Consider the following 72,089-nt stretch of genomic DNA (forward strand, 5'->3'; position numbering starts at 1 on the left):
TGCCGCCCTTGGCTTGTCGCAACCACTTGAACTATCCTGACCATAATGTTTGCCTCTGGATCTTCTTTGCAGGGGACCCCGGCTCAGATCTATACATCAACTTATTTAGTCCTCACAGGAACTCTACTAGGTAGATATTGTTCTTCCCTATTTCAAAGATGATGAGACTGAGACACAGGGGCTTCACTGACTTATCCAAGGTTGCAGTTACTTTGTGCCAGCACTGGATTTCAGTACACCTTACCTGTAGTCCCGATGCTCTTAACCATTGCTCTCAGCTGCCTTCCAGTATAAAGCCTCTTGGAGCTGAGATGTGGAGCAACTCTAGGCTTGCTCACTAGCTAAGTGACTTGTTCCTGCGCAACTTCTTTCCATCATAGGATTCAAATTTGAACTTCAGCAAAATGATCATTTGTTATATGTCGTGGACCTTGGGAGGACCTTTGAAACTGAATTCCCAGGGATTGTTGTGAGTATGGAATGCTTCACATACATTTTTCTGAAAATTTGGCACATACGTGCAACCCATATGCTAATCATATTTTCTGGTCTAAGCCTGATATATGTGGCACCTCAGTTCTTCCATGCTGGATGACAAGTGACCCCGGAAATCTGAAACACACGGTTAAAACACATAAACATGATACATTTAAAGCTAGTGGACATGGGGGAAAGATTGGGAATGAAATTTTTTATATAGAACTTTCTGTTAGGATAACATTATCCTCCCTTCCACATTTGACTGTCAACTCCCAGGAAAACTGGACTTAACTGCTTTGATTCACTCTCATGATAAGGTGACTGAGTAAGGCTGACTTTATGAGTCCTGTCCTTGAATGCTGATGGAGAATGCTGTAATAAGAGAGTTAGAAGGCCACCACCAGGCAGCTCAGTGATAAAGAATCTGCCTGCCAATGCAGGAGACACAGGAGACGTGGGTTTGACCCCTGTGTTGGGAAGATACCCCGGAGGAGGTCATGGCAACCCACTCCAGTATTCTTCCTGGGAAAATCCCATGGACAGAGGAGCCTGGTGGGCTATAGTTCATGGAGTTGCAAAGAGTCAGGCATGACTTAGGGACTGAGCATACACATATGCACTCTAAAAGAGGTCACTGGAAAAGAATCAGAGACAGCATGAATAATGCTTTAAACATCAGAAGCCTGTCTGTAGAACAGACAGAGAACATTGAACATCATATCTCTTGGGGTTTGGTGCAGATGTTTTGAGGTAAATATAGTTTGCATTGTTGCTATCCCTGTCAAAAATTAATCTCTTTGAGACAAATCTCTGAAACCCTGTCCTGTGATTAAATGAAGAGACTCTGGAGAAGCTTCAAATGTTACTGAGTGAGATGCAGCAGACTGTAATTAGGGCTTGTCAGAGCTGTGTCACGACCCTGAATGACCACTTCCTGGTGTCAAAGTTCAAAATGACTGTCTTGTTCCAGAACCACGTATCTTAAACAAAAGGGAGTGACATTAAAGTGGAACCCAGCTAGAGATTTTCTTGACTCCATAGCTCGGTCCTCACCAGCCACTGAGGAGGGCAGGAAGTCTCTGATGTGTGTCTGGAGTTTGCTGGGTATGAGAGGAGTGTTAGCCATTGGGTCTCCAAGCACAACATTACGTGGACATGTATGTCAGTCACTGGCCACCTAGGAACAGGTGTGGGCTTTGTAAAGCTAGCGGCTCTCCTTAACATCCAGATTCCTCCCAGGCTCTGTGGGCTTGCCAGAGCTATTATTTGTCATTTGTTCAGTGTTCATCTTTTTGAGGTAATATGGCAATGCATAAGACCACAGATGTGCCCTTCCCCAAATCCTTTCCTATTTAGACTCAGTTTTTGTCCGATGAAGAGAAATTTACCATAAAACACAGTGTCTTCTGGGTATGACTGGCCGAGCCAAATAGGATGGGGATATCACCTGACTTTTAAAGAAGCTTCAATTCTGAAAGGCTAGTTTGCAAGCCTCACACATTTTGTCACTGACACCAAGCTGGGAAAGAAGCTAAAATATTTTGATCACTGGGTATGGGCCTTTGTGGCAGATGGTCTCTTCAGCAGTATTCCATTTCAGGGGTCAGTGGGGGAGAGAGGAAGATATCCAAATAGAATATATAAAGTCAAGGAGATGCAAACTTGGCCTCATTTTACAAGGTTTTGTGCCAAAATTTGGAACACCCGCGTGTCTCCAGTCCGGCAGGTAGAGGTTCCCTGTCTGAGCAATGTGACAAGGATGACAGTTCATTTAAACAGTCTGCTGGGAGGATTTGCTGGGGTGGGAACCCAGGGGCCAGGGAGCTTGGACAGGATGGGAAAATGTGTATGCCTGCACCATGGGGCAGGTAGGGGAGGGGTGCTTGCATTTCTGCTTGCACAAACCATTGGTAGGAAGAAGGTTGTCAGAGGCATGTGTTTAAGTAAAAAGCTTTGAGAAATGCAGCGGAGAAAAGAGCTGAATCATCTTAGGCGACTTTGCACAGGACTGAAACCCCCAGCACAACTCCTCGTCCCAGGACCTGGGTGCTGCCGGCTGAGCGCAGGCTGGCAGGGGTCCAGAGACTGAGTTTGCCCAGCAGATTTGACCCCACCCCTACTCTCACCAAATAACCATTATGATAATGCAAATGCACTCAGAAAAAAGCATAGGACATTACAAGCTACCAAGCAGAACCTGGGCTCTTAGAGGTCAACAGGACTCTGCCAATTCCAGCTCACTAAGTTTTCTGTCTTGATATTATTTATTTGTTTGCCTGTAAACTGAAGCTTTTGTGTGAAAACTCTTAGGCAGAGCAAGAAAATCATTTGGGGGAGAGGGGAGACCATTTTCTCCAAAGGCCCAGTGGGTACAGAATTGACAGACGGAAGACCAGAGAATGATATCAGTGTGCATTATAATTACCATTGCCCACTGAGCCCCGGGTTGAAGATATCTTTCCTGGTCGGCTTTAGTCCTTGGTGGATTTGTGCCTGGACTAACTTTTGTTGTCTCAGAGAGCAGAGGCCATTTTGAGGACCCTCACAAGGGCGGCTGGTGAGCCATCACACGCTGGTGCCTACCTGATGGCCCCTGAGGCAGTGGTGAGCTCCGGGGATCATATTACTGATCAGTAGCTGTGCTTTCCGAGAAGGCAATGGCACCCCACTCCAGTACTCTTGCCAGGAAAATCCCATGGACGGAGGAGCCTGGTAGGCTGCAGTCCATGGGGTCGGGAAGAGTCGGATACGACTGAGCGACTTCACTTTCACTTTTCACTTTCATGCATTGGAGAAGGAAATGGCATCTCACTCCAGTGTTCTTGCCTGGAGAATCCCAGGGACGGGGGAGCCTGGTGGGCTGCTGTCTATGGGGTCCCACAGAATTAGACACGACTAAAGTGACTTAGCGACAGCAGCAGCAGCTGTGCTTTAAGACTTGTTCCACTCTTAGGGGAAGAGAGGAGAGGAAGTTGGCCCACAGGGAGCACACTGCTTATAACTTACATAAATCGTATGATTTGATTCTTTTTCTCTTGCCATAAAAAAAGACCAACTGAAGCTTCAAGGTAATTACTCAGAACTATCAGTTTAAGACAGGGGACCCCAACCTGCAGAATCTAATGCCTGGTTATCTGAGGTGTAGCTGATGTAATAAGAATAGAAACACAGTGCACAGTAACTGTAATGGGCTTGAATCATCCTCAAACTACCCTCTCCCATCCATGGAAAAAATGGTCTTCCACGAAATGGAAGAGTTGGGGGTCATTTGTTTAGGACACCTGGTCTAGCAGAGACCTTACCTTCCCTTAACTAGCCATAAGAAGTGGGAGCAAGAGGAGTCAGAGGATGAGTTTTCTTTCTTTGACGTACTCATAGAAATACATGATAACATACAAAGTGCTTCCCGCTCACGTTTAGATTTTATCTTGGCAATAACAAGCACGGGTGCCTCTAGTCTACAGATACGGAAAATGAGTTTAAAAAGGTCAAGTGATTCGCACAAAGCAAGACAACTCATTAACAGAGAGCTGGGACAAAAAGGCACAAACTTGGGATTTCTGACACAAAGCCTGGTACTCCTATTCCTTTTACATAACTGCCTCACTTTTGGAGAGCGAGAGCTAAGTGAGTGCATCACTGTGAAACCTGTAGATCTTTGGGGAACTTTTAAAATGGAAATAGCCTAGTATAAAATGAGGCTAATTTTCCCTCTTTGCAGGAGAGATTAGCTCTGGAAAAGCTGTAGCAGCAGCCAGGATGAGTCTGATGAGTCTGATCAGAACAGGAAACATCCTTTCGGCTCCCGCATCTCCCCCACCCTCCGCTTCTCCCCACCATCCCCCACCCCACCTTCTGGAGTAGAGAGATGACTGGATTTTTTTGTTGTTGTTGCAATTTTTGCATATCTCTGGCACGTGTTGCTAATCAACTTTCAATCCTTACTATGGTTGTACAGTTTAGGTCCTGGGCAGGAGGTAAGACTGGAACTTTGAGTTTCTCTGTGCTTCCTGAAACTTCCAACAGCAGCTGCTAGAAAACTGAAAAGGGGAGTGTAAGATGTTCGTTTCTCTCCTATTTTTACTCTCAACTTTTTATATAACTTCAGACACACAGAAAAGTTACCCACATGATATATAGAACTCTAATATACAGTTCACCCAATTACTAACATTTTATTTTCCTTCTCTTTCTTTTTTTCTATGCATGTACAGATATATCTATATCTATTAATATATCTATCTATTTCAATGCATAATTTTTCTGAATTTCATCAGAGCTGCTGATACAGTACCTTTTATCTCTAAATGCTTCACTGTGTGCTTCCTAAAACTCAGGACATTCTCTTACATAACCAAAATGTAAATAGTAAGCTTAGGTAACAAGGTCACAATAATGCTACCTATAGATCTTCTTGATTGCCGGGAGAAATATCAATAACCTCAGACATGCAGAAGACACCACCCTTATGGCAGAAAGTGAAGAGGAACTCAAAAGCCTCTTGAGGAAAGTGAAAGAGGAGAGTGAAAAAGTGGGCTTAAAGCTCAACATTCAGAAAACTAAGATCATGGCATCTGGTCCCATCACTTCATGGGAAATAGATAGGGAAACAGTGGGAACAGTGTCAGACTTTATTTTTCTGGGCTCCAAAATCACTGCAGATGGTAATGGCAGCCATGAAATTAAAAGACGCTTACTCCTTGGAAGGACAGTTATGACCAACCTAGATAGCATATTGAAAAGCAGAGATATTACTTTGCCAACAAGGGTCCATCTAGTCAAGGCTATGGTTTTTCCAGTAGTCATGAATGGATGTGAGAGTTGGACTGTGAAGAAAGCTGAGCGTCGAAGAATTGATGCTTTTGAACTGTGGTATTGGAGAAGACTCCTGAGAGTCCCTTGGACTGCAAGGAGATCCAACCAGTCCATTCTAAAGGAGATCAGTCCTGGGTGTTCTTTGGAAGGACTGATGCTAAAGCTGAAACTCCAGTACTTTGGCCACCTCACGCGAAGAGTTGACTCATTGGAAAAGACTCTGATGCTGGGAGGGATTGGGGGCAGGAGAAGAAGGGGACGACAGAGGATGAAATGGCTGGATGGCATCACAGACTCAATGGATGTGAGTTTGGGTGAACTCCGGAAGTTGGTGATGAACAGGGAGGCCTGGCGTGTTGCGATTCATGGAGTCGCAAAGAGTCGGACACGACTGAGCGACTGAACTGAACTGAACTGGTAGACCTTCTTACCTTGGGCTAGTTGTCCCGGTATTATCATGTGTACAAAAGAAACTATTAGATTGTGCTTTGCATTCAAGAGTCATATCGCTCTAGTTGTCTTTGATCTGGACATTTCTTAGTCTTTCTTTCACTCTGATGGGCTTGACACTTTTGAAGATGACAAGTCCTTTATTTTGTAGACTGTCTTTCAGTTCAGGTTTGTCTGCTGATTCATTCTGGTTGGATTCTAGAAGTGAAGAAAAAAATGTCAATAATAAAAGCACAAATAAATATCCCAGGTTAAAATGGTTGTTTCTTTTCTCTTTTTTTTCCTCCCATTCTACTGTTTTCCATCACTTAGTACCAATTTTCTTTAGACCAAGGACACTATGTTTAAGTGCTCATTTTTTAACTGATTAGGAAATGGCAATCCACTCCAGTACTCTTGCCTGGAAAATTCCATGGATGGAGGAGCCTGGTAGGCTACAGTTCATGGGATCGCAAAGAGTCGGATATGACTGAGCAACTTCACTTCACTGACATTTTATTAATCCCACTTCATTGCTCTTTTTGTGGTAGGTATGATGACTTTTTTATTGTACTTAATTTAATTTATTTATTTACATATACATGTACCTGTTCTTTTTTAAGATCTTTTCCCATTTGAGTTGTTACATAATATTGAGCAGAGTTCCAGGTCCTTGTTGGTTATCTGTTTTAAATATAGCAGTATTTACATGTCCACCCAAACTCCCTAACTATCCCTTTCCCCCTTCTCCCATTTGTACATTTCTGTTTTGTAAATGCTCATTTGAATAATTTTTAAATATTCTGCTTATAAGCTCTTTTAAAAATTTCTCGCCGTTCTCTCCTTTTTTGAAGTATAATGTGTTTGCTCCTTTGTCTCCTTTTCATTGGTTTCTTACACATATCCAAGAAGTCGTGTGTGTGTCCGGTGTCCCTAGATGTATAAATCATATACCTTTCATTATGGACATCCCTGAGTCCCTTTTGTCCCATGCTTCAAACACTCTTTTGTTTCGGGTGATTGCTTCTCATTTGGTTAGTGAAGTGACCCTCAGGGCAGGAATCCATGTGGTATTTAGCAAAGTGTGTAAGCATGACAAGATCTCTTGAAAACAAGCTCTGAAAGTCTGAGAGTCATTAGCAGAGGCCTGGCAGGGTGGGCTGGACAGAAGATGCAGTGTGAAACAAGTAGGCTGTGGTCATTATGAAGTGAAGCACTTTCTGTTTCTTTGTAATGCTGACTTGAAGGTGGCTAGATGGAGGAGCCTGGTGGGCTGCAGTCCATGGGGTCGCTAAGAGTTGGACACAACTGAGCAACTTCCCTTTCACTTTTCACTTTCATGCATTGGAGAAGGAAATGGCAACCCACTCCAGTGTTCTTGCCTGGAGAATCCCAGGGACGGCGGAGCCTGGTGGACTGCTGTCTATGGGGTCGCACAGAGTCGGACACGACTGAATCGACTTAGCAGCAGCAGCAGCAGCAGAGAGGAACTGGGAGCAACTTGCTGGGTGCTTTCCATGTCTCCTTCCTCTCTACCAGCTCATCATACTCACCCCATCACACAGCAGAGTTAATACAAAGGAGGGAGAGGAACTATCAGGGACATGTTCTGAAATTACTGGAGAAAGAGCAACTCCCGTCTGGAGAGTAGGAAAAAATAGAATACAAATATATCCATTCTGTTCTTACTATTTTATTGTGGGATGCTGGTCAGGGACAGTTCCAAAAGAGAGTGAGGTTGTGGAAGTGACGATTTTCTGTAGAAAGAAAGGGAACTGTGGAAAAAATACAGTAGTTAAAAATGAAGTGTGTATTTCCTATGCCCCCACAGACTTGGAAATGCTTCCTAGTGGTGTCATACGGAGTGAATTTTGTGGCTTGTCTCTGATTCATGCCAGTCCTCCTGGGTACATACTCCTGGAGATGATGTAGCAGAAGGCAGGTCAACATGACTTAGGTTGATTAAAGGGCTGTTATCTAAAGGTTATTGTAACTATTTCTATAGAGCCCAAGTTTCATTCCTTCCTTTGTATTTTTAATTCAAAATTTAGACTTTGTGATTTGCAAGGAAACACAAGAAGTGGGTGATGGAGACCCTGTAAAAATGCAGAATCCCTTCATTTATGTACCTGAGTTCTTCATACTAGATGTGTTTGCCTGCACATAAGTCAGAGAGCAAAGACATAACTCGATGATGTTAAAATATTCAGCTTTTAAAGGCCCAAGACATAGAACCAAATTGTGGTTGCAAAAAGAAGAAACTAAAATACTTTACATGAATAAAAATGTTAATTGCTGGGGACTTGCCTGGAGGCCAGTGGTTAAGACTTTGCCTTCCAATGCACAGGGAGTGGGTTCCATCCTTGGTTGGGGAGCTAGGATCCCACATGCCTCATGGCCAAAAAACTAAAGCATAATACAATGTTGTAAGAAATTCAATAAAATAAAATAAAAATAAAAAATGTAAAAATGGTCCACATAAAAAAAACCTTATAAAAATGTTATTTGCGCTCTTACTCTATAATAAAATCTTTCTCTTTTTATTCTCCACCCTCCATATGTTTATACTGATCTTTATTAGTTTTAGGGCAGGGTCATATGAACTTTCAAAGTTTTAATGTTTTCACATACTTAAGAATTCAATTCAATTCACACTGACTTAGCCTCTAGTATGTCTAAGATGGGCTTCCCAGGTGGCTCATTGGTAAAGAATCCTCTTGTCAATGCAGGAGATGTAGGAGACTTGGGTTAGATCCCTGGGGCAGGAAGATCCCCTGGAGGAGGAAATGGCAACCCACTCCAGTATTCTTACCTGGAGAATTCTATGGACAGAGGAGCCTGGCGGGCTATAGTCCATGGGGTCGCAGAGTCAGACACGGCCGAGCATGCACACACACATGCCTAAGACATTGGGCCAGGTGGGATGAGACTGCCAATTAAAACCAAAACATGGCCTCAGCTCTAAGAGTGTCCTCTTTCAGCATAGGGAGAGCAAGCTAGAGATCTTGGAAATGAGCAAACATAACAAAGTAAGAAAACTCAGAGGAAGTCAGCATGACCTCCTCACATTCAGAGGCAAAGTCCCAGTGGAAAATGCTCCCAGGTCTTTCCAAGTCCTGCTTCTCCTGGAACACTGTACACTCGCAGCCTGTCTTTCCGTCTGCAAAACAAGAAGAGAGGTGAGGAGGTTTTACTGATGAAACAGGACATGGGGGGTCAAGTCATCAGTTTGGTGTTTCTAGAACTAGGAAATCTAAGGCAAATTGGGCAGCTCCAACCTGACTTGTCTCCAGCAGTGCTGCCTGGCGCACGGACACTCAGGCGTCTGGCCCTTAGAATGTAAGGTATGCAGGTTGCCCTCTTGGCTGCTGCTTCTCTGTCTACTCTGCTATCTCCAATTTCTTCTTTCTTGTGTCAGGCAATCACAAATTGCCCAAAAAGTTAGCTATCCAAATGCCAACTCCCCCTTCTTGAAGAAATCCCTCATTGTCTCAAATGATTCATCTGATGCTCATTTAGTCTGTTTGGGCTGCTGTAACAAAACCCCACAGACTGGGTGACTTACAGGTGGCAGAATTTTATTTCTCACCATTCTCGGGGCTGAAAAGACCAAGATCAAGGCACCTGCAAATCTGGTGTCTGGTGAGGGTCATAGACTCTGTCTTTTTACTGCGTCCTCCTGTGCTAGAATGGGTGAAGTAACTCTCTGGATCTTTTTTATAAGGGCACTAATCCCATTTGTGACCTGTTCAACTCCCGAGAGCTCCACTTCCAAATAACATTGCACTAGGGATTAGGTTTCAACATACGAGTGTTGGGGGAACACAACATTCATAGCGTGCCCCATCTACCTAACCCTCCCCCAACTTAGTTAAAACTCCTGTCCAGCTCTTTGCAACCCCATGGACTGTAGGCTGCCAGGCTCCTCTGTCCATGGGATTCTCCAGGCAAGAACACTACAGTGGGTTGCCATTTCCTCCTCCAGAGAGTGTTCCTGACCCAAGGACTGAACTCACAGCTCCTGTGTCTCCTGCATTGGCAGGTAGATTCCTTACCTCCCCGTCACCTGGGAAGCCCCAAACCCCTTGGTGGGAGAAACAAAAACCCAACATCATGCCACGCCCCCTCCCCGCAATGAGCTGACAACTCTACTGAAAGATTCCTTTGTCTTTTTTTCCTACCTATCTTTTGCTTGTATAGACTATAGTTTATAGATGGTCTAGGAAAGTGTTTCCCAAACCTTTTTCCTCTTTTAATTTTTACTGGAGTGCAGTTGCTTTACAATGTCATGTTAGTTCCTACTCTCCAGCAAAATGGATCAGCTATATGTATAAATGTATCCCTTCTTTTTTGAGTTTCCTTTCCATTTAGGTCACCACAGAGCACTGAGTAGGATTCCTTGAGCTATACAGTAGATCCTCATGAGTTATCTATTTTATACACAATGTCAGTAGTGTATTTATGTCAATCCCAATTTTCCAATTTAGCTCATCCCCCTTTCCCCCCTCAGTATCCATACATTTGTTTTCTACATCTGTGCTTTATAAGTAAGATCATCTATACCAATTTTTTTTCAGATTTCTCAAACTTTAATATGCACAGGAGACAAGTCACCCAGGGAACTTATTAAATTGACAGTTTTGAACTCTATAAGTCTGGGGTGTGACCTGAGATTCTGCATTTCGAACAGATTTCCAGGTGAGGCTGATGCTACTGGTTTCTGAACCACATGTTGATTAACAAAGGCCTAGTTATTATGATTGATTGCAGTCAGAGTGTTTTTGCTCCTTTTTGGTAGGCCCTGGAGGACTCTGTAGCCCTGACTGCTGACTGCACCCCTATGAATATGGTTCTAAGTTCTGGTCCTTGTATTGGGGCCCCATCGTCCACTTCAGTTGACCCAAAAGTTTTTCTGGGTGTGTTCTTTCATAGGTATTAGTACTACTTCAGTTCATCTTCACATAAACATCAGTGTTATTTTCTCTGTTTTGTAATTGAAGAAACAAACTGTGAAAAGTTAAATGGCTCATTCAATCTTACACAGCTATGCACCACATTGGCCAAAAAGTTAATTCAGAGTTTTCCATAACATCTTATAGAAAAACCCAGTTGAACTTTTTGGCCAGCCCAATATATAAAGCCAGTAAAAAAAAAAAAAAAACTTCTGTCTCATCTCTCTTCAACCCTTTTCCCCAAGGGTTATTCTTAGACGAATAGTACCTCACAATTTTCCCAAAGATTGGCATAGAGTTTCTTTGAAGTAATAAGAAGAAGAAAAAGAAGACGAACTGAAGGTTATTAAGTGTTTCTAAGTACCAAGCCCAGTGCTGAGGACTTTACTTTCAATATCTTGTTAATTTTCACATCTACCCAAAGAGGTTGCTACTAGTATGATTTAGACTTAAAGAAGTTAAGACAGTAAGGAAGCTGAGATTAGAACTATAAGCTGCTTCAGTCCAAAGCCCAAACTGTTAACTGTAACACTGTGTCATGGTATATATTGCTACAGAAATATCTTTTAGGTTTTAATCCCAGAAAAAGAGAATTCCAGTAGGATGCAGAAAGAAGTAAGGCTAGAGAAGTGGATATTAGTAAGACAATTCTGCCAGTTATAATGAAGAGATTTGCCCTGGTTATTTGGAGTTTTCTATAAACTTGCAATGGACATTCACAGAGACACAATGATCACTTTTTAAGATCTGAACTATTGCACAGACTTAAGTGTTTGTCATTTCAGGAGCTGGTGTTCTTGGAACTACACATTTCTGGATCTCCTATTAATTTGTAGTATGAGTAGGGGTTTGTCATTTATAAAATCATGAGGTCTTTTTCCTCACTTGTAAATTGTATAAAATCCTCATCAAATTGAAGACCAGATATTCCAATAGCCTGGGAATGTGAGGTGCAGAGAATTTAAGTGACTCTTCTAGGGTGACCAAGAGATAATTAATCATGGGGCTTAACTCAGAATCCAGGTCTCCTAGTGTGCACTTCTGGTATTATTCAACCAGCCCGTGGAATATCTCCCTTTGCACATGCTTTTGGGAAAATGTGCTGGTTCAGAACCTGATCACTAGGACCTGTTAGACACCCTTCAAGGGGAATACGTCTCTACTCGGCAGTTTGTGCAACTTTTGCTCTCTGAGGCTGACTCTTTGCCAATATGTGACTTCTTGAGAGACAGTAGGGGCCCTCGGCACTGGGCACAGCCACTCCTGGAAACGTGAAGCACGAGCCTGCTCTTACTGTGTGCCTATAACTCGTGTTCGGGCATCCTTTTGCCTTTAATGAGATTTTGCAGTGACAGGATTGGAACAGATTGCTGGCATTATGGCAGCCAGGATATTGTCAGGAGGAACTTGGCAGTGCTCGTAGGTGTTATGATGCTGGCTCTTTGCTCAAGGGCAAGAATATCGAAGGGAAAATTAGAAATGAGACAGAGAGTGAGAGGTAATGTCAGAAAAGTTCAGAAGATGATACTGGTAGCAGTGAATACACTGGAAATTTTGTGAGGTTTACATACTTTGAATCCTTGGTGACTGAAGACATAGCCAAGAATTGCTTCAGTGATATTCCCTCATAAATCTGCATAATAATCTCTCAGCGGGGATTTGGTGAAATTACAAGTATTCATTTACTAAATTGGGTTCAGTGTCTGTATCATGCACACCATATGAATATTCAGTTCAGTGAATGCTTCCCAAGCTATGTTGAAGTTAACACATAAGCTGAATATAACTCAAGTAGAACTCAAAATTGCGAGCTTATTTTAATCTAACAGAGGTCCTAGTGTCTTAAAGAATTGGACCCATCCCCAACCCCAAAATGTCCATTAATACTCAATCTAATAAAACAAAATGTTAAGTCTTTTCAGTATTTGTATCTGATTTTTGGCATAAAGTATTTTTCTTTATAATAGAGGATTAGGATAATAATGCCCAGGGCTATGAATGGTTCCTTAGAACACAGTGGCAGCTGCCAGGCAGATTCAGGAAGAATGTTTAATTACAATGCTCAGTAATAACAACAAAGGAAAAGTTCAATGAGAAGAAATAACTGTTATGAGACCGAGGTCTGTGCTGAGAAGAGGAGGTATAGTAGAGCACTTTTCCGGACCATAGACATTGGTTTTAGCTGAAGTTGTCTTGGCAGCTGATGGGCCATTTACCTTCAAATGTGACCATTTTTCTTCTTAAAGCAGCTCAGTTGACTTTCTGAGTTAAGGATTCAGAATTACTTGTATTTCCCCCCAAAAAATGTGTTGGGTTTTTTTTTCCCCCTAAATGAGAAGTAGGACTAATTCTCAGAGAAGAGTTGATCACCTCTCATTCTGTATAAGAAAAGCGCACTTAGCTAGAAGTCAGTTACTCTGAGTTCCTGTCCAAGACTGTAACAAACCTACCGTGAGGCCTCAAACAGCTGATTCATCTCCCTGCCTGCCTGTGTGCTCAGTCACTTCCGTCGTGTCCAACTCTGCAACCCCATGGGCTGCAGCCCGCCTGGCTCCTCTGTCCATGAGATTCTCCAGGTAAGAATACTGGAGTGGGTTGCCATGCCCTCCTCCAGGGGATCCTCCCAGTGCAGGGAAAGAACCCCTGAATTGGCCAGGAGACCTTTACCACTAGTGCCACCTGGGAAGCCCTAATTCGTCTCTCTGAGCTGCTTTCAACTATGAAGTTTTCCATGATATTCTGATTATTAACATAGATATATTAAGAAAATTCCTTTTGGAACATTCTTGGTCATAATATTTTATTTAACCCTAAAATATAATCTGATTTTAGATCCATAGTAGATGCTCAAATGCAGTATGTGAAATTCTATTGGTAGTTTTTATACTTATTTTATGGAGGGTATTATACTAAATATGCTTCATATGCAAAATAGCAGTATATAAGATAGATTTATTTATTTTATTTTTTATTTAAAAAAGATTTTTCCCCCTTGATCTGTTCTCTGTATCTATGAGCTTGTTTGTTTTTTAAAGATTCCACTTAATGAGAGATTATGTAATGTTGTTTGTCTTTCTCTGACTTATTTCACTTAGCATAATGCCCTTAAGGTTTATCCATGTTGTTGTAAATAGCAATAGGATAGCTTTATTATTGGGCTTCCCCTGTGGTTCAGACAGTGAAGAGTCTTCCTGCAATGCAGGAGACCTGGGTGTGATCCCTGGGTTGGGAAGATTCCCCGGAGAAGGAAATGACAACCCACTCCAGTATTCTTGCCTGAATAATCCCATGGACAGAGGAGCCTGGCAGGCTACAGTCCATGTGTTTGCAAAGAGTCACACATGGCTGAGTGACTAATATTTTCACTTTCAGCTTTATTATTATCTTCACTTTATAGATGGAGAAATTGAAGGACAGAATGCTTAAGTTGTTTGCACAATACTTAAGTAACAAAACAGATTCAAACTTGACTTTCTCTGACACCAACAACTATGCATTCAGCATTCTTATCTCCTTCCTTTAAGATAACTTCTGGATACAGAATAAGCTTCCCGGGTCCATCACTAGTATGTTCTGAAAGAGTTAGCCTGGGTTCTGAATTGAATGTGTTACTCATGGAAAGGTGTCTAGAGCGAGAGATGGGAGGAGAATGTTGTTTAAAGGACAAAGCCTTGAATTTTAGAGGAGCTAAAAGAAGGAGATGCAATGTAATTCAATATCACTATGCTTAGCAGTAATGAACAATTAGTGAGGTCAGTTTGCCTATCTCTGAGGTTGTTACTTTCATGTCTCTATGGCTATGGGGCAAATATGAAAGACAGAAACACACAAGTATGCAAATGGCACTTGGGAAGATAGTACATGAAAGTGGGTTGCACATACAAGGCAGAATGTAACTTCACTTGTATCTGTCGTGTCACTTGGGGAAAGCTTCGGAAAGATAATGCAAGGATTTGGGGAAGGAACTAAATGTTAAATCCAAGAGATTTATTTTAGCAGAGATAGTATGTACTGATTAGAAGACATAGAGGTTGCAGCTAGAGAATTGGGTGTGGAGTTGTCTTGCTGTAAGACAAGCCAAGTCTGAGGAAAAGAATTTAGTGGCAGTTATCAAGAGACATGAATAAATGTCTGAAAAAAGATTCATCGATCTGAGGTGGTGAGGTGTCAAGCTGCAGTGCCCCTCATAGGGATGCCTCCCAATGGGAATGTTTGTACTTGGACAGGTGCCAGACAGGAAATTGTGTGCTGAACTTACCTTAAGGTTATAGCAACTTATGTAGAAAATAAAACAAAATTCCCCAAGCATGAAATTAGAGGAAATATATTTTTCGGTAAAGAAGTTCAAATTTAGATCCTATCAAACATGATAATCAGTTATGAAGAAATAGCTATGACTTGCCAAAGCAAACTATATAAGAAGAAGAATAAAAAGGTCTCCTATAATTAGTGAGAATACTCAAGAATATTTTGATGGGACTTTTCAGGGGGTCCAGTAGCCGGCACTCCATGCTCCTAAAGCAGGGGGCCCAGGTTCGATATCTGGTCAGGGAACTAGATCACACATGCTAAAACTAAGAACCAGTGAAGCCAAATAAACAAATATATTTTTAAAGAGTATTTTGAAGAGGTAGGTGGTGAGATTTAAGTAGAAAGACTATAGAGTATTATCATATTGGAAAGCAAGCTATGGCAATCGGCATGAAAGGTCTAGGAGACACTAAAATTGTCAGGGGCGAATTGAGTTGACATAAGCTTCTCCTTGATCCCTGGGTTGGGAAAATTTCCTGGAGGAGGACGCACTCCAGTATTCTTGCCTGGAGAATCCCATGGACAGAGGAGCCTGGTGGGCCACAGAAAGAGCCAGACAAGACTGCCGCTGCTGAGCATACACAAGCTTCTCCTTGGATATTTTTTACTAATGTACTTCATTGGGAAAATTGTCATTGTTAAGCTACCACAAAGATGAAACTGATTCTTTTAAATTCTTAAATTTATAAAATGCAAGTCCAGAATTAGAAGGAAGGTCTTTCTGCATTCATAGGGCAGATAGAGAATCATGTGCAAATGAAGTTGTCCATCTCATGCTATTTACAAGCAAAATCTATTCTTAAATAAAAACAATCTGATTCTAACATCTTCATTTTGTTAAAACTGTGAATGGTATTATGGTAAAGTAAGTAGATGTCAATGTAAATCAGGGAAGAAAGCATAAAGGGATCATTGGAAAAGGTTCTAAGTATAGCATTATACTGATGAAAAAGCCATTTCTAAAGCCAGAGGACAGAAAAGGGGATACTCCTTTCGTATTTTGGTGAGCCTCATAAGCATGAATGCAGGTAGAAATCATTGGAAGTGTACATACCCAGGGTTAGATGGGCCTTCACTATGCTCTGCTTAGCCAGCTAACAGAGCATGGAGCTCAGCCCCAGTGAGGTCAGGAAGCTATTTATGTTCCTTGGTGACTTTACTTGGATTACAAATGAAGCATCCTCATTTCGGGAAACAACATTCAATAGGAGGTCTGACCTTGTGCAAAAAAAAAAAAAAAAAGGAATGAACCTGGGAAAATGCCCCCTTAGACCAGAACATTTTCAAGCAAGTTGACTTAGTTTTTGTTTCAGCCAAAGTTTTTGGTTCATCTATAAAATAAATGGTTAAAAAATACTTTGAAAAATAACAACCAACAAACAAAACAAAGCAAACGAGATTTTTTTAGGTTTCTTCTCTGGAATTGTCTCTTTTGGTAAGGTCACTTTTTCTGTGGGTATAATCATCAGGTCAGTAAGCTGCAGCCATGAAAGATTGCAAAAACAAACGGAATTGTCTGATTTAAAAGTCAAAGGTAGTTCATCTTTATTTCATACATTTTGTTTATAATATATTGAATTTAGTGTTTATAAACAATTTGAGGTAACAATGTCTAGACAAAATCATTTTCCATGTTACAGTCTTTCAAATGGAAAGGGCTAGGTGGCATTCCCTTGCCAGCATTCAATAATCCTTTTAATTGTTCTAAAGTGGCTACAGCTTTGAGTCAGAGACCTATACTGACTTCAAACTTACAGCAAATGCCTTTCTTGGGTTCCAGTTGACTTCAACAGAACTTATTTAGCACTGGTTTAACAGCAACTGGCCGTATTGAATGACCTTGGAATAGGTGGGACAATTTATCTGAACATTTTCATTTAAAGTGTAGTAAACAGAAGTTAGGGGCTTCCCTGGTAGCTCAACTAGTAAAGAATTTGCCTGCAATGCAGAAGACCTTGGTTCAATTCCTGGGTTGGGAAGTTCTGCAGGAGAACGGATAGGCTACCCACTCCAGCATTTTTGGGCTTCCCTGTTGGCTCAAATGGTAAAGAATCCACCTGCAATGCAGGAGACCTGGGTTCGATCCCTGGGTTGGGAACATTCCCTGGAGGAAGGCATGGCAACCCACGCCAGTGTTCTTGCCTGGAGAATCCCCATGGACAGAGGAGCCTGGTGGGGTACAGTCCATGGGGTCATAAAAAGTTGGACACTACTGAGCACAGCACAGCAAGCAGAAGTTAGATGCTTTATGAAGGAAACTAAATTACAATAGAAAATTAAAATTTTAAGAAAAAAGAGGTTGCATATGTTGTGACTAGTTGGAAAAAGAATAATGGATTTGATCCTGAGTTTCAAATTTACCTGACTTGGTGATTTACTGAATATTATATATTTGGGGGCTTCCCAGGTGGTTCAGTAGGTAAAGAATCTGCCTGCAATGCAGGAGACCCAGGTTCAATCTCTGGGTCAGGAAGATCCCCTGGAGAAGGGAATGGCAACCCACTCCAGTGTTCTTGCCTGGGAAATCTCATGGACAGAGGAGCCTGGTGGGCTAGTCATATTTACAGGTATTTATTTCAGTGTCTGTAATATGGGAACAATAATTCCATCCTGCCCTATGTTGGAACACAAATGTAAATGGACATTAGGATCATGAGATTAAAAATGCTACATGTATACCTGTGGTGGATTGATTTTGATATTTGGCAAAACTAATACAATTATGTAAAGTTTAAAAATAAAATAAAATTTTAAAAATGCTATATAAATATGAATGACCCAGTCATTTACATTGAACCCAAATGAAATTTTACTTTTATTTATTTTTTTTTTGAAATTTTACTTTTAAAACAGGATTTTATATACAAATTGAACTGAATTTCAGTTGAAAATTTAAAAACCATATAACAACATACTCTGACGGAAACATTTTGGGGAAGCTGGACTTTACTTTAATGACTGAAAAAAAAGAGAAAAATCAGCTGATTAATTTTCATCTAAGACATGATTCTGTTATATCTAAATCCCAAGTGAGAACCAGTATTTCTAGAAATTTTAAATGACTGTTGATATGTGGGAAGAATTCTACAATTAAGTACATAATATTGTTATTCATTCCTCCATTTTAAAAAAGCACTCATTATGTGCCTCATATCTGGTCCCATCACTTCATGGGAAATAGACGGGGAAACAGTGGAAACAGTGTCAGATTTTATTTTTGGGGGCTCCAAAATCACTGCAGATGGTGACTGCAGCCATGAAATTAAAAGACGCTTACTCCTTGGAAGGAAAGTTATGACAAGCTAGATAGCATATTCGGAAGCAGAGACATTACTTTGCCAACAAAGTTCTGTGTAGTCAAGGCTATGGTTTTTCCTGTGGTCATGTATGGATGTGAGAGTTGGACTGTGAAGAAAGCTGAGCACCAAAGAATTGATGCTTTTGAAATATGACATTGGAGAAAACTCTTGAGAGTCCTTTGGACTGCAAAAAAGATCCAACCAGTCCATTCTAAAGGAGATCAGTCCTGGGTGTTCTTTGGAAGGAATGATGCTAAAGCTGAAACTCCAGTACTTTGGCCACCTCATGTGAAGAGTTGATTCATTGGAAAAGACTCTGATGCTTGGAGGGATTGGGGGCAGGAGAAAAAGGGGATGACAGAGGATGAGATAGCTGGATAGCATCATGACTCAATGGACTTGAGTTTGAGTGAATTCCAGGAGTTGGTGATGGACAGGGAGGCCTGGCGTGCTGTGATTCATGGGGTCACAAAGAGTCAGACATGACTGAGTGACTGAACTGAACTGAACTGACTTGCTAAACACCCTGCTAGATACTGGAGATACCATGGGGAGGAGAAAGGAGATGGTCTTGGACTAGCCATTTGGAGTTCTGACTTGAGTCTCTACTTTCCATGGCAGCAAGAAGACATCAAAATACCAGTGATGAATGTATCATGAGAGGACACAACATCATCATATAAAAAGTTACCCAGACTTTAATGGTGAGTTCTAGACTGTGGACTCAAGGTAAGATGTAGAGTGTGGCCACTGGAAAATTATGGAGCTTATTGTTACTGCCTTTTTGTTAGTTGGTTGGCTAGTTGTTTTTTCCCAGCTGTCTTCAACCCTTAGAACTCTAATGCTGAGAATAGTATAGAGATGAAAAGTCTGAGTTGTTCTGTAACTGATTATATTACTATAAATAGCTTCTAATCTTGGAGGATTTTGGAAGCTTTAAAAATAATTTTTCAGATCCTCCATCTGAAACATGAAATTAATTAGAGGGGACTGAAAGCCAAGCACTGAAGAATTGATGCTTTTGAGCTGTGGTGTTGGAGAAGACTCTTGAGAGTCCCTTGGACTGTAAGGAGATCCAACCAGTCCATTCTGAAGGAGATCAGCCCTGGGTGTTCTTTGGAAGGAATGATGCTAAAGCTGAAACTCCAGTACTTTGGCCACCTCATGTGAAGAGTTGACTCACTGGGAAAGAGTCTGATGCTGGGAGGGACTGGGGGCAAGAGAAGAAGGGGATGACAGAGGATGAGATGGCTGGATGGCATCACCAACTTGATGGACATGAGTTTGAGTGAACTCCGGGAGATGGTGATGGACAGGGAGGCCTGGCATGCTGCGATTCATGGGGTCGCAAAAAGTCGGACACTACTGAGCGACTGAACTGAACTAAAGATCACAGAGAGGATCTTCCACCCTCAATTGAGGAAGGCAATCATGTCTACTTCCAGTAAAATGAGAAGACGCATGTGTACAGTTATAATGATCTTCTCTCCTGAGATTAGATTGGGGGTCTAATGTGGAGGTGGGTGTGATAAATGCATAGTCTGTTGTTGTTCAGTTGCTAAGTCCTGTCCGGCTCTGTGCGACCCCATGGATTGTAGCACATCAGGCTTCTGTCCTTCTCCATCTCCGGGAGTTTGCTCAAACTCATGTCCATTGAATCGGTGTTGCCATCCAAATATCTCATCCTCTGTCTAGATCACAGACAATTTGCCTCTGCTTCTTATCTTACTTCAAAGTAGGCAACTTTTAGCTTGTTTTCCTATTTGAAATTTGGGGGAGGTGAGTATGGGGGGTTATTTTCTCTAATGTCTTCTGGTTGTTAGGAGCTTCACATTTGTTCTCATCTCAGGTAATCCCGAGTCCTTTCGGAGGAGACTGAGAGATTTACAGAGAGTAAGAAAGAGCTCTCACGTGCCCATTATGTGCTGACAGGGCTTCACAATGGGCTGCTTAGAGTTAGTGAAGTTGTATAATCTTGCTTGGGTTTTCTTGCCGGTTAATCCTAGTACAATTTACCTCATTAATTTGATCTTAATGAGTTCATCAGCAATGATTTAATACAACTTTGAGGAACAGCTTTCTTTAGTCTTTAATTCGCGACAGTTCCCCTTCTATTTGGCAGTACATTAATGGAAATGGAAAATTGCCTCATTCGAAATGTCAGAATAATACTGCACCAAAAACAATTCAGTCATGTCTTTCAAACCACGCACATATGGTTCATCACCAAATGTCCCTGTTCCTCCCCCCTCCCTCCCAGGCCCCCCTCCTGCCTGTACCTTCCCTCCATATTTTCTTTCTGTTCTCCTGTCTCTGGTGATCATTGTTTGGATTAAGTTTCTAAGATCTTTGCATAAGCTTCGCGTCTCCTGTTGTCCAGGAACCACTGCTCATTGCACTGGTTTTTCCCAGATCCTTGAAGTTGGCAGAGTTCACAGATCAGGTGAAAGCTATTGCTTTTAGTATAGCAAATGTCTTTCATCTGCTCTCAAACTTGAAAGGAAAAAAAGAAGTTTATGTGAAGTGTCTTCGAAATAATTTTTGTGCATAATTTTAAGCTGTTTTGTCAAGTTCTCTAAGTAAAGCTATATTCTTCACTCTGTCTACACCAGAGCGTCCTTTTCTTTTCTTTTTCCCCCTAGCACTGTGTTCAAGGAAGTTACTCTGTAGAATAAGTGCCTTTTTTAATGAGTATTTTAGTTGTGGTTTGTTGGGTAAATTCATAATGAGGACCCAGCACAATTTCTCTTGCATTTAAAGATACAAATTTTAAATTGTAATTCATAATTCACTAACACTTAAAGGACATTTAATGAATTTAAAAAATTAGTCTGTAAACTAAGCTACCTAAAGTCTCTCCATTTTTTTTTTTTTTTTTGTAAAGAGAAAGCTGAAAGGTAAAGCAATTTCCAAAGTTATTGATCAAGCATCAACTTTCATGGGTTAACCTCCAAAGAGTATTTTAAATGATAGAATGATAGTATTTTTCTTTCTGTAAAGGACCCCTTCTTCAGATAATACTTGAAGGAAAATGAAACAGTAAAGCAAAAACAACCCCTGCTTGCAATTGTGCATATTTATATCTGTAGACTTATAGTACTTGTCTGAACCTAGATTTTAGAATTTTAATTAATTTATTGGTTTTGATTTTCTTTCCATCAGCAAGCTGACTCATCTATGAAATTATTTTAATTCAAGTAAATGTTTTCTACAGATGGAGTTTCACTTGCTGAGGGGATCAGAAGGTCCTCAGAGGCTGACCTGTAGTTTTGCTTTAGAGGTCAGATCAGAAAGTGAAAAGGATATCACTAGATTTCTCCTGTGTTTCTTTTCTTCTATCTGGTGGAAGATATTTAAGAAATTTGCCAGTTTTACTCTGTAGAGACTGTATCATTACTATCATAGAATTATATATATTTCCATGATTTATTTTGCATCCACTTTGTGATGGGTCCTTTACAGAGGTTATTTAATCTAGTTTCCCTGAAAACAGTAAAGCAGATTTGAAAATAGTTTTCATCGAGGTTTAAAGAGCTGACATTACAGAGATGATATATATGTGGGATACAAGCTTTTCTGATTCCATGATTTTTCTACTGTCTGTGCTATTTACTTTAGAGGAGGAAAAAACATAAAGAATCTATTATCCATGCTCCTTCATTGGCAATAGTCAACCAGCCCTTAGGAGCGGCTAGAGATCCTCACCCCACTCCAATACTCTTGCCTGGAAAATCCCATGGATGGAGGAGCGTGGTGGGCTGCAGTCTATGGGGTTGCGAAGAGTGGGACATGACTGAGTGACTTCCCTTTCACTTTTCACTTTCCTGCATTGGAGAAGGAAATGGCAACCCACTCCAGTGTTCTTGCCTGGAGAATCCTAGGGACAGGGGAGCCTGGTGGGCTGCCGTCTATGGGGTCACACAGAGTTGGACACGACTGAGGTGACTTAGCAGCAGCAGAGATCCTCACGTCCTGAGGTTGGCTGATTATTGCTGAACATTGCCACTGATAAAATATGATTCATTATATTATAACTGAACCATGTCCTGTACTTTTGCCCATTGTCTTCTATATTCTCTAATAATACAATTAGTCAAATCTTCCTCCATATTATGCCTTCAACTGGTTGAAGACACTACTGACACCCTAAATTGATGTCTCCTCTGGGCAAAAACTTTCCAATTCCTTGCTTCAGGGTCTTTCATAATGAAGTCACTATAGGACACAATAGACCTTATAAAATATGAACCAGTAGAGAAGAAAAGAGTACTTAATTTTGGCATTATATTTTTTTACATGTAGACTCAGATGACTCTGTGTGTGTGTGTGTGTGTGCACGTGCCTGCATTATATAAGTTTAGGATCAAGTGAAAAATAAATGGCAACATAAATTTCTAGGAGCTGAATCACTATCCTGCCTTTTTGAACCCTATATAAAACTTTACATTCTTTGTATAAGTTTGTACACGCCAACCTGGCCCATCACTGTAACTTTCAATTTGCTTCTATCATTTGGTGCTTGAATCCTCTCTTTTCCCCCACAGCTTTCTGATATCATCACATTTCATAGAATTTTTTTTTTCCGTCTTGTAAGTGAGATAACTGATGCAAATGTCAAACTAGAGAATACTTAACAAATTGTCTGAAGAAGGGGTCCTGTAAACAAGTTTCTAGAACTTAACTCCATGGCCTTTCCCATCCAAGTCAGCCCCTCTGATTGGTTTTCATTTAGGTTCCCTGATCACTTGAGCCTTCCCCCAAAATGAGGACTGTCCCCAAGGACTCTGCCTCTATTTTCAAGTACCATTTAAGCCATTCAGCCTTCTTTTTCTTGTGATCTTTGCTTAGCTTTTTTGTTTTGTTTCTAAATTCATATCTGGATGTTAGACTTCATGCCACCATTCTGACATACGCTTTGTTTTAGGCTCTTTGTGTGTGATATTTATCTTTGGTTTTACAGCCCATTTATTCACATATTATTAATTCATAGGTTACATAAAGTGCACAAAAAATACTCATTTACTGGGGACTTTCTATGTGTAGTCAAAAATGCAGGCCCAGTACTCTGCACACTTATAAATATACCAAAGTTTTGCTCTTTTGTTTCTTTTTAAAGCTGAGTTCAGTCAGTTGTATCATGAGTAGACACAAAGAATCTTCAGATTCCTCTCTCTATTTTTCTCAAAGAGATTCTAACAGTTTTCTAAACTGTGGCCCAGGGCTCTTTCACCCACTGTTTTGTTCATTAAAGGTGCTCAATACACAGGCTGTGGATCTCAACCTCACTGAATTCTGGTCACTTCTGATTATCTGCTTTAGAACTTAACATCTAAACTGTTATATCCATCTAATTTCTTCCTTTACAGAATTGCTACCTTTGGGAAGGCACTTGCTTTCTTTCCTTATTTCTTGTAAAATCTTGTGTTTTACAAACTGGGGTTCATTTTGCTTGGTTTGATACTCCTTTTCATTGTGATTCTCACACCCAGGGCGACCCCATCATGCCCACAGATTCTCACCACTTCCACATCACCAATTCATTCTGGATGCTCAAAATCAAGGACAATTGTGAATAAACTCAACATCTTCAAGATATGATAGTTTCAACCACATCCATATTAACTAATACCAGAAAGCAAATGAGTGATTAAATTCAAAGGGGCTGTTCTGAATGCTAATTTTCTTTTTTAATCCAGAAAAAAACAGCTCTAACACTTCTTGAGTACCTCTTCTCTGCCAGACACAGTCCCAGTTGTGTTCCTATAAGTTATCTTTAAAGTATGTGAAAGACAATCTGGTCATCTATTGTTTTAAGCAAATTGCTTTGTTTGTACAAGCTAATTAGGGAGATGAATGGTAGATCATAAATATTTGGCACCCGTGGAATGAAATTGAACTCTCCTTTTGAATGTTTCAATAAATTTGATTGACTTAAAATTTAAGTAAATGTTATTTATATAAATACACGCACATGATGAGTGCCCAGTAATATTAAATGATGCCAAAGGTTAGAAAGAACAAACTTTGTTTCCTGGTTTTTGCTGTGACCAGAAGAGCATGTACCAAAATAAAACTATAACATGTCTCGTGATTGTTGTTAACTGGCTGAAACCAGCATATATCAGAGGGCAGAAGCTTATCCTTATATGCAGTTTTAAGAGCAAAGAATCTCAGGTTACATCACCAATTCTTAAGTACTTACCCACAATGCAGACCTTAGACCTTCTGAGAAGTTTTTCTTGTTAGGGAAGTTCTCTGGCTGTAAATAGTAAGGAGGCGTGGACAGAAAGCTACCCTGAGAGTCAGGTGAAATAGATTCTGCTGCTGCTGCTGCTGCTGCTAAGTCGCTTCAGTCGTGTCCGACTCTGTGCGACCCCATAGACGGCAGCCCACCAGGCTCCCCCGTCCCTGGGGCTCTCTAAGCAAGAACACTGGAGTGGGTTGCCATTTCCTTCTCCAATGCATGAAAGTAAAAATTGAAAGTGAAGTCGCTCAGTCGTGTCTGACTCTTAGTGACCCCATGCACTGCAGCCTACCAGGCTCCTCTGCCTGTGGATTTTCCAGGCAAGAGTACTGGAGTGGGGTGCCATTGCCTTCTCCAGAAATAGATTATAGTAATTTTTAAATTAATTACTGATAGAGTATAGTTGCTTTACAATGCTATAGTGGCTTTACAATGTGTTAGTTAATGCTGTACAGCAAAATGAATCATATGTATATGTATACATACCTACATGTATACATATATCCCCTCTTTTTTTATTTCCTTCCCAGTTAGGTCACCACAGAGCATTGAGTAAGTTCCCTGTGCTATCCAGTATGTTCTTATTAATTATCTATTTTATCCACAGTACCAATAATGTATACATGTCAATCCTAATCTCCCAATTATCTCACCACCCGTCTTTTCCCCTTGGCGTCCATGTTTATTCTCTACACTTTTATTTCTGTTTTGCAAGTGCAATCATCTATACCATTTTTTCTAGGAATATCACAGATGGCTTCCACTGGAGGGTGTGTTGGATTCATTACGATAGACCAGGGGAGAAGGGCATAGGAGTCAGGTCCACCAGGACTAAACTTGCTGGGCAAAGGCCTGATAGCTAACGTACAATATCTGCCTTAGTTTCTGCCTTAGCTTCCCTGGTGGCTCAGACAGTAAGGCATCTGCCTGCAACACAGGAGACCCCGGTTTGATCCCTGGGTCAGGAAGATCCCCTGGAATAGGAAATGGAAACCCACTCCAGTACTCTTGCCTGGAAAATCCCATGGATGGAGGACCCTGGTGGGCTACATTCCATGGGGTCGCAACGAGTTGGACACGACTGAGCGACTTCACTTTAATTCTTTCTTTCTTAGGTTCACAGTGTTGTGACTAATGACCACAAACTTGGTGTTCAAGTAGCAGAAATGTACTCTCACGTAGTTCTGGAGGTTAGAAGTCCGGAATCAAGCTGCCAGCAGGGCCATGGACCCACTGAAGGCCTTAAGAAGGCCTTGCCTGCATTTCTAGTTTCTGGTGGCCCCAGGCTCATGGCTAAACTGTGTTACTCCCATCTTGCTCTCCCAGTCAGTACTTCTGTCTTCACAGGACTTTCTGTCTCTGAGTGTCCTTTCTATCTCTTATAAAGGCATCCTCATTGGATTTGAGGCCCTCCTTAATCTAATATGATACCATCTCAGTTCTTAAGTATGTTTGCAAAGACTGCATTCCCAAATAGTGTTACAAAATTCTATTTCCAAACTCTGGGTTATAGGTGTGTGTGAACTAGGTGGACTCTATTCGACTAACCACAGTATTTAAAGATACTTGGTAACCCTTGATTTAGACCAATTTGAAGTTGTTTATTGATCCATGGTTCATTTAGGTAATAAAGATTTATTGAAAACCTGGGCTATGGCAGACCAGGGCCAGGAATGAGGAAGCTGCCCACCAACAAACACGAACCATACCTTCATGGAGCTTACAGTCTAGACATATCCATGGGGGTCCACTCAGGTAGATGGGACTCTTCTGTACATGGTTTTAAAGTGTTTCTCTCCCAATTAACTTGATCATGCACATGGTTTTCAGCATACACTTCTAATGGAAACTTCTGTATTTATTTATTACATTATTACATGAGCTACTCTACTAGTACATATGTATATTACAGGGCATCATAATATGACTTTAAAAAGAATCACTATAATAAATATAAATAGGGATTAAAGTTCTAATATTGTCCTTCAGATCTCATCAGTTATTTTATGCGAGTCATCCTCTTTTGCAAGAATGCTGTCTAGATGGCTGTTACACTGCAGGTCTTGGGAGCAGTGTCATGGTTCTAGATGTGTCTTTTTGTTTGGAGCAACACTCCATCCAAAACTGAGGATCCAAGTGGCAAGTAGTAGCCTCTGAGATGTTGGGTTTGACAAGTAATTTTCCAGGTCTTGGCACTGCCTCTCAACCCTCAAAGGCATACTGAGGCTCAGGCCAGAAGGAATGAGGTGCAAATAAAGGCAGAGGCCAGCTGTAAGGATTTAATAATCATGACAAAGGTTGGGAGAAATCTGAAGTTTATTGGTCTGCTAGGCAAGTGGTACTTGGATTCTGGACAGAGGTCCCAGTGGGCTGTCAGCATCAGTTAGGGATGGCTTAACTGGATGGTGTAAGTTAATCTGGATGAGGCTGAACTTGAGGAGTGAATTTCTCTGTGTTTGAAACTGGGAAGACAGGGAAATGCAAGGGACACTGCTTCAGCTTCCGAGTAACTTGATGACTTGTAAAAAAAATTTAATCTCATAAACCTTATTTATCCCAGTAAAATGAAGGTAATTGTTGGTCAGTCGCAAAGTCATGTCCTACTCTTTGTGACCCCATGAACTGCAGAGAGTGAAAACGTTGGCTTAAAGCTCACCATTCAGAAAACTAAGATCATGTCATCCAGTCCCATAACTTCATGGGAAATAGATGGGGAAACAGTGGAAACACTGTCAGACTTTATTTTTTTGGACTCCAAAATCACTGCATATGGTGACTGCAGCCATGACATTAAAAGACGCTTACTCCTTGGAAGAAAAGTTATGACCAACCTAGATAGCATATTCAAAAGCAGAAACATTACTTTGCCAACAAAGGTCTGTGTAGTCAAGGCTATGGTTTTTCCAGTGGTCATGTATGGATGTGAGAGTTCGACTATGAAGAAAGCTGAGTGCTGAAGAATTGATGCTTTTGAACCGTGGTGTTGGAGAAGACTCTTGAGAGTCCCTTGGACTGCAAGGAGATCCAACCAGTCCATTCTAAAGGAAATCAGCCCTGGGATTTCTTTGGAAGGAATGATGCTAAAGCTGAAACTCCAGTACTTTGGCCACCTTATGCAAAGACTTGACTTATTGGGAAAGACTCTGATGGTGGGAGGGATTGGGGGCAGGAGGAGAAGGGGACGACAGAGGATGAGATGGCTGGATGGCATCACTGACTTGATGGACGTGAGTCTGAGTGAACTCCGGGAGTTGGTGATGGACAGGGAGGCCTGGCGTGCTGCGCTTCATGGGGTCGCAAAGAGTCGGACATGACTGAGTAACTGATCTGAACTGAACTGAACTGAACTGCAGCATACCAGGCTCCCCCATCCTTCACTGTCTCTTGGAGTTTGCTCAGATTCATGTCCACTGAGTTGGTGATGCTATCTAACTATCTCATCCTGTTCCCCCCTTCTCCTTTTGCCTTCAATCTTTCCCAGCATCAGGGTCTTTTCCAATGAGTTAGCTCTTCACATCTAGTGGCCAAGGTATTACCAAAATTTAACAACACTTAAACTATTTGAAATCAGGGTCTTGGATCAGGAAATCTTTTGACATCTCTTCCAGAAATAAGACAAACTGTTGTAAGATCCCAGTGTCATTCAGTAAGTTAAATGTTTGCAAGAGAAGGGACTGTTGACTTTTCTAAGAAAAGTTAAAATTTCATACCCCGAGTTGAAGAAGAATCATTTTAGGGGTAAATATATTTATTCATGGACTCAGGAGTATCAAGGAAAACATTAAGCTGTGGAATGTTTGCCTAAAGAGGTGTGGTTGATTCATAAGTGAATATCTTTGAAGGAACTTGACAGAACAAACAGATATAATTGCTGCCTTCACGAATGTTGTGCTGTCTGAGAGCGATGCTGGACAGTCCTTCATGTTCAGAGGGGAAGGAGATTTGTTGAGAATAGAGGTAACAAATAGAGTTTATTAAAAATAGACACCAGGGGAATGAATACTGATTTAGTGTTTAGAAGACTTTGATTCTCATCTGTTATTGAGGCTACCCATTCTGGTATACCTTTGAAAGTATTTTCTGCTCATTTTTAACTATTGTGTTAAGCCTTTAAAAACTATCAAAAGAAATTCAACTGTAATATCATATTATTTGTGAGGCTTATTTTTCAAAATCATTAATTTATTGACTTTTGACTGTGTTGGGTCTTTGTTGCTTTGCATGGGCTTTCTCTAGTTGCAGCAAGTGGGGGCTACTCTTCACTGAGCTGTGCGGCTTCTTATTTTGGTGGTTCTTCTTGTTATAGTCCATGGGGTCACAAAGAGTTAGATGCAGCTTAGTGCCTAAACCAGAGAAGGCAATGGCACCCCACTCCAGTACTCTTGCCTGGAAAATCCCATGGACGGAGGAGCCTGGTGGGCTGCAGTCCATGGGGTCGCTAGAGTCAGACACGACTGAGCAACTTCACTTTCACTTTTCACTTTCATGCACTGGAGAAGGAAATGGCAACCCCCTCCAGTGTTCTTGCCTGGAGAATCCCAGGGACAGGGGAGCCTGGTGGGCTGCCATCTATGGGCTCGCACAGAGTCGGACACGACTGAAGTGACTTAGCAGCAGCAGCAGTGCCTAAACAACAGTAACTTGTTGCAGAGCACAGGGTCTAGGTGCGTGGGCTTGAAGAGTTTCAGCTCATGGGCTCAAGAGCGCAGGCTCAGCAGCTGCAGCACACAGGCTTAGTTGCTCCACAGCGGGTGGAACCTTTCCAGACTAGGGATTGAACCCATGTCCCCTGCATTGGCAGACCGATTCCCATCTACTGCGCCGCACCCCCAGGGAAGTGCTGTGCTGCTTATTTTAGATAAGAAGTGAAATGCCTGCATACTTCTGAGTGATTTTATTTGATAAAAATTACAGAATCACTCAAATTGAATGATCAGTGGATTGAACATCAGAAGGCCTGATTCTGCCCATAGGTCTGCTATTCATTGGATTTATACCTTCTGTTTGTGAAGTTAAGTCCTTTTCCCTCTCTGAGGCTGTTTTCCTCTTTTATAAGATAAAGAAGCTATAATGATTATCTCTTGGTTTCCTAATGAGATGCTCCCTAATTCTGAGTTACTGCTATGCTCTCAGGATTCCACTAACAGCTTCCAGCCCTCATCTGCCTGGCTCAGACAGTTCACATTCCATTAATGCTCTCCTAACTAGTCTTTACCTCTGAGAGAGGCAACTGTTCTCTTTTTAGTAACTTCACTTGATGCTCTGTGTTATTGTACCATGCCATGTGGATCAGTTTGGGTTCAGTGCAAGATAGAAAAGGCCAGTGATTTCAAGCAGTGTTTCAATCAGGTAGTTGGATTGAACTTAGAAAGCCCTACTGGACTATTGATTTAGGTCATACTTGAATGGTCTAGTGGTTTTCCCTACTTTTTTCAATTTAAGTCTGAATTGGCAATAAGGAGTTCATGATCTGAGCCACAGTCAGCTCCTTTGACTGTGTGGATCACAATAAACTGTGGAAAATTCTGAAAGAGATGGGAATACCAGACCACCTAACCTGCCTCTTGAGAAACTTATATGCAGGTCAGGAAGCCACAGTTAGAACTGGACATGGAACAGACTGATTCCAAATAGGAAAAGGAGGACTTCAAGGCTGTGTATTGTCACCCTTCTTATTTAACTTCTATGCAGAGTACATCATGAGAAACGCTGGGCTGGAAGAAGCACAAGCTGGAATCAAGATTGCCAGGAGAAATATCAATAACCTCAGATATGCAGATGACATCACCCTTATGGCAGAAAATGAAGAGGAACTAAAAAGCCTCTTGATGAAAGTGAAAGAGGAGAGTGAAAAAGCTGCCTTAAAGCTCAACATTCAGAAAACTAAGATCATGGCATCCGGTCCCATCACTTCATGGGAAATAGATGGGGGAACAGTGCAAACAGAGTCAGACTTTATTTTTTTGGGCTCCAAAATCACTGCAGATGGTGATTGCAGCCATGAAATTAAAAGACGCTTACTCCCTGGAAGGAAAGTTATGACCAACCTAGATAGCATATTCAAAAGCAGAGACATTACTTTGCCAACAAGGGTCCATCTAGTCAAGGCTATGGTTTTTCCAGTGGTCATGTATGGATGTGAGAGTTGGACTGTGAAGAAAGCTGAGCACTGAAGAATCGAAGCTTTTGAACTGTGGTGTTGGAGAAGACTCTTGAGAGTCCCTTGGACTGCAAGGAGATCCAACCAGTCCATCCGAAAGGAGATCAGTCCTGGGTGTTCATTGAACGGAGTGATGCTGAAGCTGAAAATCCAATACTTTGGCCACCTCATGCGAAGAACTGACTCATTGGAAAAGACCCTGATGCTGGGAGGGATTGGGGACAGGAGGAGAAGGGGATGGCAGAGGATGAGATGGCTGGATGGCATTACCAACTCGATTGACATGAGTTTGAGTGAACTCCAGGAGATGGTGATGGACAGGGAGTCCTGGCGTGCTGCAATTCAGGGGGTTGCATAGAGCTGGACACGACTGAGCGACTGAACTGAACTGAACTGTTGATGTGAAGTTCATACCACCTAAGCTCGTACCCAGAGGTCAGAAACGTGCTGCTGCCACACCTATTCCGATGGCCATAAGGCTGGTAACTGGGCTCTGCAGCATGGAGTCCAGTCACCACAAACATCTGTAATCTTGCTTAGCAGTATCAATAGTGGCAGCAAGATGGTTGTCACTTCATGTTCATTTATAAACTATCATTCAAGTACATCAGGTGAGTCCTGGTTCAGACGTGGAGACTTAGCTTCAAGTGCACATGGGAAACGCAGGGACCACATTTTCAGTCTCTTTACAGAGAAGGAGGGTGGGACTGTGGTTAGGAAGGCTAACCCAAATGTCTACCATAGTATGTAAAAGGCTTGACATGTTGAACTCATTTATTTTACATGTATGTTTCTACAGACTGTAAGCTCTCCAAGGGCAGGGACCACATCTTAGTAATACATATACCAATAAATTAGGGAGAAGACAGATGTTCAAAGGATTACAACCCATTCAGAAAATGTGTATCAACATTAAACAATGAGAAAAAACTAAACAAAGCTATATGATGGGCTAACAAAGTCTAATTGAGAGACAATTCAGGGCTGGAGTGGCTGAAAATCTTTAAAAAAAAAATACAAATCACAATAAGAGTTTGAAGAATGGCAGAATTTGGATGGACTCAAAGACAAAGATAAGAAAGATGTTCTTAAGTTGTGGTACCTATAGACAATGAAATATTAGTCAGCTATTAAAAAGAATGAAATAATGGCATTTGCAACAACATGGATGGTCCTCAAGATTATTACACTAAGTAAGTCAGACAGAGAAAGAAGACTATAGGATGATATCACTTGTATGTGGAATCTAAAAAGAAAGCATGATACAAATGAACTTATCACAAAACAGAAACAGACTCACAGACTTAGAGAATGAATGTAATGGTTACCAGAGGAGAAACATGGGGGCAAGGGATAGTTAAGGAGCTTAGGGTTGACAAAAAGGTTTTAAATCCCTTGTATACCTGTAGTTTATATAGTATTATATATCAGCTATACATCAATTTAAAAAATGGAATAAAAAAAAAGATATGATGTTCCCATTAGGAGAATCCAATAGTTGGTTCCATGGGTGCCTACTGCTACCTCTTCTGAGTCAGGAAGTTTCTCACATACAAAAATTGTTTTCATGTATTCATTAATTCATTTAGCAGATTTTTATTAAGTGGCTATTATTGATATATATGTCATCTATTTCTTAAAGGGCTGGAGCTCTAATGAGGAGTACAGCACAATAAAAACATAACCAGACAAGTACTAAACTTTAGAAGATACAGCAAATATTTTCAGAAGTTGTCTGAAACTCGCTCTTATATTTTGGAATGGTTTATGTGAATAATTCTCCCCATTTTTTCTAACATGTGTCATTTGAATGGTTTCTAGTATGTTTGGCAATGTAAACATTTTCCTATCGCTCTACCAGATGACCTCATTGTCTCCATGTTTAATATTTGCTTTACACTAGTCCATGGGGTCACAAAGAGTTGGCCATGACTAAGCAACTTTCACTTTACACTATAATAGACGTTAACACAGTTGTGGAGAGGAGGGTAATGATAAAACTTTAAGTAAGGGATATAGAGTGTAGTTGGTCTGTGTATTCTGCTTCATCCCCTATCTTTTGGAAGCATGGGTTAAACAAAAATACAGTAAGTACAAATGATACTAAATTTGCGGCTTTGTATGTCTGTTAGTTGCTCAGTCGTGTCCAACTCTCTGCAACCCCATAGACTGCAGCCTACCAGGCCCCTCCGCCCATGGGATTCTCCAGGCAAGAACACTGGAGAGGGTTGCCATTTTCCTCTCCAAAAGGAACTATAGAAAGAAAGAAAGTGAAGTCGCTCAGTCGTGTCTGACTCTTTGCAACCCCCTGGACTGTATGTAGCCTACCAGGTTCCTCCATCCATGGAATTCTCCATACTGGAGTGGGTTGCCATTTCCTACTCCAATTTGGAGCTTTAGGTAAAGATAATGTTCAGAGTGAAAATAAATCTTTTTAGAGCATGCTAATGAGTTCAGACTCATACCTGTCTTCTATAAATATTGGCTGATCTGTTCATGTATTGGTATAGCAAGCTCAAATGCAGCACCCCGACTTAATCAGTGCTCCAGGCCTGCAGACTGCACGTTTCCTCAATGGCAGTGACCGTGTCGGTCTTGGGAATGCCGCCTCCACTTCCCTTCCCTTTGCCCACCCTGGGAGTCATTGGTCACGCTTTCTGCCACTGTCACGCTATTGTGTGATCGTTCTACAAATTCTTCCCACCACTTTGCTGTTTTATTTCTATTGTGCCAACTATTCTGAACCATCTACAGTTGAAAAATGTCCTCCTACATTCCTAAGCATTTATACAAGTGATGAAAAAGAATTGTTTTTAGGGAAAATTCCTGAGTGAAAGACTGTTTATTTATCCAATCAGAGGAGTGACATTTACTTTAACCTTTAGAAAGAACAATCCCAGAAGGGTGCATATATGTATATTTTATATTCTTTTGTTTCAAAGTGTTTGAAGCAGATTGGTTAGGAAAACACTGATTGAGTTCATATTTATTATTGCTTCTAATGTATAATCTGCCTTTATTTTATAATGTTTATAATGTAAAAAACATGCAAGATAAAGAAAAATTAAATTATCATAAAGTCCAAAATACAAAGATAAACCATGTTATTACTAAAATGTATTTCTTTCTATTTGTCTCATATAGCTATGACATAAAAGAAATAGCTATGTGTATCCTTTTTTTATTGATGTATAGTTGCTTTACAGTTGTGCGTTAGTTTCTGATGTACCATAAAATAAATCAGCTATACGTATACATATACCACCTCTTTTTTGAATTTCCTTCCCATTTAGTCACCACAGAGTATTGAGTAGAGTTCCCTGAGGAGTACAGTAGTTACACCTCATTAGTTATCTATTTTATACATAGTAGTGTGTGTGTGTGTATATATATATATATATATATATATATATATATTAATCCCAATTTCCCAATTCATACTCTCCTCCTTGGTATCCATACATTTGTTCTCTTCTGCTGTATCTCTATCTCTGCTTTGCAAATATGCAAATATATGTATTCTTATAGCATTTTTTAGATTAGTTGTAAATGGTGCCTTTCCTCCAGTAGGTTATTTTTAAACATTCTACCTTTCTCGTGTGGATCCCACTCAAAGCTGTTTCTGGTTTATATAGTAATTGGGGTCATCACTGCAGACTTTCTGCTCTGAGAGGATCCATAATTCAATGGAGAGCAAATTCCTGAAACTTTTGGGGAATAACTGGTAGAAAAGAGGAGATATGTAATCCCAAATGGGGGTGAAAATTACCTGAGACACTCCTACGGTGACATTCAGCAGATAGATTTTGAATGTGTTAAGGGATCTCAGGAAAGGCAGAACTTCAGGTTCCTTTGGTTAACACTTTTTTTTTTTTTTTCTCAGTCCTTAAGTTTCAGATTGTCATTTTGGGAAAGAATCTTCTTTTCCCTCCATAGTGCCCTTGATACTGCTTTCGATCTATTTCAGTTGAATATGTTTAAGGGCATGTTTGTACAGAGGAGACATGTCAAATATTGCTTTCTATTGATTGTATTTATGTGCTGCTAAGTGTGGGTTCGATTCTATCAGTTACAGATTCTAACAGTTGAACACTCCTCTTCAGCACTCCCCAGAGCTCTCTCTGGTGATGTTCACGCAATGGAAGTGTGACCTTGAGTTATCCACTCAGCTTCAGGCCCTGTGGCCATCTCTACCAAGTTGTATAATGTGGCAACCAATTCAATACCTGAAGTTTTCCTGAAGACCTGAGACTTATCTCTGATTTGTCACTCAGTTTGTTACACATGTGAGCATTTTCTAAAGTTAGAACTATAATTATTAGCTTCTGTGGTAGGTTGTTTGCTATTGTTGTTGTTCAGGCATTAAGTCATGTCTGACGCTTTGCAACTCCAAGGACTGTAGCACACCAGACTTCTCTGTCCTTTACTATCTCCTGGAGTTTGTTCAAACTCATATCCATCGAGTCAGTGATGCCATCTGACAATCTCGTCCTCTGTCATCCCCTTCTCCTCCTGCTTTCAATCTCTTTCAGCATCAGAGTCTTTTCCAATTAGTCAGCTCTTCACATCAGGTGGCCAAAATATTGGAGTTTCAGCATCAGTCCTTCCAGTGAATATTTAGGGTTGAAATATTCAGGGTTGATTTCCTTTAAGACTGACTGATTTGATCTCCTTGCTGTCCAAGGGACTCTCGAGAGTCTTCTCCAGCACCACAGTTCACCACAGAAACCATCAATTTTTTGGTGCTTAGCCCTCTTTATGGTCCAACTCTCACATCCATACATGACTACTGGAAAAACCATAGTTTTTACTATACAGACCTTTGTTGGCAAAGTAATGTCTCTGCTTTTGAATATGCTGTCTAGGTTTGTCATAAACTTTCTTCCAAGGATCAAGTCTCTTTTAATTTCATGGCTGCAGTCACTGTCTGCAGTGATTTTGGAACCCAAGTAGATAAAATCTGTCACTGTTTCCATTTTCCCCCCATCTATTTGCCATGAAGTAATGGGACCAATTGCCATGATCTTCATTTATTGAATGTTGAGTTTTAAGCCAGCCTTTTCACTCTCCTCTTTCACCTTCATCAAGAGGCTCTTTGGTTCCTCTTTGTTTGCTGCCATTAGGATTCTTCTCATTCTTTTAAGTGCACCCCTTTGCAATTCCAACTTGGTTTGGAGACTTCTCCCATTAAGCTACAGAAATTACTTCTCCTTACCCCTGCCCGTGGACTTGGCTTGTGACTTCCTTTGGCTAATAGGATATTCCAAAGTTGTGCAAACAGAGGTTTGAAAAATGTTTGCACATTGTGGTATTCCTTCTTTTCCTGTGCTGGGAAAGCTGTTGCCATGTGAGCAAGCTGGATTATCCTCTTTGAGTGTGAGAGAGAAAGTGGAGACAGGCCCAGCTCTCAGGTCAGCTTAGCCCCAGGAATCCAAGGCAGCTCATCCTAGACTCTCCAGCCTTCAGTGAGGCTGTCCCAACCAGAACGATCCAGTCAACCCACAGAAGCCTGATCAGCAAATGTTTGTTTTCTTCTCACTGGTTTCTTATGGGCATGGTTTATTATGCAGTAAAATTGAACTGATAAAGAAATGGGTACCAGAAGTGACAGGCTGCTGTAACAAAATTCTAAAAATGTAGCAATGCCTTTGGGATGAGCTAGCAAGTGGAGGCTGAAAAAGCAGCGAGGGGAAAAAATGGCAAACGATCTGTTAGTACAAGGCTAGGAAAATGTTGAGGAAGCAACAAAAGCTGGCTGAAAAAATGGTAATCTATGCTTCGTAGCCACAAAACAATTGACAAAACTGTCCCAGGATGGAAAAAAATGTACCCAATAAACTTATTGTTATGCCTAAGATAATTTTATGGCCAATGGTTTAAGCATCCATTGGCTTTTCCTGCTATGATATTGCAAGAAAAAGATGAGCTAAAGAAAGAATGATTTGGCAAGCAGAATTTAGTGATGTACAGGGAAGCCAAATTTTCTGGGTTGGAAAATAAACCTGATTTTCATCTCTAGTCTCTCCACAGAGCAAAAAGATTCTCAAAAAAAGAAATGGCTTCTCAGTAAAGGGTAAATTGAGGATATGGCAATTATATCCATTTGAAAGTCCTATGAAGATGTAAGGTAGTGTCCAGTAGAATCTCTCAGATAGACAAAAGGACTTTTAGTCATTGTAAGAACACTTTTCCATGTCAATCTGACATGGTGCCCAAAGACAGAGATGTATGTTTCCAAAGAAACTGTAGATACTACTTTGGGACCATGGGATGGATGTCATTTGGCTTCCTGGGAGGAACTCATTAATCTTGAGAAAGCAGTGCAAGATCGTTACAAAAAAAAAAAACAAAACAGAAATAGTTCAAAACCAAAAAGGAGGCCTCCGAGCTGCAATTTTCTATGGACAGGACTTGGGATTCTAAGGAAATTAGAGATATCAAGGGAACATTTCATACTACAATGGGCTCAATAAAGGACAGAAATGGTATGGACCTAAACAGAAGCAGAAGATATTAAGAAGAGGTGGCAAGAATTCACAGAAGAACTGTACAAAATGATCTTCATGATCCAGATAACCACAATGATGTGATCACTCAGCTAGAGCCAGGTTCTGGAAAGCAAAGTCAAGTGGGCCTCCTAAAAGATGATGCTGTGAAAGTGCTGCACTCAATATGCCAGCAAATTTGGAAAACTCAGCAGTGGCCACAGGACTGGAAAAGGTCAGTTTTCATTCCAATCCCAAAGAAAGGCAATGTGAAAGAATGTCCAAACTATCACACAATTGCCCTCATTTCACATGCTAGAAAAGTAATGCTCAAAATTCTCCAAGCCAGGCTTCAACAGTCCATGAAGTGTGAAATTCCAGATGTCCAAGCTGGATTTAGAAAAGGCAGAGGAAGCAGAGATCAAATTGTTAGTATCCATCAGATCACAGAAAAAGGAAGAGAGTTCCAGAAAATCATCAAGCTCTGCTTCACTGACTATACTAAAGCCTTTGACTGTATGGATCACAACAAACTTTGAAAAAACTGAAAATGGAATACCAGACCACCTGACCTGCCTCCTGGGAAATCTGTGTGCAGGTCAGGAAGCAACAGTTAGAACTGGACATGGAACAACAGACTGGTTCCAAATAGGAAAAGGAGTATGTCAAGGCTGTATATTGTCACCCTGCTTATTTAACTTATATGCAGAGTACATTGTCAGGGAATGCTTAACAGTAGGTTTCCTATGTGCTGTTTCTCATAAGTTCTTTGTTTCTTTTTAAGCGGGATAGCACACTGGTCCCAGGAACTGGGGTCATTTTGTGAGACAGGCTTGAATCTCCTTTAATAAACATTCTCTTTACGACAAAACTGCTTAGTCTCGATCCCCTTTCTTGAGATTTGGATTGTCTCCTGACCTTGTGACCATCATCATCCCTTGTTCCCTTGGTAACGGTTACTGTACATTTGGTTTTCTGATCTTTATCATTGATGAAAGAAACTTCTTGTACTACAGCCTATATAGACTCACAGAAAAATCATTAAAGCACCTTTGCTCCATCAGAGCTTGGGTCCCGTGTCTTTCTTTCTTTCTTTCTCTCTCTCTCACTCTCCTTGGCTGATTTCTTGGAGCACAGAGACCCGTCTTGCTCACTCTCCTGCCTGGGCTTCTAAGACTCTCTCGAGAAGGTGCCCTGTGCCTTCACCCCCTGAGAGAGGGCACCCGGTGCCTTCGTGAGAGACACAAATCCTGTGTCAAGGACTTTATTGGTTTTCTGCATAAACCAGGGAGTATCAACCTCTTCCTCTCTTTTACTTTCTTATCATTGCCTCTGAACTGCCAGGTCCTGGCCATTAAAGGACCCCAACAGTACATCATGAGAAATACTGGACTGGATGAAGCATAAGCTGGAATCAAGATTGCTGGGAGAAATATTAATAACTTCAGATATGCAGATGACACCACCCTTGTGGCAGAAATCGAAGAGGAACTAAAGAGCCTCTTGATGAAAGTGAAAGAGGAGAGTGAAAAAGTTGGCTTAAAACTCAACAATCAAAAAAACTAAGATCACAGCATCCAGTCCCATCACTTCATGACAAATAGTTGGGAAAACAATGGAAAGAGCAACAGACTTTATTTTCTTGGGCTCCAAAATCACTGCAGATGGAGACTGCAACCACGAAATTAAAGGACTCTTGCTCCTTGGAAGAAAAGCAATGATGGCACATTAAAAAGCAGAGACATTACTTTGCCAACAAATATCCATCTAGTCAAAGCTATGGCTTTTCAAGTAGTCATGTACGGATGTGAGAGTTGGACCATAAAGAAGGCTGAGTGCTAAAGAACTGATGATTTTGAACTGTGGTGTTGGAGAAGACTCTTGACAGTCCCTTGGACTGTAAGAATATCAAACCAGTCAATCCTAAAGGAAATCAGTCCTGAATATAATTCATTAGAAGGATTGATGCTGAAGCTGAAGCTCCAGTACTTTGACCATCTGATGCATAATGCCAACTTATTAGAAAATACCCTGATGCTTGGAAAGAGTGAAGACTGGAGGAGAAGGGGGCTACAGAGGATGAGATGGTTGGATGGCATCACCGACTCAATGACATGAGTTTGAGCAAACTCTGGGGGATGATGAAGGACAGGGAAGCCTGGTGTGCTTCAGTCCACGGGGTCATAAAGAATCAGACACAACTTAGCAACTGAACAATTCCCTTGAAGTATTAGATGTTGTGTGTATGTGTACATGTGAAGTAAATGGAGAATTTTAGTGTATAAGTCTTTGAATAAAGGGCTTCCCTGGTCGCTCAGATGGTAAAGAATCTGCCTGCAATGCAGGAGACCCTGGTTTGATCCCTGGGTCGCAAAGATCTCCTGGAGAAGTGAATTGCTATCCACTCTAGTGTTCTTGCCTGTAGAAGTCTTGCCTGGACAGAGGAGACTGGTGAATTCCATGGGGTCACAAAGAGTCAGACATGACTGAGCAACTAACATTTTCATACTGTGAATAAAGGGCCATACCTGAGGAGCAGCACCTGAAGATCTTCATCTCTATCTGGATCTGAATTTGATGAAGATCTTATACTTCAAGGCTGACATCATAATGAGATATGACTTTTGGGAATGTATTTTGCATGTGGGCAGAAAGTTTATTTTGTGACCAGAGGGCAACCTGTGGCTTGTTTGCAGAAATGGCTACAATAATTTCTACTATCTTTACACATTTCTTAGTATTGTGACTTGGTCATTACTTCCCAAGTGATGGAATCTGGTTCTTGTTCTTTTGAATGTGGGTATAGCCAAGTGAATTGTTTTAGCCAAAGGGACATGAAGAAATAAGACAAAAGTTCAGGTTCGTAAATGGTTGCACATTTAAGATGTGCTGTCTGTGGCTGCACACACTGTCCTCAAACAAGGATGAAAAGACCTGTGCTAGCTGCTGGAGGGCCACATGGAGGAGAACCAGGGAGAAGCAGCTCAGATTTCCAGGCTGATGTGTGAGGCCATCGTGAGCATCTAGCTCCAGCTGAGCATCTACTCATGGCAGCTACTTGACTGAGACCCAGAGAAGACCAGCTTCACAGCCCAACTGATCCCAGCCAATCAACCAGATCATAATCTATCAAGTGACTGTTGCTCTAAGTAGCTAAGTTTTGAAGTGGTCTGTTAGGTAGCACCAGCTAATTGATTGTCTCTATCCATTCATCTGTTGATGAACATCTGGGTTGCTTCCATGTCTTGGGTATTGTAAACAGTGCTGCAGTGAACACTGGGGTGCATATGTCTTTCTGCATTATGGTTTTCTCAGGATATATGCTCAAGAGTGGGGTAGATCTATTTGTAGTTTTTTAAGCAACTTTCATACTTTCTCCATACAGGATGCACCAATTTACATTTCCATCAACAGTCCAAGAGGGTTCCCTTGATGTATGTACACAGCCATGTATGAAATAGATAGCTACTGGGAAACTGCTGCATAGCACAGGAAGCTCAGCTCAGTGCTCTGTGGTGACCTAGATGGGTGGGATGTGGAGGGGGGGAAGGAGGGCCACGAGCGAGTGGATATATGTGTACATATAACTAATTTACTTCATTGTATAACATTGTAAATGAACATGTAAATGTACCCCAATTATTAAAAAAAATAATTGATCCAGATTCTCTATTAAAATACAATTTAAAGTGGGAGAGCTCCATAAAATAAGAAAAAATCTTTTTAAAGTTAAATACTAAGACAAAAAAATTCCTTTTTTTTTTTTTTTTGCTTTTGCCTTCATATCTTGACTATACTTGAATTTCAAGTAGTTTAGCTAATACCCTACCTGCTTTCCTTTCTTTGAAGACTTTAGTGTTTGATTTTGGATTCCCTTGCAAGGTACCCTGGTAATTAATCAGTTTTGACCTGTTTAATTTTGTTTAAATTTGACCTGTCACATTTATAGGACTCCCAATTTTCTTCCTGGAAAATTCTTTTCCTCCTTAAAAACATTCTTTGCCCTCACCTTCTCCTTTTTTAAAACAGCCTTCTTTCCTTCTTTCCTTTGCCATTTAGGCATTTAGTGTTTATTTTCAAATTCCTGTTCTTTTTGGGCTGAGTCAAACATTTTCTCTGAGTTTCCAATAAGCTGTTCTTAAACTGTCTCCAGGCTTCTTCATGGTTATTTACTTTCAAAACTATTTCTTTCAGATTTTTTTCCCTAAGAAAAGCCCACATTTTGTCATAGTTCCCTTTTCTAAAACTAGCTTCATGAGGAATATTTCTGGTTTCCTTTCTAGCCAGGATGCTGAACTTAATCACATGGTAATTGCTGCTAACCAGGCACTCCCTGGGGACAGTGTCTCTCTTATGAACTTTCCTATGAATGAACAGTCTATTCACACTGTTCATGGGATCGAGAATACTGGAGTGGTTTGCCATTCCTTCCTCCAGTGAACCACGTTTTGTAAGAACTCTTCACTATGACCCATCTGTTTTGGGTGGCCCTGCATGTCATGGCTCATAGCTTCATTGAGTTATGCAAGCCCCTTCACCATGCCCCTGTAATATTGAACGCTGGTAGAGGATGAGATTGTAGGATAGCATCACCAACTCAGTGGACATGAACTGAGCAAACTCCAGGACAGAGTGAAGGACAGGGAAGCCTGGTGTGCTGCAGTCCATAGGGTTGCAAAGAGCTGGACACGACTTAGTGAACAACACAATAGAATGGATAAGCAGGGCACCATTGCCCGTCTTCTGAGATGGCTGAAAACCAAGGCTTGTCCATTTACCTAAAGTGTATCCCTGAGGATACACTATTCAGGTGGAAATGAAGTAGAAGGGAAAATTCTATTTGGTTATTTCCTTTGGCCCTTTTCTGACTCCTCAGCCCCATTTTCTGAGGACATGCCATTTTAGCATTTCTGTTACAGTTATTTGTAGAATCATTTTAGCTTCCAGCCCAGACTCAAGATATTTAATAGGGTCTAGGTTTCAGCCATCTTTTTACCTCTTGGAGTGAACCTAGCAGCTGGGCAGTAGGTTATAATATTATAAATGTTACATTATAAATATCTGAGTAAATGAACAATTAATAAATTAATAGATGAATGAAAACAAGCTATGAGCTAGGTCAAGAATGGCTTTGGTGGGAAAAAAGGGAAGGTTGTGCCAGATAAGTGGTCTTTCTGCATGAACTTTGTGCCTCTCCATGGTTGTCTAGTCTTGCCCTCCTCTCTTACTATGCCTCCCTTAAAGGAAAGAGACTGGGTTGAAGACATAGAGGCTCCACAGCAACAAATATTCTTCTTCCTCACCTCTGCCTGTATCTACAACAGAGCTATTGTGTATCGCTTAAAGGGAATTGGGACTTGCTGTACCTGGATCTGCTGATATCCTTAAAAGCTAGAGGAAATATGGAAGATGCCACTGCAGGTGGCATAGATTTTGGATCTTTTTTATTACCCGTTAAAATAAACAAAGCAATGACTATAACAAAACCAAGGATCCATATACAGGCATACCTTGGAGATAATGCTGGTTCAAATCAAGGCTGCCACAATAAGGCAAGTAACACAAATATTTTGGTTTTCCAGTATATATACAAGTTATGTTTAGTATACTATATTAGGTGTGTAAATAAGATCATATTAATATATAAAAATGCACAAACCTTAATTAAAAATATATTACCAGAATATAAAAATATATAACCATCCTCAGAGCCTTCAGCGATTGCTAATCTTTTTGCTGGTGGAGGGTCTTATCTGGGTGTTGATGGCTGCTGACTAATCAAGGTGGTGGTACTGAATGAAGGTTGGGGTGGGTTGTGGCAGTTTCTTAAAACAAGACAACAATGAAATTTATCACATCAATTGACTCTTCTTTTTACAAACAATTTCTCTGTAGTATGCAATGCTGTTTGATAGCATTTTGCTCTCAGTAGAATTTCTTTCAAAATTGGAGTTAATCCTTTCAAACCCTCTCATTGTTTTCTCAACTAAGTTTATGTAATATTATAAATCCTTTGTTGTCATTTCAACAATCTGTATAGCATCTTCACCAGGAATAGTTTCTATCATAAGAAACCACTTTCTTTGTTCATTTATAAGAAGCAACTCCTGCTCATTCAAGTTTTACCATGAAAAGGCAGCAAGCCAGTCAAATCATCAGGCTCCATTTCTAATTTTAATCCTTTTGCCATTTCCACCAGGTCTTCAGTTACTTCCTCTACTGAAGGCTTAAACCCCTCAAAGTCATCCATGAGGGCTGAAATCAACTTTTTCCATACTCCTTTTAATGGTGATGTTTTGACCTTTTACCATGAATATCGAATGTTTTTAATAACATGTAGAATAGTAAATCCTTTCAGGGGTTTTCAATTGACTTTGCCCAGATCCATCAGAGAAATCACTATCTATGGCAGCTATAGTTTTACAAAACATATTTCTTAACTAATAAGACTTTAACATTGAAATTGCTCCTTAATCCAGGGGCTGCAAAATAAGCGTTACATTAACAGGCATGAAAACTACATTAATTTCATTGTCTATCTCCATCAGAGCTCTTGAGTGACTAGATGCGTTGTCAATGAGCAGTCATGTTTTGAAAGGAATCTTTTATTCAGAGCAGTATGTCTCAACAATGGGCTTAAAATATTAAGTAAACTGTGTTGTAAATAGGTGTATTGTCATCCTGGCTTTGTTGTTCTACTCTAAAGAGCTTGTCCTTTGATGCTGTGAAGTCAGGCTCAACTTCTTCTCTCTTGACATCAAGATATCCTTGACGGCATCTTCTTCTCATAAAAGCTATTTTGTTTACAGTGAGAATCTGTTCTTTGGTATATCCACCCTTATTAATTATCGCAACTAGATCTTCTAGATAACTTGCTGCAATTTCTATGTCAACACTTGCTGCTTCACCTTGCATTTCTATGTTATAGACTTGGTATGTTTCCTTGAACCTCATGAACCAACCCCTGTAAGCTTCAAACTTTTCTTCTGCAGCTTCCTCGCCTCTCTCAGCCTTCATGGAATTAAAGAGTGAGGGTCTTGCTCTGTATGATCTTTGGCTTATGGGAATGTTGTGGCTGGTTTGTCCTATCCAGACCACTAAAGCTTTCTCCGTATCAGAAAGAAAGCTGTTTTGCTTTCTTATCATTAATGTGTTCACTGAAGTAGTGATATAGAGGTTCATAGAGAAGGTTCAACATGTTTATCATAGGAGTCCTTATATGAAAAATATGTCAAGGAAACAAAATATACTTATATTGTCATCGGAGTTTTCAAAGCAAAACTTTATAGATAGAGTAACGTTTTGCTGTTGTTGCTATCTCATCGTTCAGTCATGTCCAACTTGTTTGTGATCCCATGATCTGTAGCTCACCAGGCTCCTCTGTCTATGGGATTCTCCAGGCAAGATTACTGGAGTGGATTCCCATTTCCTCCTCCAGGGGATCTTCCTGATCCAGGGATCAAACCCCCATCTCTAAAGAAAGAAAATGTTAGCCACATTTCTTATGTAGAGAAACTGTCAACATAAAGACTGCAAACAAATAGTTATGAACCTGTAGTAATTCATAAAATATTTTTCCTATGAGCTTTATCTGAATAATTTGTTAAAGAATGAGCTTCAGCTATCCAAAAGATTAGAAAGACATTGACTGTAATGCTTATGCTTTCTGCCAATATAGACATGGGAAAATGATCAAAAATGAGAAGAGACTAGGGAGAATTTATGAAAAAAAGAATAAACTTGCGATTGCTTTATGGGTATTAACTGGGAGTAAAAATGTATTACTCCATGTAGGATATTGTGCAGAAAGGTAAGGGAGAAGGAAAGGTCACTAGCTAATTTCAATATAGCCCACAGTGGGGAATCAATAAACAATAGCCAAAATAAAATTAAGGGTAGTATAAAAAGATAGTAATACATATTATAAGGTTCAAGTTTAGTGTGTTTATGTATGCATATATATATACCTATTTATTTATGTATGTAATGGAACTAAGGCAAAACATATTGATGTATCAATCATGTCAATAAATTAAAATATGCTAAATAACTATTAAATTAAAATACAGACTAATAACAATAACCCTGTGTACGAGACAGCAAAAGAGACACTGATGTATAGGTCAGTCTTATGGACTCTGTGGGAGAGGGAGAGGGAGAAGGTGGGGAGATTTGGGAGAATGGCATTGAAATACGTATAATATCATATATGGAACGAGTCACCAGTCCAGGTTCGATGCACAATACTGGATGCTTGGGGCTGGTGCACTGGGATGACCCAGAGGGAGGGTATGGGGAGGGAGGAGGGAGGAGGGTTCAGGATGGGGAACACAGGTATACCTGTGGCAGATTCATTTCGATATTTGGCAAAACTAATACAATATTGTAAAGTTTAAAAATAAAATAAAATTAAAAAAAAAAAAACAAATTACAAATTGAACACTATGTTTAACACTAGATATCTAAGGACAATGCATTAAAAAATACAAGATGAAACTTTATAGTACTATTGGCTACAATGTATCCAATAGCATATACCAACTTTCATAAAGCAGAAACTATGCCAATAGGGAAATCTTTGAGACCCTTCTCTAAACCTAAGTCAAGCCAACTGGACAAGATATTGGTAAGGCTATAGAAAAGCAGTGTATTCAATAAAGTAGATCTTAGCAATTCATACCAAAATCAATCCCAATAATGGAAGAAACGCTTTCTATGAAGTACACATGGGACATTTATGAAAGTTGACTGTAGATGTACAGAAAAAGAACTCAATAAATTCCAAATACTAGGAATAATATAAACAATATTTTAGACCATAGTAAACAAAAACTAAAAATTAACAACAAAATAATAAAACCCCAAATTGCTTCTATTTAGATTTTGAAAATCCTATAAAGCAACTAATGGGAAGTGAAAAATTAAATTACAAAATTTCATTAAAATTATGATTTAAAGTGTGACATATATGAATCTTCGGGAAACAAAGACATTATTAGAGAAAATTTATAGAATTAGCTATTACCTAAATAGCAATGTGAACATCCCACCTCAAAATCTTGGAAAAAAGGAAAGCAAACTCACAAACAAAAAGCAAAACAAAGTGGAAAAGAATTAATGAAGACAAAAACAAAGTTGCTGAATTAAAGAGACTTCTCTGGTGGCTTAGACAGTAAAGAATCTGCCCACAATGGTGGGGACCTAGGTTTGATCCCTGGGTCGAGAAGATCCCCTGGAGACGAGAATGACTGTCCACTCCAGTATTCTTGCCTGGAGAATTCCAGGGACAGAGGAGTCCAGCAGACTACAATCCATGGAGTCATGAAAGAAGTAGAATTATTAAATAACCTCAGCAAAATGGGCAAGTCATTGTATAATGTAAGAGCAAAAGGGAGAAATTACAAAATGATAGCCATAACAAAAGACATTTAAAATGACATATGAGAAACTACTTGTATTACTTTATGAAATAAGCTTTAAAACTTTGAGCAAAGTTCTGTAAACTGTAGGCTGTGAGCCTATTGACAAAATATTGATCAGTAGTCTAAAAAAGAAATAGAAAATTTTTTTTCAAGCCACACTGAGGATTGTAGCCTGGAAGACAGTCTCTTGGAGAGCTCTGAGAACTGTTACAAATAAATAAGGGGGAAGGTCAGTATATATATGATTTTAACAAAAGAGGTACATACAGTCAAACATACATCTGCACAGGAGGTTGCTGCTTGATGCAGGCAACAGACATCTTATTTAATGACTTTTAGTGCTTTTCTAAACATGGGAAGGTGCAAGAATTTCATTAAAAACATTTTCTCCTGAAAATAACTATCTGAGAACCAGTTTTGCCAGTTTTTCCAGCGCACAGGGTGCCTCATCCTGATCTTCACTTTGAATTCCTTTCTGGGTGTATTGTGGTCAGCTCCCACAGTGGCCAATGACTTGATTCTTGTAGAACTGGATGATGGGCAACATTCTTTGTTTTAGGATCCCCTCCCTTTCAGTCTCAATTTTCACCAAGGTTTTGGATACATTTCATGACTGATTTGGCCCACGGGGCTAGGAATGCTCATTCCCAGGGAGAATTTTGGTGATAGACCACTCAGTGTGCAGTTACTGGACTAGACCCTGTTAACAGCAACCAAAATCCTCTGGGCCACCTGTCTTCAGTTCAGTGCAGTTCAGTTGCTCAATGGTGTCTAGCTCTTTGCAACCCCATGGACAGCAGCATGCCAGGCCTCCCTATCCATCACCAACTCCCAGAATTTACTCAAACTCATGTCCATTGAGTCGTTGATGTCATACAACCATCTCATCCTCTGTCATCCCCTTCTCCTCCGGCCTTCAATCTTTCCCAGCATCAGGGTCTTTTCCAATGAGTCAGTTCTTTGCATGAGGTGGCCAAAGTATTAGAGTTTCAGCTTCAGCATCAGTCCTTCCAATGAATATTCAGGACTGATTTCCTTTAGGATGGACCAGTTGGCTCTCCTTGCAGTCCAAGGGACTCTCAAGAGTCTTCTCCAACACCAAGTTCAAAAGCATCAATTCTTCGATGCTCAGCTTTCTTTATCTCTCACATCCATACATGACTAGCAGAAAAATCATAGCTTTGACTAGATGGACCTTTGTTGGCAAAGGTCACCTGTCTTACTAGTCTGTTACTTTCCAGAAAAAGTTTCTGTCTTGTTGCTTCTTCCCATATCTAGAGTTGTGCTATTACACTTATTGATGTTATAGAACTATATATTTGGTCAATTGTTTCAAGTTACCTTATCATTTATTTCATCTGAGATTCAATCAATACATTTATTGATGCAAAAAACAATAATCTTGAAAACAGGCAAAAAAAAAAAGTAATATAGTTAGTAACGTTAATAAGGCCATAAGAGACTATTAAGCCAAGAACTTCTATTCAGTTCAGTTCAGTTCAGTTGCTCAGTTGTGTCCAACTCTTTGCAACCCTATAAATTGCAGAACGCCAGGCCTCCCTGTCCATCACCAACTCCCAGAGTTCACTCAAACCCACGTCCATCGAGTCAGTGATGCCATCCAGCCATCTCATCCTCTGTCATCCCCTGCTTCTCCTGCCCCCGATCCCTCCCAGCATCAGAGTCTTTTCCAATGAGTCAACTCTTCACATGAGGTGGCCAAAGTACTGGAGTTTCAGCTTTAGCATCATTCCTTCCAAAGAACACCCAGGACTGATCTCCTTTAGAATGGAGTGGTTGGATCTCCTTGAACTTCTATCAGGTTGCATCTATTACATACAACCAGTATCTCCCCCAGGTTGTCCAACCATCTGTTTGTACCAGTTACTGTCTTCAAAGGAAATGCTGTCTTCAAAGGAAATGCTGTCTTCAAAGGAAATCCTATAGGAAATCAGTCCTGAATATTCATTGGAAGAACTGATGCTGAAGCTGAGATTCCAATACTTTGTCCACCTGATGTGAAGAACTAACTCACTGGAAAAGACCCTGATGCTGGGAAAGATTGAAGGAGGGAAGAGAAATGGATGACAGAGGATGAGATGGTTGGATGGCATCACTGACTTGATGGACATGAGTTTGAGTAAGCTCCAGGAGTTGGTTATGGACAGAGAAGCTTGGTGTGCTGCAGTCCATGGGGTCACAAAGAGTCGGACATGACTGAGTGACTGAACTGAACTAAACTGAAAGGAAATGATATGTTGGCACTAAACATAAAGCTCACTAAAAATATCTGCATGTACAAGATGAGTGGTAGGTCATTGTGGCTATTTACAGGATTGAGAAAGGAATGTTATCTTGTGAGGTGTAACGTGGCTGGTGCCGGAAGAAGAAATATTGATCTTTGTGGTAAAACAGATACTTCTGCCATTGGGGAGGTCTTGTTGACGCATAATGCAGATACATAGTGCACGCTATAGGGGAGGGAGGAGGTCAAAGGTGAGAGAATGGGTTTTATGTGTACATTTTTCTTGTCCTGCCTTAAAATGTGAATTTTTATTTCATCAAACCAAAGTTGGCCAGTTGCTTGTTTTTCCAAGTAAAGTCTTATTGACACACATCTATTTTTTTATACATTATATATGGTTGCTTTTGCTAAAATGGTAAAGATGAGTAGTTGTAAGAAAAACTTTATTGTCTGTAAAAACAAAATATTTACTATCATAACATTTACAGAAAAAAATGGGGGACCCCTTGACCTTGAGAAACAGTAGTTTTCTTTTGGAAAAAATAAACTTCTAAATGACCTTTTTTTTTTTTTTAACAAAATGTCACTGATTTAGAAAGTAGTTAAAACATTATTACACATCCTTCCTGTCCCACTGAGACACCAGGAGACCAATGCGGTATCAACCAGGATGATCCACAACTAGTTCTCAGCCCATGAAAACTTTTTATCTGCTTTTCTGACCTGAGACTCCTCTTCACTACCAAGAGACCTGGTGCTGCTAGGCAGCCTCATAAGTTGATCCCATCACAAGCAGACTGGAAGCCTATTTAATCTCTGTGAACTAGAGACTCTCTTCCCCTACCTAGTGGCACCAGTGTCTAGCCCAGCCCTCAAGAGCTCCTCCTGTCTCCTCAAGCAGCACCCTCAGAGACTAGTGTCATCCTCATAGTATTAAATAAATCAAGCAGATCAAAATAGCACTTCAAAGCTTCTGGAGATGATATTGTTGGAACCACAGACTATAAATGTAGGTCAGGATCTGCTTGCTGAACCTAAACACCATGGCAATCTCTTATAATAAAAGATCTAAATAGGTCCCAGAGACTTCTAACCTAATAGCCAAAATGTCCAGCATTCTAGTGAAAATCTCCCATCAGACCAAGAATCAGGAATTCACAAGATGAATGTGATTACCAATTGTTGCCAACATAGTGAATTGGATACTAGGATTATCTGGTAAGGACTTGAAAGCAGCCATTATAAAAACATGTAAAGCAATTGTAAAAATCCTTGAAACAAACTGAAAAATTAGGAATTCTTATAAAGGAAACAGAAATTATAAAACAGAACAAAGTTAAAAGTGGAACTGAAAAATACAACAGAAAAGTAGATTTGAACATTTGGAAAGATATTACATTTCCCTGAATTGAAAGCCTCAACATCCATAAAGATATCAGTTTTACCTAATATATAAATTTAATGAACTTCTACTGAGGAAATGTGAATGTTGACTGGATGTTTAATTTTACTGTGAAATAATTATCACTTTTTTAAAGTATGGTCATCAATTGGTGGTTATAATTTATGAGAATGAGTTTTTATCTCTTAGAGATAAGTAGTGAAATATAGAATAACCAATAGAATGTTTGAGATATGCTTCAAGATAATGAAAGAGTGTGGTGAGTGTGAGTCGGGATGAAACATGACCGTGCTTAGTTGTTCTGTCTTTTCCACCCTCTGGACTGTAGCCCACCAGGCTCCTCTGTCCAAGGGATTCTCCAGACAAGACTGGAATGGTGTTCCATTTCTTCCTCCAGAGGATCTTTCTAACCCTATGTCTCCTACATTGCAAGTGGATTCTTTACCTGTTGATCCATCATGGAAGCCTCAGCAATATATTAATTTATTGATAACTGTTGAAACTGAATGACAGGTACGTTGAGCCTGTTACGCTGTTTTCTCTATTCTATGTGTTTGAGATTCCCCCGCCCCCCACCAAGAAAAAAAAAAAAACACAAAGTTTTAATGTCCTCAAGATCTAGTGATTTGCTGATATCTTGTTTTGGTGAAAATAAATAAAAGTGAAATAGAAGAGGCTGGAATCTGAATGAAATGGGATGGAAGAATATGACCAAATAAGAAGAGTAATTATAGAAGCCTGAAGAGGAATTATCCCAGATAACTCCAGCTGAAGTATCTAGAATCCACCATTGTCTAAGACTATAACTTTAAGAATAATGACCCTCCCAGTCTTCCCTATTTAAAAAAAAAAAAGGTTTCTGAAAGAAAACAGACACAAACAAAATAATACCAAAATCCCCTGAAATATTCTGAACTCTTTCAAAATTACCCTTAATATTTTCTTCTTATACTTAAAAAAATTCTTTTATCTAACTAATTGGTCTTTTTCTTTGGACACATAAAAGTAAAGAGATAAACATTTTAGAGTACTTTACTGGTTTTCTCTTTTGTTTGATTACTTCTGTTGGACAATAGTATCATTTTTGGATTTTTTTTTTTAGTATAAATTAGTTGAATACTTGTGGGTTAGAACCTTTTTTCTGAAGACAGATTGTGTAGACTTGAATCCAGCCTCCATCGTTTATGAGCTGGGAGACGCTGGGCAGATTGCTGAATCATTCTTGGTCTCAATTTCCTAATGTATAGAATGGAGAAAGGCTAGTACCTAAGACTGTGGTTGGGATCAATGATATCATACACTTGTTATGGAGCTGAGAGAATGTAAGAAACTATTCCTATATCTATGGCCTTTGGTTAAGCTCAACACAGAAAAGATGTGAGTGATTTATTTCCTTAACTAATCTGGGGCTTAGGACTGAGCATGTGAAGCTTTGGTGTTGATTCTATAATCCTCCAGCGTTCATCAGCATTGGTTTCCAACAGCTACTGTAACAAATTACTCAGCTTGGTAGCTTAATACAGAAATCTTTTCTCTCAGTTCTGGAGGCCATAATCTCAAACCAAAGTACAGGCAGAGCCATCTTCCTTGCAGAGATTTTGGGAAAGAATCCTTCCTTGCCTCTTCAAGCCTCTGTTGGCCCAGGTATCTCCTGGCTTTAACTGAGCTGTATTGCTCCATTCTCCACAGAATGAAGCAGGGCAAAGGCTAATAGAGTTTTGCCAAGAGAACGCACTGGTCATAGCAAACACCCTCTTTCAACAACAAGAGAAGGCTCTACACATGGATATCACCAGATGGTCAATACCAAAATGAGACTGATTATATTCTTTGCAGCCAAAGATGGAGAAGCTCTATACATTCAGCAAAAACAAGACTGGGAGCTGACTGTGGCTCAGATCATGAACTCCTTATTGCCAAATTCAGACTTAAATTGAAGAAAGTGGGAAAAACCACTAGACCATTCAGGTATGACCTAAATCAAATCCTTTTTATGATTATACAGTGGAAGTGAGAAATAGATTTAAGGGACTAGATTTGATAGACAGAGTGCCTGATGAACTATGGATGGAAGTTCATGACATTGTACAGGAGACAGGGATGAAGACCATCCCCAAGGAAAGGAAATGCAAAAAAGCAAAATGCTTGTCTGAGGAGGCCTTACAAATAGCTGTGAAAAGAAGAGAAGTGAAAATCAAAGGAGAAAAGGAAAGATATACCCATTTGAATGCAGAGTTACAAATAGCAAGGAGAGATAAGAAAGCCTTCCTCAGTGATCAGTGCAAGAAATAGAGGAAAACAACAGAATGGGAAAGACCTCCATCTCGATCTCCAAGAAAATTAGAGATACCAAAGGAACATTAGATGCAAAGATGGGCTCAATAAAGGACAGAAATGGTATGGACCTAACAGAAGCAGAAGATATTAAGAAGAGGTGGCAAGAATACACAGAAGAACTGTACAAAAAAGAGCTTCACGACCCAGATAATCACGATGGTATGATCACTCACTTAGAGCCAGACATTTTGGAATTTGAAGTCAAGTGGGCCTTAGGAAGCGTCACTACTAACAAAGCTAGTGGAGGGGATGGAATTCCAGTTGAGCGATTTCAAATCCTAAAAGACGATGCTGTGAAAGTGCTGCACTCAATATGCCAGCAAATTTGGAAAACTCAGCAGTGGTTCCAGGACTGGAAAAGGTCACTTTTCATTCCAATCCCAAAGAAAGACAATGCCAAAGAATGCTCAAAGTACCGCACAATTGCACTCATCTCACACGCTAGTAAAGTAATACTCAAAATTCTCCAAGCCAAGCTTCAGCAATACGTGAACCGTGAACTTCCAGATTTACAAGCTGGTTTTAGAAAAGGCAGAAGAACCAGAGATCAAATTGCCAACATCTGGTGGATAATTAAAAAAGCAAGAGAGTTCTACAAAAACATCTATTTCTGCTTTATTGACTATGCTGAAGCCTTTGACTGTGTGGATCACAATAAACTGTGGATAATTCTGAAAGAGATGGGAATACCAGACTACCTGACCTGCCTCTTGAGAAACCTCTATGCAGGTCAGTAAGCAACAGTTAGAACTGGACATGGAACAACAGACTGGTTCCAAATAGGAAAAGGAGTACGTCAAGGCTGTATATTGTCACCCTGCTTATTTAACTTATATGCAGAGTACATCATGAGAAATGCTGGGCTGGAAGAAGCACAAGCTGGAATCAAGTTTGCCGGGAGAAATATCAATAACCTCAGATATGCAGATGACACCACCCTTATGGCAGAAAGTGAAAAAGAACTAAAGAGCTTCTTGATGAAAGTGAAAGAGGAGAGTGAAAAAGTTGGCTTAAAGCTCAACATTCAGAAAACAAGATCATGGCATCTGGTCCCATCACTTCATGGAAAATAGATGGGGAAACAGTGGAAACAGTGGCTGTCTTTCATTTTTTTCACTCCCAAATCACTGCAGATGGTGATTGCATCCATGAAATTAAAAGACACTTACTCCTTGGAAGGAAAGTTATAACCAACCTAGACAGCATATTCAAAAGCAGAGACATTATTTTGTCAACAAAGGTCCATCTAGTCAAGGCTATGGTTTTTCCAGGGGTCATGTATGGATATGAGATTTGAACTATAAAGAAGGCTGAGCAGCAAAGAATTGATGCTTTTGAGCTGTGGTGTTGGAGAAGACTCTTGAGAGTCCCTTGGACTGCAAGGAGATCCAACCAGTCCATCCTAAAGGAGATCAGTCCTGAGTGTTCATTGGAAGGACTGATGCTAAAGCTGAAACTCCAAAACTTTGGCCACCTGATGCGAAGAGGTGACTCATTTGAAGAGACCCTGATGCTGGGAGGGATTGGGGGCAGGAGGAGAAGGGGATGACAGAGGATGAGATGGCTGGATGGCATCACCGACTCGATGGACATGAGTTTGAGTGAACTCCGGGAGTTGGTGATGGACAGGGAGGCCTGGTGTGCTGCGATTCATGGGGTCGCAAAAAGTCGGACACGACTGAGCAACTGAACTGAACTGAACTACTCCACTCTCTTATCCACAGCTGCCTTCACTTGACCTATTTCTCTGTCTCTTTGCATCCTTTTCTGTCTCTTATGACAACAGTCTCATTGAATTTAGTGCTCACCCTAATTCAGTACGATCTCATCCGAATTCTTACCGTAAATGGATTTCCAAATAAAGCCATATTCTAGCGGTCCACGTAGATATAAAATTTGGGGTGGGAGACATTATCCAACCTCCGACAACATCTAACTTTGCACAGGAAATATTTTGGTTTGGCTTCCTTGGCTTGTGGTCCTAACACTCCAATCTCTGCCTCCGTTTTTATAACACCTCCTCTTCTGTCTTTGTCTTCTCCGCTGTGTGTTTTTGTCCCCCAGATGCCCTTTCCTCTTTCTTATAAGGATAAATGTGATTGTATCTAGGTCTCAAGAATATAATTCTAGACAGGCATCTTCCCTCAAGAACGTTAACTTAATCACCTGTTTTTTACCTCTTAATTACTGCCATGTGAGGTAATATTCTCAAGTTCTGGGGATTGAGATATGTATATGTCATATACATATGCCCCCATACATATATGGGGCACGCCATTCAGCTCACTATGCAATCTGAAGAAGACACTCCTGTCAGAAGCAGCTAATGAGGAGCATGTGTAAACACAGATGAAGATTCAGATTCAGAGGCATCAACTTTGGAAACAGATTGAAGATGCTGCCGAATTGCTCAGGAAACTGCCAGTGTTTGTTACCCACCACACCAGGCTGGGACAACCCTGGGTTCAGAAAATGTTGCTGTTTTAAATTTTCATTGCCAGGGTCAAGGTTCACTGAAAGAATGCTACAACCAAGAACGGGCTTCCTTACCTTTGTTTGGCTACCAGACTTCAAGGTGCCCCAGCCTGCCCGACCACATTCCTGACTTACTCTGGATGACTGGAGCACTAGTTAGATGAATGGCCATGGCATTTTTATATTATTTTATTTTAATTCCAAAAGTAACCCACAGATTTCGTGTTAAAACTTGAAACAATTTGGACATATATAAGTAAAAGGTGAAAAATCTTAATTCCCTCTTTTCTAATTACTTTTCTTACCCCCATTACCACTACATTAATCTCGTTATCATCAGTTTAAAGTTTGTCTTTTCGCACCTTTTCATGTGGATTGGATCCCTGGGTTGGGAAGATCCCCTGGTGTAGGAAATGGCAACTTGCTCCAGCATTCTTGCCTGGGAAATCCCATGGACAGAGGAGCCTGGTGGGATACAATCTGTGGGGTCTCAAAGAGTCAAACACAACCGAGAAACTGAGCACAGCACACATGTATAGGTAAATGCAGATAACCAAAATAAACTCATACTATGCATATTATTCTGGAGAAGGTAAATGGCAACCCACTCCAGTATTCTTACCTAGAGAATCCCAGGGACAGAGGACCCTGGTGGGCTGCCGTCTATGGGGTCGCACAGAGTCGGACACGACTGAAGCAACTTAGCATGCGTGCATGCATTGGAGAAGGAAATGGCAACCCACTCCAGTATTCTTGCCTGGAGAATCCCAGGGACAGAGGAGCCTGGTGGGCTTCTGTCTACGGGGTCGCACAGAGTCGGACACGACTGATGAGACTTGGCAGCAACAGGCAGCATGCATATTATTCTGTAACTTTTTTTCAGCTATAATGTCTTTAACCTTTATAAATAGTAGTGTCTGATTTTCCAGAAAATGATATTGTTTTGAAAACTAAATTACCACTTCTAATATTATCCACCTACTGTAAAAATCCAGATAAGAAATGATAGTGGAGACTGTTAGCTATAATAGAGCTATGAAAAATGGCCAAATAATGGAGATCTGGATGCTTACTGTGATCCAAATACTCAATGTACAATATTTTTTAACTTGAAAACTAAATTGCTACTTCTAATATCAACTGTCTATTGTTAACAAGCCAGGTGAGAGATGATAGTGGATCATGTTAGCAATAGAGTTATGAGAATTGGCCAAATAATGGTGATCCAGATGCTTACTGAAACCCAAACACTCAGTCCCTAATATTCTTTGAAACACTTTTGTAAATTGGCAGTTGAATTGAGTTGATTTATTGGTTTCTATGTATTACTTAGGAAACCAAGTACATTTTCTTTGCTTTGACAGGAAACCTTCACCTACTTTTCTTCCAGTTTAAAATGATCTATTATAACCACTAAGATAAACTCTACAGCCTTCCCACTTTCATTAAATAGCTCCAGCTCTGTTATCACACACATATGATTTAAGAATGAAATGTTCATCAATAGCAATTTCATGTTGTTTCTTTGTCATGAAAATATTGATTCACTATTACTGTCTTTCAGCATCATTTCCACTGTTATTTTGTTAACAGCATATGCCCTTAGTAAGGTCTGAGATCTCCGTGGCACTGTGCTGGGAGGTACAAAGAGATGTGAAGTATTCACCCTTTTCTTAAGGAAGTGAATATCTGGATGGGGAAATAGAATATACAGTAGTTTGAGTATCACAAATTGGTGAGTTGTTTCATTCATCCAGTATTTTTGAATATTGTATGTTAAATAATTATATATCAGGCACTGTTCTAGACTCTCAGATAAAACACTCAATCAAAGATGTTTGCCCTTGTGAGTTTTATAGTCTAGAAGGAATGCAAGGTAATAGATAAGAAAAGTATGAAGTTATTAGAAGATTATCAACATTACGGAGAAAAATAAAAGAGGGTAATAAAGATGCAGGGTTGTTGTTGTTCAGTCACTAAATTCTGTCCGACTCTTTGTGACCCCATGGACTATATAGTTCACCAAGCTTCTCCATCCATGGGATTTCCCAGGCAAGAATACTAGAGTGGGTTACCATTTCCTTCTCCAGAATATCTTCCCAACCCAGGGATAAAACTCGAGTCTCCTGCATCGGCAGACAGATTCTTTAATGCTGAGCCACCAGGGAACACCTAAGATGCTGGAAGTTATATATGTGTAACTTTAAATTGGAAAGGCAGGATGGATCTCACTGAAGATGTGATATTTGAGCAAACTTGAAGGAAGTATGGGAGTAAGCCAGGCCAGTGTCTGGGGTAAGAATATTTCATGCAGACAGGATAGCACAAAATTCCTGAGGCAGGCCATATCTGATGGTTTCAAGTAACAGGAAGGTGGTCAGTGTGACAGAGTAGGTATACAAAGGCGTGGCAGGAGAAGACATAAGCGTGGTCCAAGGGGGTCAGTACCTTGGTTTTGACTTTGTTGGACATAGGGAGATATTGAAGGTTTCAAACAGATGAGTAATGTACTGGGTTGAGAACTGACTCAAGCATGAGCTATATGAAGTTCAGCGGTCAGTTAGGACACTGGCAATAATTCATGTGAGGGGTGATAGTGGCTTGGACTAGGGTTGGTGGCAGTAGAAAAGTCATCAGGAGATATACTTTGAAGGTAGAGGCAGCGAGATTTTTCTAATGAATTGGTGGTAAACTGTCAAATAAGAGGATTACTTCACTGGTGTGAGGAACCGGAATAATGGAGTCACTGTCGACTGTATGGCATCAATGTTAGGCATTTAGTTTGACACATGGGAAGTTCAAGATGTCTGATATACAGACAAGCAGAGATGTCCATTATACAGACAAGCGGAGATGTCCATAGGCAACTGGATACAGAAGCTAGAGTTCAGAAAAAGGGTTAGCTGGAGATGAAACTCTTATAGTCTTCAGAATAGTTTTCCCAGTGGTGATTCTGAGGGATGGCAAGAAGAGACAGAAGATCAAGGAAGAGAACTGGTCAGAGGACTGTGCCCTGGGGCCCTCCTATGTAAATCTGAGAAGAGGAGAAACCTGGAAAAAAACCAGCAGTGGTCAAGGAGGTAGAAGGAAATCTCAGGGAGTCACGAAAAATTGGTTCAAGGAAGAGTGATCAGTTTTGTTGTGTTTTGTTGATAGAATAAGAAAGAGAAGAGAAACAGATACATGTAACTATGAAAGCTCTTTATAGGAAAGCAAAAGGGGTAGAAATATGGGAAAGGAGCTGGGGGCAGGGAAGCGGAGCCAAGGACTTAAAAAAAATTATGTATTAATTGTCTGGGCTGCAAGTCATGCAGGATCTTAGTTCCCCAAACCAAGGAACCAAGGATCAAACCTGTACCCCTTGCAGTGGAAGCACAGAATTTTAAGCACTGAGTGACTTGGGAAGTCCCAAGCCAAGGACTTATTTTTGAAGATGGGAGAATTAGCACTGCAGATGAGACTTTAAGTTTAGTCTACCCTGTTCTTAAAAATTTTTGAATTTTAATGTGTAGGAGAGGAGAGGAAAATTTTCTTTCTCTACCCATCCTACATTTATTGACTGGGGCCCTGTAAATTAGACTGACAAACAGTTAATAGCAGAAAAACAGAAGTTTATTAAGATGTGATCTCATATACACATAGGAGTACCCAGTGATGAGGAACTCAAAAGTGAAAGTGAAGTCGCTCAGTCCTGTCCAACTCTTTGCAACCCCGTGGACTGTAGCCTACCAGGCTCCTCTGTCCATGGGATTCTCCAGGCAAGAATACTGGAGTGGGCTGCCATTTCCTTCTCCAGGGGACCTTCCCAACACAGGGATCAAACCCAGGTCTCCTGCATTGCAGGCAGACGCTTTAAACTCTGAGCCACCAGGGAAGCCTGAAGGGGTATTTAAAAGTTGGGATTGTCTTAAAGACAAAGCAATAGTTTTTAGAAAAGTGACGAAATGAAAGAAAAGCATTTTGTTTCTATGGTGGAAAATTGTGGGAAGGTAAATATATGAAGGAACTAATGAAAGACAAGAGCAAGGTATAAAATTCGTCATGTAAATTCTTCTAGTGTTGTCCCTGGTCTGCTAGAGGTCAAGAGTTATCTCTGATGAGTAACTTTTGTCTTCTTACAAAAGCAGGGAGGGGAAGCACTTTCACAAATTTAAGTCCTGTGTTGGGGCTTCCCAGGTGGCTGAGTGGTAAAGAATCCGCCTGCCAGTTTGATCCCTGGGTCCAGAAGATTCTCTGGAGGAGGGTATGGCAACCAACTCCAGTATTCTTGCCTGGAGAATCCCGTGCACAGAGGAGCCTGGCGGGCTACCGTCCATAGAGTCGCAAAGAGTCAGACATGACTGAGCACATGTGCAAGTATACATACCGTCCTGCTTTTAGGCAAATATCCACTTCTTTTCAATTGCTTTTAGCTCAAAATAATCCTTATGCCAAAATGGAGTATTTTGGGGTGGCATATTCTACCACCCTTCAAATGCCTTTGAAAGAGCATGCTGTCTTCAGTTCTCCACACTCATCACTTACTATCTCTGTCTAACCCCTATAGGTATTCAGCTTTGAAACTCCTACAGAAAACTGTGCCATTGTGGATTTAATATTGCAGTTGTAGTATTTGTAAATAACCCTGAAAGACATGTAGGCATTCACACCTGTAGTGAGTCAATTTTTGTTGATTTTTTAAAAATATAAAATAATCATTTTTTTTTATTCTTTAGAAAGATATAAAACGGAAATTGGTTTATGGTATATAATTTTAATAATATGTAAAAGCAGAAAAGGGAAATAAGTATTAATCACAATCTACCATCAGAGATAATCTCCTTTTTACACTTGGGTATATATACTTATATCCAATTTTTTTTTAATGAAACAGTATTTAAGAGAAATGGAGTCATACTATAAATAATGTATAATTTACTTTTTACATTCAACATAGCATAAAGTCTTTATAAATCATTGGGTATTCTTGAATCTTTTTAGTAGTGATCTACAGTATAAGTCCTGGAGAAGGAAATGGCAACCCACTCCAGTATTCTTGCCTAGGGAATCCCATGGACAAAGGAGCCTGGTAGTTTCCTAGTCCATGGCGTTGCAAAAGTCAGACACAACTTAGCGACTAAACCACCACCACCACCACAGTATAATTTTTATAAAGACATAGATTTTATTGCAGGGATGGATCAAAGTTTAATTGATCACTTGTTTAGATATTTAATTATCTATTTACTTATTTTGAATAAAAAAATGTGACATTGAGCATCCTCATAGCAAATTCCTGCATGCATTTATTCCTAAAAGAGAATCCTTAGTGCCCCAAGACTGGCATGGAAGTGAACCGCTTGGCTGGAGCGGGAGCTAAGCAACTGCCTCATGCAGGACTCCATAAAGATCTGTTGTCTAATTAAAATAGGCTGTCTCATTCAGTCTTCACCAAATAAAGTATAATAAATACTGTAAAATGTTGCTTTTGAAAAATGAGTAAAGTTTGGGAAGTCACATGTGTACTGAGGTGAAAACCTCAGATGTAAGAAAACATAAATGATCCAAACAAGAAGTATGCATTCCGTGTAATGTTTCTGAGTTTTTCTTTAGAGTTTGTAAATAAATACACCATGTCTAACTGGGTCCTTTCACGCATCAAGTCTTTAGTGACAATTTATTTCAAGGTGTTTTGTTTTTTTTTTTCCTGCCCAGAGTTGAAGCTCATCCTTTTTTTTAATTTAAGCTATTAGCATCAGTATAAGCTACTGCATATTTTGGCTTGGCTTTTTAGTACAACTTCTCACACCTATTATCTGTTTGATTAGGTGAGTTGATTACTCTGCCATCTCAACTTTTTTCAATGATGGCATAAATTTCCTTTTGACCTTTAATTGAAGTATTAGATTCTTCCACACTAAATTCTATCAGACTTTCGAACTTTGTAGATCCCTTGTATAATTTCATGTAGTCAGTGCCCATCTTTTCTTTGTAAATTCCATGTGAAGCCCCTTGTTCAAAGACAGTAAAAAAAAAAATGCCATTAAAGATTCTAAAATATGAAGCTTTTTTCCTTTTTTGCAACAGAATCCCTCTCAAGTTGTTATGACACTTTTTATTTGCTACGTAATGTCATTCTAAGTAAAGAAAAATTAACATGTAAATTATTAGTGTGAACATTACTGGTCATTTTTATATTTGCAATGTCAATTTTAAAGGCAAATATAAAAACAGTGGACTTTATGTGTAATCACTGAAATTGCATAATTCCTACTTTGTGGCTCATATGTGTAAAGGCATTTTGTCCTTAGCACAACAGTAGAAAAGCCACATAGTTAAAACTAACTCAGCTGGTCTCTTTTCTCACTTTGTGATACATACATTTTCTCTACTTTGGGGTTACTCATGAGTAAGGAGGGGCCGAAAAGGAAAAGTAACTATCAGTTGCTTTATCTTTTCCTTTCCTGTTCCTCCATCAATTTCCGCCTAAATGGTTGGCTAATACAAGGAAGCAATGCAGCACAGAAAAGTACAATGAACTTGCTTGGCCTTTTGTGCTTCCTGGAATGCCACTGCCTTCTTCCACGTTTAAAGCATTTTCTGTTGCACCAGAAAGCCTGGCCTGTCTGGGCTGTGAGCTTACTCAGTGATGACTGAACATGCTTACCTTGTAGCTGCTTTCAGTTTCCCTGCACGCCTACCCATTGTGAGTCCACTAGCCTTGTGTGTTCATGGCCATCATACACTCTGTATGTGAGTGAGGTGGCAAGGAGTAGCTAATCCACATAGGGTACCTATCTCCTCTGCTCACAGTGATGCTACATTGTTCTATCAGCCTTCACTTTCCAAACACAAGTCCAGAAAGTTGGTAAAAATTTCAAGACCACGATCACAGGGCAGAAAACCAAGCCTGAGGTCATTCTGACCACTGGGCCCTACGTGAGTGCCAGATCACATGCCTATAGACCTGATTCAGGTTCCAGTCTTTTCAAATGACTTCTTGATCTTGACAGTGCAAAAATATTAGGAAATTGGGTGCTCTTCTCCCCTCATGATAAACTCTCTTGCCTGAAAACTACATCTCTCATCAAAGCTGCAATTATCACCTCTCGGTTATTGATTGACGCCCATTCCCTGTATCTTCAGCCTCTACTGCCCTTCTGAATCACAGAACCACATATCAAACTGTCCATTGACATCTCTACCTGGATGTCTCAAAGGAACCTCAGACTTCAAGTGGCTAAAACAAAATGCACACATTTTCTTCCCACTACTCCCCTTCTTTCCATCTTGCCCCTAGCACATCTAGATTTTATCCTCTTCCAGTGCCTCGGGTCTCAATGAAAGAGACCACCATCCAATCTGTTACTCAAGTCAGAATTTAGGAGGTCATCCTTGTACTTCCTTCTTAAGGTCAGTGCAGATTCATCACAATTTCTGGTCAGCTTTATCTCCCGAATATCTTCCTTTCTTTACTTTTCTCTTTGCTGCCACCACCTGTTATTATGTGCATGCTAAGCTGCTTCAGTCGTGTCCAACTCTTTGCTACCCCATGGACTGTAGCCCACCAGGTTCCTTTGTCGATGGGATTCTCCAGACAAGAATATTGGAGTGGGTTGCCATTTCCTTCTCCAGGGGGTCTTCCTGATCCAGGATTGAACCTGCATCTCTTGCATCTCCTGCATCGGCAGGTGAGTTTTTTTTTTTTATCACTGGCGCCATGGAGGAAGCCCTACCTGTTATTACAATAGCCTCCTAATTGCACTTGTGGGATTCACTCTTGCCACATCTAGTCTGTTTTTCATGTTGCATCAAGAATACTTCTTTGTTTAAACACAAATCTGATTTTCCTACCTGCTTGAGACTCTTAATTTCATAGTATAAAAAGAAAAACTTTTAATGTGACATGCAAGGTCATTTGTAGACTGACCCCAGTCACAACTTTGTCACGTTGCAGCTCCATCTTTCTTGTCATTCTGTATTTCATGAACACCACCCTTTTAAAGATTCTTAAATACTCCTTGTTTCCCAGGCCAACTTTTGGGGCTTTTAAACATGGTTCCCTCTGTCCTAGAATCCTTTTCCCTACTACTTATATATTTAAATCCTACTCTTCCTTTAAATCTCCACTCAATTTTACATTTTCTAGTATAGAATTCTATAACCCCCAATTGAGTCAGTTCCTTCTGTTATATAATGCCATAGATGTCACATGTATGGTACTTTTATATATGTACATTTATATACAACGATTTATAATATATCTTTTGTAATGTATAATTTTTATTGTAGTATATTTGCTTTACAATGTTGCACAACAAAGTGAATTAGCTATGTGTATACATATATCCCCTACTTCTTGGCCCTCCTTCCCACAAGACATGAAAGCAACCTAAATGTCCATCAACTGATGAATGGATAAAGAAGATGGTACATATATACAATGGAACATTACTCAACTATAAAAGGAATGAAACTGGGTCATTTGTAGAGATGTAGATAGACCTAGAGTCTGTTAAACAGAGTGAAATAAGTCAGAAAGAGAAAAACAGATGCCATATATTAATGCATGTAGGAGGAATCTAGAAAAATGTAAGGTGTTTTTGATAAAAATCGATCTCCTTCCTTAGATCCAACCAGTCCATCCTAAAGGAGATCATTCCTGAGTGTTCATTGGGAGGACTGATGTTGAAGCTGAAACTCCAAAACTTTGGCCACCTGATGTGAAGAGCTGACTCATTTGAAAAGACCTTGATGCTGGGAAAGATTGAGGGCAGGAGGAGAAGGGGGTGACAGAGGATGAGATGATTGGATGGCATCACTGACTCAGTGAAGATGAGTTTGAGTAGACTCCGGCCGTTGGTGATGGACAAGGAGGCCTGGCATGCTGTGGTCCATGGGGTTGTGAAGAGTCAGACACTACTGAGCAACTGAACTGAACTATCTCCTTCCTTAATGAGTAGTCTCTTTGAAGTCAGAGAGTACATCTGGCTCACTAAGCTTGGTTCCTTGCTTAGTACCTGACTTGTGCAGGAGATTCAGTGAATATCTGACACATCAGTGAATGAACACTTACTTTGTTCCAGGCACAGAGCTTGGCACTTTGCGTGTTTTATCCCATTTAATCCTCTAACTATCATATGAAGCAAACTCTATAATCTCAGTTTTACGGAATTTGAGATTTACAAGCTTAAACTATTTGCATGAGGTCACATAGACTGTAAGTAGCAGAAACAGAATTTGAACGCAAGCAGTTCACTCTCTTGAATTGTAATGAAGGAGACAATTTAAAACTAGATTTAAGAGGGGCGAGAAAAACAAGGGGCTGAAATGAGTCAGCATTATGGAATGAACCATATATGGTTTATTTAAAAAATCTATTACCACTTCAAATAATAAAGAAATGAAACTATGATTCGGTGTCCATAGCCAACTCTTTCTACCAAGATTTTGTGACTCACTTAGGCAGGACTGACAGAGGAAAGTGTGTCTGCAAGGCTCTGGAACAGACATTTTCTCTCTGTGTCTTGCCCTTCACTCCTCCTTTTCTGAGACTTTGATAAAATGTGTCTCAGCCAGATGTCTCTCACCTTTTTCATGTTTCCTGCTTCGTAGATCCACTGCTCGGAGGACTGAGTATCCATCAACAGTTGCTCAAGAATCAGGCTTTAAAGTATTCATCAACCACAGTCTTCCAGCTGTAGCTGTTTCTCTTACTGAACAAATGCTGAGCCTGGATGAGTCCAGCTCTCCTCCAGAGCTTGCCCTGCCAAATATGTCTGGCAAAGCTGCCAGGGAATATCCTCTTGGTCTGCACACAGAAGTGATGGCAGTGATTTCAAATATCCTCTTAACTTTTTGCCAGGAGAATGAAACATCTATGCTGAGTGCCACCTCAACAGGTCTTCTGAGACCACATAAAATACCATTGTTTTCCTCCCAGGCTCCAGTCTTCAGCAGTTTCTTTGTCAGTATCAGGACAATGAAAGCTGTCACTAGCAGCCTGACTTAGGGTTTGTGCTTTAACCATTTCATGACTATTTTTGGTGTGCATTTGGGAGGGGTTCTGGAGAAGGAAATGGCAACACACTCCAGTACTTTGCTTAGATAATTCCATGGACGGAGGAGCTGGGCAGACTACAGTCCATGGGATTGCAAAAAGTCATACATGGCTATGAAACTAACTTTCACTGTAAATTTAGTAATTGTCTAAAATATGATTTTCTTTGGCTCTTTAAAATATTGGTCACTGGTATAGCCTCTCTTTCTCCTTCCCTAAATAATTATGATTATCCATATTGCCTGCTTTGCCCAGTCATTACACAGATCTTACAATCTGGAAAGTTCATGACAAAACTCATAATATTATATAGAAGCTTTTTTTTGAGAATGGGTTTGGAAAATAAAGAGGCAAACAAGGAGGTTCAGAAATAAGTGAGGGAATAAGGTTGGCTTCAATGGATGTACACATATATATCAGTCAGTTCAGTTCAGTTCAGTCGCTCAGTTGTGTCTGACTCTCGCGACCCCATGAATCACAGCACGCCAGGCCTCCCTGTCCATCACCAACTTCTGGAGTTCACCCAAACCCATGTCTGTTGAGTCGGTGATGCCATCCAACCATCTCATCCTCTGTTGTCCCCTTCTCCTCCTGCTCTCAATCTTTCCCAGCATCAGAGTCTTCCAATGAGTCAACTCTTTGCATCAGGTGGCCAAAGTATTGGAGTTTCAGCTTCAACATCAGTCCTTCCAGTGAATACTCAGGAATGATCTCCTTTAGGATGGACTGGTTGAATCTCCTTGCAGTCCAAGGGACTTTCAAGCATCTTCTACAACACCACACTTCAAAAACATCAATTCTTCTGCACTCAGCTTTCTTTATAGTCCAACTCTCACATCCATACATGAGTACTGGAAAAACACAGCCTTGATTAGATGGACCTTTGTTGACAAAGTAATGTCTCTGCTTTTTAATATGCTGTCTAGGTTGGTAATAACTTTCCTTCCAAGGAGTAAGCATGTTTTAATTTCATGGCTGCCATCACCATCTGTAGTGATTTGGGAGCCCCCCCAAAATAAAAAAGTTAGCCACTGTTTCTCATCTATTTGCCATGAAGTGGTGGGACCAAATGCCATGATCTTAGTTATCTGAATGTTGAGCTTTAAGCCAACTTTTTCACTCTCCTCTTTCACTTTAATCAAGAGGCTCTTTAGTTCCTCTTCACTTTCTGTCATAATGGTGGTGGCATCTGCATATCTGAGGTTATTGATATTTCTCCTGGCAATCTTGATTCCAGCTTGTGCTTCTTCCAGCCCAGCTTTTCTCATGATGTACTCTGCATACATATAGTATAGTTACTCACAAAATACAGTTTTAGGGACTTTCCTGGCAGTCCAGTGGTCAAGACTCTGTGCTTCCAATGCAAGGGGTGTGAGTTCAATCTCTGCTCAGGAAACTAAGATCTCACATGCTGTGCAGCATGGCCAAGAAAATTTTAAAAATAAAATAAAATGCTAAAAAGAGCTGTTTGTTTTAAATACATACATATATATATATATATATGCATGTGTTTATATGCATGTGTGTGTGTATATATATATATATATAATTTTTTTTTTAATTTCAAAGGCAGTAGAATCCTCATGAGTAGACTTGGGAGGTGGTGATGATACAGCAGTTAAATACTTTGTTATCAAACTAAACTCGCCAAAAATGAATTTAGAAGTTGGAAAGCCAGGGGTTAAAAAAAAAAAAAAAAGCGACACAATAAGCAGGGAGTAGGAACTAAGATGAGGCACTGCTGCTTGCAATAGCCTTTTAAATAAAAGCCCGATAAATATTCCTTTTATGAAATTTGAGATGTGGTGAAACACATACTGCTTTGACACTGACACCTTGCGGCATTGATAATGCCATTTATAGTCTATAAACGAATAAACAGTTTCTGATCCATCCTTTTAGTGTTGGCATTAACGTACAGGGAAATAGTCAAGGAAAAACAAAAACACAAAGGAGCTACAGTAAAAATATTGTATTATTTGGATCCAATCACCATCAGTCTTGCCAAATCCCCGCAGATTCACATTGTCCCGCATAGCAAGAATAAAGGAAAATACAGAGGTAAGTGCCAAAGTGTTTTAAATGGAATGTTTTCCAATCTTTTTTCTTGAGATGGCATTAGTTCTTTAAAACTCAGTTACAGGTTCGGTCATATTTTTATTTTCCCCTCATGTACTTAAGAAATACACACACTTTAGACTCCATCTTAGTTTATTTTAGTCATCATTCGCAAGGAACTGATTTCATTTGGGAATATGCTGAAACCCCAAAGAATGGAAAAGAACAAACACTGGTGTGAAAATGATGCTTGAAATGCATGATTGCCAGACAGGAAAAGCTCTTGGATTTTTTCTATATTTAATCAATTGGCTTGTCTAATCCATTTGGCTGTGGAGGGCTGGCCTGACATGAATTCAGATGACTTTAATAGGGATTAAGGTGGCATGAAGTGTATAACATCATGCATTTGCAAGTACAAACATGCTTAGAAATTCATTTGTCTTTGGGGGGAAGCTGGTTCAAACTCCAGCTATATTTACAAACAGATTCTAGCCACAGCCGAGCAGTTTGAAGCTGGGGAAAGTAACTACACCTGCTTCTCCTTAAACTCACAGGGCCTTTGATTCCTGCCCAAGTTAAGCTGGCCTTTGGCATTCAGCTGTCTTAGCTGGCAAGATGTCTGCATAATGTCTGCAGAATTTAGAATGGCCAGGAGGAGCAGGTCAAAGACAGCCAAATTATGATATCATAGCCATAAAACCTCATCAATGGTGACATACAGAAAACACTCAGTGAATTGCTTTCATTAACTTACCCTTGTTAAGAAATTTGAAGCAGTGTCTTTATTCTTTGGCAGGTTTCAGACTGCCCTTTCCTCTTCCTTCATTCATTGCTTTTCCTTTAAAAGAACAGGCTTCCATGGCCCCTGATTGACAGTAGCTGAAGAAATGTAGCTTAGAGGGAGTCTAGGATACTCAGACAGCCCAGGGAGGAATGTATTATACATGCTTTGTTTTCCTCTGGGAAAGTCAGAAAACTTTCCAGAATCTTCAGGGATAGGTTAGGACAAGAGCTGTTCTTGCAGTGAAGTAAAAGAAAGCCGGACTACAGAGAAAATTCTGTGTCTATTCTCTGGGGCCCAGGATAGGAGTCCTGCCATCCCACCTGACCAGCCCCTAGCCTTGTGCTGGGCTGCAGTGAGCAGACTCTTCTGGAAAGAGGAAGTGGGGATGGTTGTCAAGCTGTCAGGACAGACATGGAATGGGGGTGAGGGGTGGGGATATGCAGTTGAATGCAAGCTTAGTTTTTCTTCAAGTCACTCATGTTTCTAAAGCTGAAAATCTGGCTAGTCTACAAAAATGACATACATCAGGAGGAACTGAGAGATGTGAGTAGAACCAATGGGAAATATTTCCCAGTAGCAGGCTGACCCTGTTGGGAGTTGAGAGGGTCATATATGTGGGGGCAGATATTCAGAAGACTAAGATGCCCTGTCTGCCTAATTGAGGCCTGGGAATCTTGACCTGAAAGCCTTACTCGTGGTGCAGAATTTATAAGCTCTCACTATGCCACGTGGCAGAGAACTTTTCTATGAAGATATGCAGTAAGAGAAGGAGAGTGCAAGAAAGCCAAGACCAAGGGAGACAGAAATGAGGAAAGAAGACTTATCACGGGATGCTTAAGATCGGAACAAATGGAGAAGACCTTCTGAATATAACAGAGAGGAGGAAAGATATTGCATTGTTTGGCAGGCAAATTTTAAAATAGTAAAGATAATCTTTATGTACTGCAAGTGAATCCCTGTTCTTTTGTGGATTTTCCTTATTGTGCTAAATTGTATTTCTCAGATTCTATACTTTGAAAATTTAAGTTCTTAAATATATTTAAATTCCTTAAGGTATAATAAGAACTAACTGAAGTGTGGGGGCATTTTGAATAGTTGAAAAGTATTCTTTTACTATAACCTTGCTAGTCAATGGCATTCTTAAAGATTTCCATGTTGAATAAGCGTATCCGATGGACACATGTCAACGATGGCCATTGATGTACACCATGGAAGCAGGCCAGTACCAAGCTAATGAAGACACAGTCAGGACTCTCATCCCGATTCAAAATGAATGAACCCAGTTAGAAGTATGCTCTGAGTTCTAAGGATGTCAGAGTCTTGACTGTTTTTGACACCACCACATGAAGAGTTACACACATCCATGATAATTCCATCCAGGTAAAGAGTCCTGCTGTTCAGTAATGGGAGGTTAAGACCAAGGGATGAAGAATGGACACAGCTATTTAGTACAGAACAAAGCAAACAAATATAAGTACCTGAGAGAAAGGCATCCTGGTGACCCCAAGTCTGGGAATTCAAGTCTTCTAGGGCAAACTCCGCCACTGAACAGATGAAGAGGAAGGGAATAATTGACCTCTAGGTTCCCTTCCAACTCTGCATTTTTGTGATCCTGATTCAGCTTCCTAAGAAATACAGTTATGTCTCAAGAGCACTGAGCAACAGTGATGAGTGATTGAATCTGGTATCTTTTAGTGATGGAAAAGATCTGCAATTCTATATAAAGATTTATTTGGGTTTACTTCTGTGCCTACAGCTATTATTTTACTATCTTGAAGACTAAGCTTGTTTTATTATATTTGGAAAGTTCAAATGTAAGATGATTATACTGCTTAGGTGTTTTTCTTTTTTTTTTTCAAGTATGAATGATGACTCTACTTCCTGGTACCAGCCCATCTTATTTCTTCACTCTAACCAGTTAGAACTGGTGTCAGGTCAGTTGAAGAGATGTGATCTAATTTAGTTAGTATGTTGAGATTTGTGGCCTCTTGTGGCCTCTTGTGGCCTCTTCCTTTGACAAACAAATGAAAATCCATGCAAGTTTGTGAGAGCCTGTATAACAACACTTCGGGTTTCAGTATTCCTATTTTTCTCCCTGGTTATAGGGAAAAACAGAGAACTCTGGGTCAAAGGCCCTCAGATTTTTACAACTAGTAAGTTTATTCTGTTCAGCTGTTTAAGAACATTTAAGTAAAATGAAAAGAAATGAAAATGAATTATAGGCTAAAAGCCAGCTCTCAGCTTTCAGGAGTCTCTGGGCTGCTGATTCCAGGCAGCTCTGAAATAGAAACACTGGGAGAGATAATAAACATGAACCAGTGCCTAACTGCAGTTCCTGCCTCCCAAGAATAATGTATTAATAAAACGGTCTTGCTCTTGTTGATGTATACATGTGTAAAATAGCAACCACAAAGCACTTTACCTTTCAATATCCTTGGACAGTTCTCTATGTTGATTGAAAAGAGAATTTGAATATATTCTCTTTTATATATCTATAAAAGAGAATATATAAAAAAATAGCAGCTTCTCACCACTTGAGATAGAGAAGTGTAAAAATAAAAACAATGTGCTTATATACATGTGTGTAGGTGTGTGCTTGTATGTACCCATAGGTGTTGGGGAGAGATGAGGAGATGTTCACTTGTAGGTTCTCTTGGTGTGAGTCAGGAGGCTAATACTGGCCCTTCTGAAGTTTGGAAGGGCTCCCATCTCCAGAAGAAACAGAAGCAATATCCAACACTATTTTGTCCCTGTTTATCACTCCACAGGTTCTCCAGTCAGTGTGATCTGTTTAATAAGGCTTCTCTCCTCTCTAGATGACTTGTTCTTGGAGGGCTTTCTCCAGGTACTGCCCTAAAGCTCCATATTTATTTAGATAACACTCCTGGGATTCTGATTGATTGTACTGTCTGAAGGTGGCACAACGTATCATTTTGTCCTTGTCTGCATTTGGCTTTTAAATCTAGGATTTCTCCCATTCTTTGGTTTGGACCCAAGAGATGAGAGAGGGAGCTGGCTGTGCTTTGTAAAAACCACTATGTCAAGTCCCAGACTCCCAGATGAATATACCCGGGCTTGGAGAAAAATTCATTAAAGACCTAATCAAGCAGGCTTCATTGACTCATAGGCTGCTGTACTCTTGCTAGTGTTCTTTTTTTTTTCCCCTCTCAGTCTTTTATTATTTCCTTGGCACCTCTATCGTGGTGTTGAAGATCATCTCAGACTGAGACAGGATGATGTGTGATGTGAGGAAATTGGAACGGAATATATTTACTGTACTGGCACATGTACCATGCATTTTGAAGCTGACAGTCTTATCTGAATAGCCTATCATTCTAGGTCAGACAATATTCCTTTAACCTCTGGATGCCAACCCTTCCCTTCTCCCAAAGCAAGAATGTCAGAGGAACTTAAAGGACCTACCTTAGCAGTTGTGTTCATTCTGATCAGATTGAATATCAGTGGTGGCTTTCAACAGGAGCAAGCACACCAGGTATAAAACATTGAATTGTTTAGAACAGACTATGTAAATGAGAGATTAAGATATTGTCTGAGATATTCGGGAAAAAAGCAGAGCAACTCAAAACAGAGCTAAATGTGCACTGTGCGTGCATGGGTGCTTGCTCGGTTGTGTCATAGTCTTTGTGACTCCATGAACTGTAGCCCTCCAGACTCCCCTGTCCAACCAGAAGGTTATAATTCTAATCTCTTTTACTCTCTTGCACAACTTTTCTGGTTTGGGGAATGTGGGTGTCATCTGCATCTTTTCCAGAAATATATCATAAGACTGGGTTTAGGTGAAATGATGTGAGATTGGACGTGGTGGCATAAGTCTCCAATCAACTCTGGTGTGCTGGAGGGTTAAATTACATTAGAGTGTCAGCCACTCTTTAGAGTTTTGTCCAAAACTGCTAAGAAGAAGCTAGAAGTAGAAAACATTTTTTCTATGTAGACAAAATTTTGGGCATGTGTTCCCTGATTGACACTGCAAAAGCGAAGAGAACAGCATATCTTGTAAGACTGAATAACCTGGAGCTCTTTCCAATTCCTGACTTTAAACAGATTAATCAAAACATTCATTTTTAAATGAGGAAGGCAGGCATTGCTTGGGTAAATGACATTTGAGGGCCTGAATGGCAAAGAAACTAA

At 40.2% G+C, this 72,089-nt stretch overlaps 1 long non-coding RNA gene across 1 annotated transcript; it reads right to left on the minus strand.

Moving 5' to 3' along the window:
- Positions 1 to 8,554: 8,554 nt before the first annotated feature.
- On the minus strand, positions 8,555 to 24,660 carry LOC113875165. The gene is made up of 3 exons (XR_003506177.1): positions 24,489 to 24,660; positions 16,042 to 16,205; positions 8,555 to 8,884 (listed from the first exon to the last, which is right to left on the minus strand). It is a non-coding gene; the product is annotated as an uncharacterized LOC113875165 (long non-coding RNA).
- Positions 24,661 to 72,089: the final 47,429 nt, after the last annotated feature.

This window comes from Bos indicus x Bos taurus, chromosome 17, assembly GCF_003369695.1.
Source record: "Bos indicus x Bos taurus breed Angus x Brahman F1 hybrid chromosome 17, Bos_hybrid_MaternalHap_v2.0, whole genome shotgun sequence".
Taxonomy (NCBI): domain Eukaryota; kingdom Metazoa; phylum Chordata; class Mammalia; order Artiodactyla; family Bovidae; genus Bos; species Bos indicus x Bos taurus.